The sequence below is a fragment of the Bufo bufo genome, chromosome 2, assembly GCF_905171765.1.
Source record: "Bufo bufo chromosome 2, aBufBuf1.1, whole genome shotgun sequence".
In the NCBI taxonomy this organism is placed as follows: Eukaryota; Metazoa; Chordata; class Amphibia; order Anura; family Bufonidae; genus Bufo; species Bufo bufo.
The window spans coordinates 55,784,498-55,856,586 of NC_053390.1; positions in this window are offsets into that span (position 1 = coordinate 55,784,498).

Here is a 72,089-nt window from a genome sequence, read left to right on the forward strand (position 1 = left end):
CTGAGTTATATTCTGTATTATACTCCAGAGCTGCTCTCACTATTCTGCTGGTGCAGTCACTGTGTACATACATTACTTTACTTATCCTGCAATGATCCTGAGTTACATCTTGTATTATACTCCAGGGTGGCACTCACTATTCTGCTGGTGGAGTCACTGTGTACATACATTACTTATCCTGTACTGAGCCTGAGTTACACCTATTTTATAATCATAGTCACAATTCTGCAGGTTTTAAGGAAATCTTGCACCCTCTGCTTGTTCAGTGTCTGCCAAGAGCCTGCTCTAGTGATTAACATTCTGGTATGCTGTGCTCAACTATTTCTGTCAGTCCCCTAGTTTTTGACCGGAGAGACATGCCTGACTGCCGCTCCATCCGAACTCCTCGCTGCAGCTGGGCAGTGAGTAGCAATGGGGGGACTCAGAAGTCTTGCTTCAATTATCATCAGGATCCGAGAGATCATTTGAATAGAGATGTTCTTTAATTAAGGCAGATTACATGAAGATAAGGAAAAGCGTTAGTCCAAATCTTCTTTAATATATTATTATATGCAAAAATGTAAGAGAACCATCTTGCCAGCGCCACCTATTAGAAGTGGCCTCCCATGAGTCAAGATCCGACTTTCCAACAAGCCTTGGGATTTGAGGGGATTATAGCCAAACCAGATATCCATCCCATAGACAGCTGTTTCTGGGTGCTTTCCCCTCATCAGTACAGAGTAGGATTCTGGCTGGCTCAATGCAACGTCTTGGAAGAGTCTTATGCAGGGCGTGGAATCTCCTTAAAGATGTGGCCTAGCTATATTACCTTGTCAAATCCCAAGCCTTTTTTTAAAGTTGGATATGAAACCACTTCCAATAGGTGGCACTGGCGAGATAGTTATTTTTCTTGGGAGAAACCTCTTTGCCTATTTGTTTCCCATGCAGCACTGCCAATAAGTCTCCATACAGGACTGGTTTCTTTAAGCACCCTGCCTAAGCCACTTTAAGTCACCATATCTAGAGATGAGCGAAGTATTGGAAAATTCGATTTGGCTGCTTCGCCGAATTTTAAAAAGAAATCTGTCACAAAGCGAATTTCTTTGTAAGTAGTGGGTGCAATGACAGAGAGCAGCGCCGCCGCCCCATCATTGTACCCCTCAGATGCCGCGTTCATCGCTGATCGTGGCATCTGAATTTAATATTAAAGTGTAAAATGAAACAAAAATAAATAAAATCATACTTACCTCATCCATTTGATCGTGAATGGCCGGCCGCCACCATCTTGATTGATCCAATGCGAAATCTTGAGTGGCCCCTGATGACGTCAAACATCACCACGCAGGGATTTTGTGCCGGATCTTCAATAAAGATGGCGGTGGCCGGCTCTTCGCGATCAAATAGAGGTAAGTGTGTTTTTTTTTTTTTTTTACCGCCATTTCAGGGAAAATCGATTCGCTACCACAAAGCATGAGGAAATTTGGCTTTGCGGTGAATCAAATTTTTTCCCTGAACTTTGTGGACTTCGAATTCGCTCAACACAAATTTTATTATTAAAGTTCATAAGAAATTTGACCTTCTTACCAAAAGTTATTGCACATCTATATACAAGCGGCTCTGTGTATTTTTGGCCTGTGTATATAATCCTGGGTACCCGGATTTACATTAGAGGATCCTATAGGCAATTATCGTCTGGTACCTAGGATTCCATTATGTAGTCACATGTAACCTTAAAAACTTTGCCCGCAACCAGAACATTTGTGTGTTTTCCATATCTAGAGTCTCCGTAGCATTTACCACAGCATTGTGAGTGTCTAATTAGGATATAGAGGCAGATCATTTATGTAGTTCTGTAACATATATAAATATTCCAAGACGCCCTTACACCAAGGCCGCCATAGGCACAGGCCTATTGTGCATATAGATGAATTTAGTTCTATCAAACACTGAACAAGAAGCTGAATATTTCCGCATGGCCCAGATGTTTATCTGACCCTATAACTTTAATATCCAAGAACCTTTAGTAACATTTTTGAGATGGTGCATGAGACATTTTTAATAGTTCTGTGCATCATTTTCAATGACTGGGTTTTGATTGAGATGTGTACAAAGACTGACAACAGGCACAGCAGATAGTAGGCTCAGCCATGGGATTAGAGGGAGAGGCGGTTAGGATAGGGTTAAATCTAGACCAAGGGGTGGAACTTTGAGGGTGTTAAAGGCCTACTGGGTACTACTGATTGGTTTTGGAAGTAGTAGGAGGGGTTAGAATAATTTTGGAGCTGGAGATAGGATGAGTGTGGCATTCTTGTCTGGATCCCAGATCTGGATACAGCCTGCTCGCCCCAGAAATAAAATATTAGTCAGTGGTGTAAGGGTTTTTCTATACTGATCAGATGTCTGCAGCCTCTGGTGTGGAGGCCACTTTTTGAGGTGGTTGAGATCCACTGGAGGCATAGTCACCCCTCTTTAATTAAAGGGGTTATGCCATGATTAATGTAAAAAATGAAAATCAGACATCATATAGCAGCTTTCTACTGCAGCTTTTTTTCCTTTTAGCTTCAGCTCTCTTTCTATCACAGCTCAGGGCGTATGTACTTTCTACTGCAGCTGTCTCCCTATCACAGTTTAGAGAATGTGTCCTTTATGCTGCAGCTCTCTCCCTATAACAGCTCAGGTGGCATGGCATGTCCTCTCATTATCAAAGCTCATGTGAAAGAGAGCCAAGCCCCGTTCCGGACAGCAGAGACACGGAGCAGTAACATGATTGATAATGCTCCGTGCCTCTCTGTGATCTTTTTACTACAAAATCACAGTGAGATAAAGTTGTCACTGTGATTTTGTAGCAAAAAGGTCACAAAGAGGCACGGAGCATTATCAATCATGTTAATGCTCCGTGTCTCTGCTGTCCGGAACGGGGCTTAGCACTCTTTCACGTGTAATGACCCAGAGTGCCATTACCACTCTCCAATATGCTAACTTATGTCACCAGAATGTATTTTGTGTCACCCCTGAATAATGTGCATATTTATTCCTATGAAACTGTTGTGTTAACATGTAATGTGCCTGGTTCTCCAGCAGGTGGCAGCTACATTGGCAATGTTAGCTTCCCTGGAGAGGAACCTTCTAGTTCCATTCCAGCCCTCTCTAGAGAGGGAGATGTTTAGTGTTAGTGAGTCAGTCTAGCTTACCCTTCCAAAGGGAAAGTTGTGTGTCGGCCTGCAGAGCACTGCCTGCAAGTTCTATATGATTGCTTGTCCCCTCCTGAGCTTGCATTGCCTTAGGCTACTTTCCCACTGGTGTTTTGGCTTTCCGTTTGTGAGATCCGTTCAGGGTAGTCCAAAACGGATCCGTTTTGCCCTAATGCATTCTGAATGGAAAAGGATCCGCTCAGAATGCATCAGTTTGCCTCCGTTCCATCCCCATTCCACTTTGAAGGCGGACACCAGCGTTTTGGTGTCCATCTGACAAAACTGAGCCAAACTGATCTGTTCTGACACACAACGAAAAGTCAATAGGGACGGATCCGTTTTCTATGACACAATCTGGCACACAGGAAAGTTCCTATTTAACCCAGCTAACATAGCAGAGCTGAGGAAGCTACACCATAACAGAGCTGAGATTGTTGCAGAAGTGTTTGCCTGCCAAAGTTAAGCCAATACCTGCTGATGGCCAAGATAAAGTCTGGAAACTGTTTGGATTACCGTTTATGCAAGTAAAGTGTTCAACGTTCATATAAAGTCTGGACTCTATTTATTCTACTTATTCATCATCCAAGTTCAACAAACCCCTTTTGGCGCTGCTTCGGACCACCATGTCTGGTATCCAAGGATAAGGAGCAAGGGATACCCTGGATGCCCCCGGTGGGCCCGTTGCACACGCATCGGATTACCCACACGGGATCCGCTCGTGTGAAAGAGCCCTTACAGCTTCAAACGTAGATACAGCACTGGACACTTGAATGTAGCTGAGCATGTGTGAACATGTTCATAGCGCTCAGTAGGTGGACATGCACCTTACTATATAGATTAAACACTAGGGGCGCCATTATAACAAAGAGAAAATTTCACAACACATCATGGTCCTACATCTCAAGATCATCCCTCAGTCTACATGTGTCTATTGATACTGATCGCATTCGTGTAGGGATCATTTCTGGATGGACATGTCACATGCCCTTTAAGTCAGTAAGTTGAGTCGATATAAGCGTGACAGCTGATTGGTTAATTTCCATTGTCCAGTTGATCTGGCTTGTTTACATTAATCAAAGCAACATTATTTTTTTTCAGCGACAAGAACGAGTTTGCTAGAAACATTATTCGTCTAAATCTTTGCAAAGTCTCACGGAAGGCAAGAGAGTTGAGAGGATTTGCGGCCTTAATACATCCAGTCAATAGAATGTCAGAGAGGAGCAAAAACAAAGAGGGTCCCAAAGGTAATTTGCAAATCTGCTGAAATCCCGAACAAGCTTTGATTTAACCAAAGCTTGAAATGGCTTTTATTTACTGTCTATTGCAGAATAAATGACATCTCATAAACAGGTTTTATCCATTACCACAAAACAGGGATCACTATGTAAGGGACATTTTATCCTCTTGATAAAAAGCAAGATATGCAGCACCGGGTTATTATAAATACACAAAATCAATGCACAGACACAAGCACATCTGAAATTTCATTTTCAACAATGTATTCTCTAATAAAAATGTCTATATCACCGGAGGGATTTGCAGACAACAAGGAACTATGATAAACAGCGGATAAAGTGGTTGGATGGCGGCATCCTACTCTGTACATTAGTCACACATACACGGCTATTGTAAACCGGCAATGGGCCGAGAGTCCCAGCAGGCCAGATTTTAGAAATGGGTTATATACAGTACCTCTACTTCCCACACTGCGCAAATATATACGAATATTATATTAGACTGGCGGTTGTATAATTCATAATTTCTATAACTCCTCCAATAAATTGCTGTACCGCTCACTCCCTCCCTGAATAAGCCAAACTTTATGGGGAGGACATGCAATGTTGATGTTGCTCTGCTCGGATCCGAACCCAGGACCTAAGTTGACTTACTTTAGCACCCTATTAGGAAAACATGGGCTGCTCTCTTACAAAAGCAGCACCACACTGGTGCCCAGGTCGTGTCGATCTTGATCTGGACGGATTCAAACCCAGGGCATTAGTGCAAGTGCTAGACCTAAGTCGACTTGGCTCCCTATTAGAAAACCATGGCTGCTCTCTTCCTAAAACAGCACCACACTGGTGCCCAGGTTGTGTGCAGGTTGTGTCGATCTTGCTCTAGTCATATTCGAACCCAGGGCCTTAATGCTGGACCTAAGTCAATTTGGATCACTATTAGAAAGTCATGGCTTTTCTCTTCCAAAAACAGCACTACAGTATTGCGCAGGTTGTGTGCAGGGGTGCAACACCAATGAGGCCAGGTGATCGCCTCAAGCAGCACCAGGTAAGGTTAGGTTAAGAAATTGGCATTGGGGAGGGGGGCGCCGTTTCAGTTTTTGACTCAGGCAGCAGAAAAGCTAGGTGTACCCCTGGTTGTGTGCAGATTGTGTTGATCTTGCTCTGGCCGGATTCAAACCCAGGACCTTAGTGCCAGACCTAAGTCAACTTGGCTCCCTATTAGAAAACCATGGCTGCTCTCTTCCAAAAACAGTACCACACTGGTGCACAGGTTGTGTGTAGGTTTTGTCGCTCTTGCTTAGGTTGGATTCAAACCCAGGGCCTTAGTGCAGTACTGCAGCTCAGTCCAATTCATTTTAATGGAGCTGAGCTGCAGTACCAGACAACACCTGGGTGTGGCACTGTTTCTGGTAAAAATCATCCTTTTTTTGAACTTCAGAAAACTTTGAAAATAATGATTCACATAGCACATGATTGTCTAATAAAAGGCAATAAGTGTCAATTGGATTTTTATTTTGGTCCTTGTTTTAAAACTCATCTTTGGTATATTATATATTTTTGGTAACAATAACGATCTCCTACTTCATAAGCTATAATTACTTGTAACAAAGAATAGGGCTTACATCAGAGAACAGATCAAACCAAAAATTGCATGGTGGAAGCAAATGAATAAAACCATTATTAACCCCTTCAGGACACCATCTTTTTCACCATCCTAACCCTACCAAAGTTAGCAAATCTGACATGTGTAGTATTGTACTTCATGTTAGTGGTAAATTTGAGTTGATATGTTTTTTTAGGATGTTCGAATGCTTAGAATTTTAGAAGCAATTTTTCATATTTTCAAAAACCCACCCATAAATGACCTTTTTAGAAATGACACCCCTCAAATTGTTTAAAACTGAATTTACAAAGTTAGCTAATCCTTTAGGTGTTTCAGAAGAACAAAGAAAATGGAGGTGAATTTTTTTTTCAAATGTTTCATTTTAATTCATTTAATTCACAGCAATGGTTAACAGCAAAACAAACCTCAAAATGTATTACCCCGATTGTGCAGTTTACAGAAATACCCCATATGTGGTCATGAACTGCTGTATGAGCACACTGCAGGGCTCAGAAGGAAGGAGCACCATATGGTTCTTGAAGGGCAGATTTTACTGGAATGGTTTTTGGGCACCATGTTGCAATTCAAGAGACCCTGTGGTGCCCCTACAGTGGAAACCCTCAATAAGTGACCCTATTTTGGAAACTACACCACTCAAGAAATCTATGGAGGGGTGTAGTGCTTTGTCCCCACGGGCGTTTCAAAGAATTTAGAAAACACTTGGTTGTGAAAATAGCCCCAGATTCAATATTTTCACAAGGGATAACAGAAGAAAAAGGTCCCCACAAATTGTTATGCATTTTCTCCTGAATATGGCAACACCCCATATATGATGACAAACTGCTCTATGGGCACACTGTAGGGCTCAGTAGGGAAGGCGTGCCATATGGCTTTTGGAGGTCATATTTTGTTGGAATGGTTTTCGGGCACCATGTTGCAATTGAAAAGACTCTGAGGAACCTGAACAGTGCCCCCCAAAAAAGTGACAGTATTTTGACAAGTTCACCCTTCAAGGATTTTATTGAAGGGTGTAGTGAGTGCTTTGTTCATAGAATTTGTAAACACTTGGCTGTAAAAATGAAAAAAATAATTTTTTTTCCAATAAAATGTTGTTTTAGCCCTAGATTTTACATTTTCACAAGGGGTAACAGGAGAAAAAGGACCCCACAATTTGTTACCCATTTCCTCCTGAATACTTCAACATCCCATATGCAGTCATAAACTGCTGTTTGGACACACTGGAGGGTTCCGAAGAGAGAGAGAGCACATGCGTATTTGATCATAGTTTGGTGATTATACAGCACTGCAGAGGCTCTTGTCTCTGCAGAGTTTGACAAACAGACATCTTAGTTTCCTACTTTTCCATGATCCTCCCACCTTCTGAACACTCAATCCTGCCACCACCAATACTATGCCCGCTGTGCTCCCCAATACTATACTGCAGAAACAGTCCCCCTAAAAATACTAGTACCACACAGATAGTGCCCCTTCAATAATTATTGGTACACAATGCCCTAAAATAACTGCACCCAACAAATAGCATCCCTGACACTAATAGTGTTGTAAACATAGTGTACCCCAAAAATAATTGTGCGAAGCTGATACTATGCCAGGGTGCCCACCACAGTAATAGTGCTCCCCAAATTCCTACCAATAGTAGTAATTCTCTCCCAGAGTGCACTTACTGTAGTACTAATAGTGCCCCCAATAGTAATAATGCCCCATTATGCCCCAGAAGTAATAATGCACCCAAGTGCCCACACTAGTAATCATGTTCCCCATCGTCCCCCAGTAGTAATAATTCTCCTTATAATGTGTGACAGGAGAAAAATGCCCCCTTAAAATTTGCACCACTACAAAAAGTGCCCGCTTAGAATGTGTGGTAGTGCAAAAAAATGCCGTCTTATAATTTGCGCTAGTACCAGTGGCGTAGTGAGGGGGGGGGGGGGCGTTGCCACGGGCGCAAAATAGCAGGGGGTGCTAGCAGGGCCGCACCGCCAATTAGGCCAGGTGAGGTGATCGCCTCAGGCGGCACGGCCCTGGTGACAAGTGGGGGGCGGTGGCAGGGCACAGGATGATAAGTGCTCCCATTGTGGAAGCGCTCATCTCTATAGTCATCTATACAGATGGATGCTGCGGGGCAGGGGAGATGCATCTCCCTTCCCTGTTCCTCTAATAGCCTGCAGCACGGGACACAGGCCGAAAGAGGCCTGCATCGCATCGCTGCCAGCCTGATGGAGGTAAGTATGTGAGTTTATTTTTTTATATGGTACAATACAGGAGAGGTGCGCTGTTGGGGCACCTGCCTCCAGCAGTCCACGGCAGGCTTTAGGGGGCCTGTTTCCTCGGCCCATGGGTCTCATCCCTCCAACCTGGCACAAAGCCTCAGATCCCAACACAGAGATCCTGCTGCTGAGCCCAGCTGCCTATTTAAGGACAGCCAGGTGCTGCCAAAAACCCGGATAGGCAATTGAAATCCACAATGGAAAAAAATCTTTCACAATGGAAGCGCACCAAGCCTTGCAGTTTATATTTTTAAGATTTATCACTACAACTTTTTGCAAAAAGAAGAAAGTATACTCCATCCCCTGGTGGCGTGCAAACTGACAGAACTCTTCTAATAAACATGAACATGATTAGACAGAAAAATCCACTGGTATATCGTGAGACAAATTTAACAAATGGTGTGAAACATTTTGTAAATTTGTTGCAAAAATATTTGTTGCAAAAAAAGAGTGCAACTGATGACAGACACTAAAAAAATGAGAGCAAGAAGTTGCATGTGTGACGTAGTGCGCATAGGCGTGCCCCTCTGGTCACAGTACACAGCGGGACCTGGAAGAAGCAATGGAGCAGTGAGTCCAGGATATGCAGCGCCATCCGGAGAAAGCGAGGTAAGTATTTTGAAATGTCTTATCTGAGGTCTGATGGGGGGGGTCCAATCTGAGGCTGATTAGGGCTGGGAGGGTCCGATCTGAGGCTGATTGGGTGTGTGATCTTAGTCTGATGGAGCTGGGGGTCTGATGGGGGGCTGATCTGAAGCTAATAGAGGCTGGGGTCTGATCTGAGGCTGATGGAGGCTTGAGGGGTTCGATAGGGATCTGATCTGAGGCTAATGGAGGCTGGAGGGTCTTATAGGAGGCTGGGGTAGTCTGATCTGAGGGTGATGGAGCTTGAGGATATGATTTTGGGGTCTGATCTAAGTTATGATGAAGAATAGGGGTCTGAATTGGTAGTCTAATAAGGATTGGGGGTCTTATGGGGGTCTTATCTGAAGTCTGATGAAGAATGGGGGTCTTAGGCCTCTTGCACACAAACTTGCAGTGTTTTGCGGTCCGTGTACCTTCCACAATTTGTGGACCGGAACAGACGGCCCATTACAGAAATGCCTATTCTTGTCCGCAAAACGGACAAGAATAGGACATGATCTATCATTTTTGTGGGGCCACGGAATGGAGCAATGGATGCGGACAGCACACGGAGTGCTGTCCGCATCTTTTGTGGCCCCCATTCAAGTGAATAGGTCCGAGCCGCAAAAAATGCAGCTCGGATGCGGAACCAAACCACGGTCGTGTGCAAGAGGCCCTAATTGGGGTCTACTCTGAGGTCTGATGGAAATTTTTTTTTTCTTATTTTCCACCTCCAAATCCTAGGTGCGTCTTATAGTCTGGTGCGTCTTATAGTCCAAAAAATACAGTAAATAGTATTAATAAAAAATTCAGATCACTCTGCAAAAAAGGGCCCTTACATAGCTCTGTAGAGCTGTAGTTATGGGGGTCAGAACATGGGGATGCAAAGAAAAAAAATGTTCATAGATTTTATTGTTTAAAAGTATTAAAACATAACGACAAGTATATAAATTTGGCACCACTGTAATTGTACTTACCTGCAGAATGAAGTTAAGGTATTTTTTGCAGCATAGTGAAAGCTTTACTGAGAACAGGGGCGTAGCTATAGGGGCTGCAGAGGTAGCAGTCGCTACTGGGCCCAGGGGCCTGAGGGGGCCCAAAGACCCTTGTGCCACATAAGAAGACACTGGTATTATGGAAAGTGCATGCTGGTCAAGTTGCAACTCTGGCTGCAGGGAAGGGGTTAGGTCAAGAATTTGGCATGAGGGGGGTTGGTGGGTGCCGTTTCAATTTTTACATTTTTGCCTCCCTGGTCATAAAGCACTGAGGGAAAGGGGGCCCAAGCTGAAATCTTGCACCAGGGCCCATGAGCCTTTAGCTACGCTCTTGATTGAGAGCAATGGGACTTTTGGAATTTACCAAATTAGGCACATTATATATGCGGGTACCAACCATATAATTTCTTGGATAGCACATATAGAGGCTGCCGCTCATTGGCTGAATGTACTATGAACAAGTAATGCTGCCAAACCAAGCAACAAAAGGCAACAAACAAACCTCATCACTATTAGATTTGTCAGTAGTTGTCTGCCCCGCTCAAGCAGAAGGCCCATACATAGCTTCTGCAATGGGAATGTGATATATCAGCTACACCTCTAACACCTTCTTATGTTCCCTCAGTAGTCTCTTATAATATATTGTGGCTTGTTCCCCCTATTGCCTCCTCCATGGTGAAATAAGATACTGGGTTTATCCCACATAACCACGGTCTATGGAGGAATGTGGATTAAGCTCGTGGTTGTAACATTTACTTACATTGATCTGTGGAAATAATAGGCTGTTCCAGAGAGACTATACTGTTCACACACCAAGGATATTCTCCTCCTAGGCCTCTCCATTACAGCAAAGCTGCACAAGTTCTGTCTATTAAGACGCAGGAAGGCCATGAGGAAATCTTCATTGTAGAGTATAAGTTACACAGACTACATGACTGCTGAGGAGGTGCGATGGTGGCACCTGGACAGAAGCTGCTTCCTGGTAATCTGTTGATGAACATCCTACATTTTTTACTCCACTCAGCAACAATCCTTCCTTCTTCCTCTTTTCTTTCTTTCCTCCCTTTCCTCCTTCTCTCCTTCCATCCATCTATCCGTTCCTTTTCCACTTCCCCCTTACTTCTTTGCCTCCATCACTCCCTCTCACTCCTTCCTCCCATCTGTAAAGATGACCCCTGCTTGGAGCTGACAAGCTGTGTTTTACACAGCAGACACCTGCCAGAAGAGTCCATGATCAGAGGCAAGTTAGATCACAGCATGCTCCTCAGATGCCGTGGTCATTTGTGATCGCAGCATCTGAGCTGTCTTTTATCAGGAGCTGGATGCTCCTGATGACTGAAACCCCCCCAAAATGAAATTTTAAGTTCCTATTAAGCCCTGCCTGTGGTAGCACTTAATAGGAATACAGTGATAATACCATAGATTGCAGTGATAAACCATTGCAGTTTGTGGTACAAGTGATCTAACAATTGTATGTTCAAAATCCCTAGGGGAGTAAAATAAAACAAAGTGTTTTTACACAGAAAAAATAAATAGAAAAGTGTTCATCCTAAACTGTGAACACTGTAACGGATCACCATTTTTTTTGTTGCTCCACCTCTCAAAAAATGTAATAAAAAGTGACTGTGAACACTGTAACGGATCACCATTTTTTTTGTTGCTCCACCTCTCAAAAAATGTAATAAAAAGTGATCAAAAAGTATATGGAAGTGGTCATTAGCATGTGGGAGGCATGGGAAGGTGAGAGCAGGGCTAGCTGTACTCACTTTCCCTGGTCTTCTTCCGGGGACCTGGAAGAAGCAATGGGGAGGTGAGTCTTTGAAATGTCTCATCTGAGGTCTGATGGAGGCTGAAGGGTCCGATCTGAGGTTGATTGGGGGTCTGATTTGAGTCTGATGGGGACTGGGGGGTCTGAGGCTTATGATGGCTGGGGGGATCTGATCTGAGACTGGTGGAGGCTGGGGGGGCTGATGCTAGGCTGGTCTGAGGCTGATGGAGGCTGGGGAGGTCTGATCTGCGGCTGATAAAGTTTGATTGGTCTGATCTGAGGCTGATGGAGCTTAAGGGTCTGATTTTTGGGTTCTGATCTGAGGTTTGATAAAGAATAGGGGTCTGATTTGGTAGTCTGATGAGGACTGGGGGTCTGACGGGGGTCTGATCTGAGGTTTGATGAAAAATGCTTGTCTGATTTGGGGGTCTACTCCGAGGTCTCATGAAAAATATATTTTCCTCCTCCAAATCCTAGGTGCGTTTTATAGTCCATGTGTCTTATAGTTCGAAAAATACAGTAAATAGTATTAATAAAAACTACAGCTTGTCCTGCAAAAAAGGGCCCTTACATAGCTCTGTAGAGCTGTAGTTATGGGGGTCAGAACACGGTGATGCAAAGAAAAAAAAAAAACATAGTTTTTTATTGTTTAAAAAGTATTAAAGCATAACAAAAAGTATATAAATTTGGCACCACTGTAATTGTACTGACCTACGGAATAAAGTTAATGTATTATTTGCTGCATAGTAAACACTGTAAAAACTCATAAAACTATGGCGGGGTTGCTTTTTCTTCAAATTCTGTTTACAATGTATTTCCAGCTTCCATCCACATTGTATGCAATAATAAAAGGCGGCATCATAAAGTACAACTTATCCCACAAAGCACAAGATCTTGTATGGCTATGTGGAAAAATAAATAAAAGTTATGGCTCCTGGAAGCCAAGGAGTAAAAACGAAAAAGAAAAAAAAATATGAAAATCACATTGTCATAAAGAGGTTAAAAACTGTTTTTATTCACTATTTGAGTACACCTTTCATTAAGTCTTCAGTCCCAGTGATCCCAATTTCCAGTCAAGTACAGGTCAAGTGGTGCATGAGTGGGAAGGTTCTCTTTTAGCAGCACATAGGAAACACCTGGATTCTTCAAGACCTTAGCCCTGGGAAATACTGTACATCTTACATTGATTTACATTGACCATGAATTGGTTAGTGGGTTCTTTATTTGAACTGGGCCCGACTTTTTATCAAGTCTCGTATGTACACATGCCTGGACCTTTTACAGATATCTATAGAGATTGTAGCATATTAGTGCTAAAGACAACATCTTGAAGAATTCAACTGCAGCCTTATTACCTGAGGAAGCTAAAACCATCAAAGGCACCAGGTATCCGGTCAAGACATGTCCCCTGTGTTATGGCAGTGGGTGTGGAACCAATGTGTGAACCAAAAATTGGACTTTGGGCTACTCCTAAAGGTGCTATTCGGCATTCCCCTGGTATTTACATTTTAACCCCTGTACAGGAATCTAGACTTTGCTGAACCACTAGGCCGCTACCTCCTGGAATATTAGCTATATGATTTCACTATAGGGTCGACAGACACCGATGCATAGCACAGAGGGATCAGGCAAAAACAGTAGTCAAAGACAGGCTGAGGTCAGAAAAAAAGCAGTGTATGTGAAATACTGTAAACAGTCTGATTTCAGGGCAGGCAGCAAAGGGTCAATATAGAGAACAGAAACAGGTCAGGTAATGAAGGATCACACTCCAGGAAAACAGACAGAAGTCAGTACACAGGCAGACAACATATATAGCACATAGAATACTAACAGGCAGTGGCGTGCCTAAGGTGATTGACATCTGGGGCAGGTCTTTTCTCTGGCACCCCCCCCCTCCCATACTTTAAAACATTGTGCCCCCTCACAGTAGTTATGCCCACACAGTGCCCTTTCACAGTAGTTATGTCCTCAATGCACCCCTTCACAGTAGTTATCCCCACATTGTGCCCCCCTCATAGTAGTTATGCCCACACTGCCCCCTCACAGTAGTTATACCCACATTGTGCCCCCTGACAGTGGTTATGCCCACACTGTGCCCCTGACAGTAGTTATGCCTTCATTGCACCCTTTCACAGTAGTTATGCTCATTGTGCCCCTTCACAGTAGTTATGCCCACATTGTGCCCCCCTCACCGTAGTTATGCCCTCTCTGTGCTACTTAAAAGTAGTTATGTCCTCATTGTGCCCCCTCACAGTAGTTATGCCCTCTCTGTGCCCCATAACAGTTGATATGCCCCTTCACAGTAGTAATGCCCTCTATGTGTCCCCTTCGCAATAGAAAATGCCCTCTCTGTGCTCTTTTTACAGTAATTGTGCCCTCTCTGTGCTCCCATAAAAGTTGTTATGCCCATTCACAGTAATAATGCCCTCTCTGTGCCCCCTTCACAGTAGTAATGCCCTCTTTGTGCCCCTTCACATTAATAATAACCTCTCTGTGTTATTTTCACAGTAGTAATGCCCTCTCTGTGTCCCCTCAGTGTTAATAAAATTAAAAACAAAACTGTAACTACACACCTTGTCCCATTCTTGATGATCAGATCCCCTCCAGCACTCCCCATCAGGCACAGATTGCGCTGCAGCACTGTGTGGGAGGAGTGCACAGGCAGATTCCCAGGCTCCTCCTACACAGGCCGGCAGTGTCATCTATGCCTGCAGGGCTGAATGGTGAAGCAGCTGGCCTGGCGGAGGGAAGGAGCGTGGGGACCTGAGTGGTAAGTAAGTTTGAAACGACCTCCATCTACCCGGTGCCCTATAATAACAATAAGTGTTTCTATTTGTATTGATGGAAGTGCTGATTGCATCAGGCACCACCCTGACAGCTGGCACTCTGGGAGAACTGAATCCCACGCCCGCCCTTGGCACACCACTGCTACCAGGCTAGGAACCTAATGCACCGGCACCTTCGCACACTGGAAGGTGGCTTAACTACCCCAAAGTGGCTGGCCATTTGCATGTACACATGGAACTTCTGCAGATCTATTTAGATATCATAGCATATTGGCTGGTGCAGATTAGGATGCACGCTCTGGCCCTTAGGAGCTGGAAGGAGAACGAGCACACCCAATGGACACAGGTGGAGAAGAAGCTTTGCAGGCAAGAAGCAGGATGCAGCTGGCGGGGAGTAACAGAGAAACCACGCCGGTTGTACCTGCTAGGAAGAAGGGGAGAATGAGAGGCAGTACTGAGCCTGGGGCAGGAGAGCAGAGCAAGGGCAGCCTATGGCCACCGCTGTAACACCATGAAAGTCAATGATAGACACCAGTTTGAAATTTTCAATCAAGCATTGCATAATATTAGGTATAGCTTCTGCACCATTGCCATTGCTCAGGAACTTCAAGCTTTTCCTTTAGGATGTGCAATCTTATGTGTTCCTTGTATTCAGTCGGCATTCCCTGGCACTGAGAGGGAAAAATGTGTGTAAATTCCGTTATCCCCTGCAAAGCCTCCTGATATATATGCACCTAATGCTCCTTAGCATTCTTGAGCTTAGACCTTCAATTTCTATGTAAAACTAGATGCAGAAAGGTCAGACACATTTAAAGTACTGTAGTCTACACATGCATAACGCGGACTTTGTCACAGGATGGAAAACATTCAATTTACCATTGGACTCAAATGTCCAGAATTTCATTTAAAAGTCTATAGACGGTGATTATTTATATGTCTCACTCTTTACCGTGCCTGAAACCTACAGCAACAAAGACAAGGAATTTTCCCTGCAGGATTCGTATGTGAATTCTTTCCCTGATATCATTCCAGATAGCAACCCTTACCTGCAGGCTCTCTATAAATGTTCAGAAACTTACTCAGTCGCCAAAAATCCCTAGTATGAAACAATAGCTAATAGTCAGTGATATAGATGGAGGAGGGGGATGCAGCTTCAGTTTCTCCCCTTCAGTGTTTATATGCACAATGTGGGAGGGGGCATCATAAGGGTCACAATCCAGGAAAAGGGGCAGAAGTCCATAGACAGGCTGACAACAAATACAGTACATACAATACTAGCAGGCTAGGAACCTAATGCTCAGGCACATAGAAAAGTGGCTTAAGTACCCCAAAGTGGCCAGAAACATACAATGATGCATTGTATGAGATGTTTATTTGGGGTATACTGTATATGTGGCAGCCCCCCAGCAATTCATATATAAGAGCCAATTCTATTGTGGTTTACTATGGAAAAAGGGGAGCTTAACTAAGCTTTAAGGAGCCCAAAAGTATACAAGCCACACTTGCTGGAGAACACAGGCAAGTCGCATCCACAGGAAAAGAACACTTGGTATAGTGATTTGTGTATTTTTGTATCTATAGCTTATACCAAATAATAATGGACTGGAATCGTTTTGGTTGTAATAAGCACTGCATGCTTTTTTATTGATGCAGATGCCAAAATGTATCCTCATTCTGTAACTATAGTCCCTTCAACCATATCGGGATAGAGGTGGAATCTCTCCCAATGTGGTCCCAAATTCATATCTGGGTCCAGAGGTGTTGCTAGAAAATATTGGGCCTCATTGCAACACTTACCATGTGTCATTTATAACACTGACACCATCTTATGTAGCACAAGAGCCTTTGGATCCCCTTTGGACACAAGGGAAAGGGTGCTACTGTTACCTCTGCACCCCCTACATATACACCCCTGCATGGCAGCAGCTATTTAAAGGTCCTTGGCTTTTACTGTCTTATCAGATCATTAAAGGGGTTCTCCAAGAGTATAAAATGTCCTCTCATGTGCCGGGCACCCCACATGGAATATACTTACCCCGTTCCCGCTCCTAGCACCGCCACCACTGCTTCTTCCTGCACACAGATGAAAACATCCGGCATCAGGGGGGAGCAGCCAATGGCAAGCGGGGATGGGGATGAGACTCCCTAGCATCGCGGGTGATGCTAGGGAGGCTCATGCCCATCCCCGCCTGCCATTGGCTGCTCCCCCCCCCGACACCGGATGTTTTCATCGTGTGCACGGAAAAGCAGACCGGGTTGAGTATATTATTCCATGTGGGGTGCCCGGCACATGAGGGGACATTATATACTCTTGGAGAACCCTTTTTTTTTTAATAGCGTTTATTTATCTTTTTTTGCAAAGAAATAAAATACAACAATCCCCAAGGGGGAACAATGACATGGACGGCGCACAAGCCGCTCACCCAGAAGTCAATCAAAACCCCTTTAATATAATTTTGAAGCAATGATACACTTTACACTTTTTTTTACATTTTTTATACTCTTAAAAGCATTTTGATTTGTTAATAAATTAATGCATTTGTTTTTATATTAATTAAATCTGACAGAAAACAAGTTTTCTTGCCATTGAGCAATTAGAGAAATTACAATGCAAATGAAAATTCACAAATCATAAACAGCAAAATTAGTGCATATCATATATACTATACTACTATATATGGTTATCAAAGCCTGATAGGAACGTTAAAATACAAAATAATAAATGTTTATTGATTACGTTTAAACATTTTTTTTATTAAACCGTTTAAAGTATAACATCCTTGTACATTATATGATTCCAATATTCAAATGCAGACATATAAGTGAAATGTTTATTGATTATAATTATTTACAAATAGGGTGTGCAACCCCAACTCATTTGCACAACAGGCTTAAAGAGGTGTTTACACTATATGGTTAGTAGTATCATATCAAGCACCATATAGCGAAAACAATGGATCAGTGGTGTGCTGGTGTAGAAATATTTTCACTATATGGTGCTTGATATGATACTACTAACCATATAGTGTAAACACCTCTTTAAGCCTGTTGTGCAAATGAGTTGGGGTTGCACACCCTATTTGTAAATAATTATAATCAATAAACATTTCACTTATATGTCTGCATTTGAATATTGGAATCATATAATGTACAAGGATGTTATACTTTAAATGGTTTAATAAAAAAAATGTTTAAACATAATCAATAAACATTTATTATTTTGTATTTTAACGTTCCTATCAGGCTTTGATAACCGTATTAGTTAAATAAGGGACGTACACCGTCATACCCAGTCTTTGTTAGTTTGTCATTTCTATACTAATATATACCATAAAATACAGGGATTTTTAAAGTGTGAAAATAAATAACTGTCTATATTTCATATTTTATTTAAATACTTTTTTTCTATTACACAAAATTATTGCTACATTTTTTCATTTTTATTATTTGAATCCAATTTTTTTTTACTTATTATTTTTTATGTTTTATTATTCTTTTTTTTTTTTTGCTATTTTCAAAACGAATACTTTGATGCCATTTCTGGACAATTTGTTGTAATAGTATTAGGCCATTGTTTGTATTTTATGTTGACATTAGCTGCATGAATTTTATATTTATTTAGACATTTAACACTATTCCTCTCCTGCCTACTAATAACCTGCAGGTATCGCTGTTGTCATGGCTGTATGATTAGTATTAGAGCAGTTCTGATTAAGGCATCACTGAACGATATCGGAGCTAATAACTGGAGCGCTCTCCTCGTGTCCATTTAATTGCTTGTCATTCTATCACCTACATATGTTGATCATCGAGGTGGAAAATTATTTCTAAATAAGCTGTTACCACATTCGCTGGCCTGCAACTAGTGAGTTTAGCCAAAGGTCAAAGGGTGGCCAACGCCAACAGCGCCCAGGAGAAACGTGCATTGTCATTTTCAAAGGTCACGAAAGTTTCCTCATCAGTTGATATTAATTATGACTATTGCCAAGCTTCTCAGCCTCTCACATGGTTGGCTGCACTTGTCTCAAATGAAAGGTTAACCCATATGTTTTAATATAGTGACCTCTCTATCGACAGGTGCCTATATTGACTAGAGCCACATTCATACTAGAAGAAAAGGCTGCTTAATGCATTGAAATAAAAAGAAAAAAAGCATAAAATGATAAAAAAAATAAGAGAAAATAAAGAATATTTTTTCACAAATTCTAATTGTTTATCTAGTTGATGATTTTTACATTATTTTTGGAAACATTCACATAGAATTCACAATGAACTTTGTGAAGAATAGGCAGAGGGTGTGGAATGAAATAAAAGTTATAATAAAGATTTTTCTTATTATTATTGACCTTATAGCTGAAGAAAATTAAAATGCAACTGTTTGCATGATCAACCCTATTGAACCTGGTAGCGTTGATCATGCTGAGTAAAATGATACCTTTCTTTTTTCTGAAGGGTGAACTGCAGCAGATATATTTTTGTTTTTATATTTATGAAAATTAGCAATTTCGAGCAACAAGGCCCTGGCCGGAGTCCTTGGAGCACCGCTAACACAACGCCCTTGTGCTCTGTGCACTCCCCTTTAATTGACAAGGCTAGACATCTCATCTAGCCCTGAGTTCTCGTGCCTGCGTTGAGTCGACTGCTACTTTATGAGCTCATCAGATCCACTGCGCAAACGCCAAGTCAATGAGGCGACTCGACACTTGCGCAATGAATCTACTGCTTCTCAAGCTCAGAAAGCAGCATCAGATCTACTGCGCAACCACCAAACCACTGAGATGTCTAGAACTGTCAATCAAAGGGGAAACAAAGGTTCACAGAGCACTAGGGCGTTAGCGATGCAAAATTGCAAATTTGCATAAATATAAAAACAAAGATATATCTGCTGCAACAGTTCAGAAAAAAGAAAATTATCATTTTACTCAACATGATCAAATGTGCTACAATAACAAAAGAAGTGACACTTTTTCTCCTCCGTCACTTCTGCCGCTTTGTTTTCCTGGTTGCAGCATTGATGACCATCTATCTATCTATCTATCTATCTATCTATCTATCTATCTATCTCATATCTATCTATCTATCTATCTAATATCATTATATCTATCTATCTATCTATCTATCTATCTATCTATCTATCTCATATCTCTCTATCTATCTATCTATCTATCTATCTATCGATCTATCTATCTATCTATCTAATATTATTATATCTCATATCTATCTATCTATCTATCTAATATTATTATATCTCATATCTATCTATCTATCTATCTATCTATCTATCCATCTACCTATCTATCTCTCTGAGACTGTTATGTGAGATTGCTATGTGAGCCACAGAAACCACATGTGGCTTACTACCTTTTATTCTCCTACACATCCATTGTTATCATGGGGATCATGGGTTGATTGTAGAAATAAAAGTATACAAGACCTCATCATAGTGCACCCCCTTTAATTTTCTTACGATCTGCCAGTAACTGTGATCTATGACATTTTTAGCTCGGTCCCTTGCATGTATACTAATAGGCTGTAGGAAACTTATTTTAAGGCGGGAATTGCCTTGTCCCCCTAGATCCTTGTGCGACTGCACAGGTTACGCTAATTGTATACCCTCTACTGCTTTTTACACATATAACTAGCCTCTATTATACTTTCATTCCTTAAAGGGATTTTCTGGGATTAGAATATTGATGACCTTTCCTCAGGATATACTATCATGTTCTGATTGGTGGGGGTCCAGCACCCACCACCGCCACCGATCAGCTGTTTGAAGAGGCCATGGGTTCCTCACAGCATACCTAGCACAGTGCCATCCATTGGACAGTGGCTGTGTTTGGTACTTCAACCCAAGTCCATTCACTTTAATGAGACTGAGCTATGCCTAGGCCATGTGATTTCACTGGCCTAGAAAGAGGCCGCAGCGCTCCCCGGAGCACCACAACCTCTTCAAACATCTGATCGTCGAGGGTGCTGGGATTTGGACCCTTAGGATAGGTCATCAGTACTTTACTCCTGGAAAAATCTTTAGTAGGAGAATGTAAAACTACGGGTTGGGGTTGGAAAATGGTCTTGGCCCCTAAGGAGTAACAACTATAGACCTTTTACCCACCACCGCAACTATAACCCATTTGATCCAGGTTAACACTATCCCTTTATATTTATATCATATATCCTTACGCACCTAAACATTAATACATCGGGCTCTTGTGTACATGTGCCCCATTGCACTCCTCTAATGCCCAAATAGACAATCCACCCACCAGAATAGGATAATTTTACTTGCTGAAGTCCAACCCAAGAAGACCAACCAAACCATCTAAATTTACTTTCTATATCATCTGTTTATCGAGCCACGCGTTTCAGTCCCATTGAACAGTGTTCCTCAACTCTAGTCCTCAGGGCCAACCTGCCGGTCATGATTTGAGAATATCCCACAGAATGAACACCTGTGGTAAATCTTGATGCACTGCCACTAATTATATCACCTGCTCAATACTGAGGAAATCCTGAAAACATGACCGGCAGCTGGGCCCTGAGGATTGGAGTTGAAGAACACTGCCATAGACTACAACAGTCAGAACAATCCCTGTAGAAACATCCCTGAGCTGATACTGCCAAGCTGACAACCTCACGTCCGCCTCATCCGATGTTGTTACTTAGAACGCGCCGTTTCGAAATAAACTGGAACAGAAGAGATTATTTTTTGCTTCCGCCAAATGCATATCTTTGAAGGCCAAGTTAGGAGAACCTGTTGTACATATGTAATACGCAGCATCATTTTCAGAAAATTGGATGTATTCACAAAGAAGGAGAGACAGCGATATATACAAGGGCTGGCGGAGTAAATTTGAATTCAGCAGCCTGGTCCGCGTGTCAAACATTTAGAGTGTCAGGCTTGATTGTCCCCAGTTAGGTAGAGTTACGCTGTATCCTATAGGCCTTTTGTCATGTTAACGGCGGACGATCAATGGATTGAGGTCAGGACTTCTGATGTAGGTGCAAAGCTTGGAGTGAGGGGGAAAAAAACTCTCAAAGATTCATTTTTTCTCGTTTGCCAACACTCCGGTCACTTATTTTTTCTCAGTTAGCCTCTGCTGCTCTAAAGTGGATATTGATCAGTGCTTTAATGCAAACCTGTCAAATTAATTTTGCAGAGCCGGGATATGACTGGTCCAGAATTGCCTCTGCATCTGCTCTCTGTAGCAAGCCTATGAATTTTAATCATGCCTAGAATAGGCTGTTGCCTTTTTTCGTTGAAAACATGAATAGGAAAGGTTTAAACTGTAAATGCCATGGAATGATACCGCTTTGTTCTTCCCAGAAACTCATGTGGCCGGGGTCAAAGAAATTATTATGTCGGCTTGTCAAATGCATAGATTTTTTTTTTAACATTTGATAACTACAAACCTGAACAAGACTATATACCGTACCCAATGTAGCATCCTGCTTCCATCGGAAATCATGGGGCCAAATGTGCAAATACATTTCTAAAATTGTTATACTAGAATATTTTTTATTTATTATAAGGAATTATTTATCTGATGCAGACACAAGTGAAGCATAACTCAATGTACGTATAAAAGAAAAGAAATCTGACAACTCAGGGTAACAAAGAAATGTATTATATTTTGTGTCATTATATTTTTATTATTAGTAGTATTATTATTTGTAATTATTGATTTAATGGACTTTCTACTTTTGAAATCTTCAGACATGTTAGAAGATTCACCAATGAAAAGGAGCCCATAAACGTTGCCTCAAGTTAATAATTATTATGTATTTATAATTTTTTTGCTCTTTTTGATTTCTATTATTTAACTTTTTTATAATTTTTTGAAATGATACATTTTTAGATTTCTGCATGAGACATTTATGTTTTTACATTACTATTTTAAATTGAATAATACTTTCCAATATTACACCTGACCTTCCCTCCCGAATTTTTTCCTTTTATTCCTGACCACACTTTTTTTTTAAATGTTTAAATATATTTTGGACAGGCAGTGTGCCTGTCTACAATATATATAAACCTTTTTGTATACTTTTGGTAGAAGGTGAACCAAATGCCAGAGCACCTTGTTTTATAGTAACATAGGGGTGAGCCGCTAATTCAAATATATATTCTATACCTTTTTTTTAAGTATTCACTGAACCTCATGTTAAACGTTAACCTCTACCAACCGGCCCACGTAAAAATACGTTGGCGGTTTTGGCATTTAAAAATGGCGCCATAGCCGCAGGGTACCTGCTGTTTCATACAGCAGGCACCCATGGCTAATGTCCGCGACCAGCGGTAATGCCGGTTGTGGACATTTAACGCTTCAAACCTGACCGCGGCATTTGAGCACCTGAAAACCTGTAAGTGTGAGTTTACGGGTATGCTCCGTCCTGTGGCAGTGCTCCATAGAAACACAGTAAAATCTTCATAGAGTCCAATGCTAATGCATTGGAGTCTATTAGAATAGCAATCCAATAATTGCTTGTTGTAGTTTCCTATGAGAACTATAAAAAAAGTGTAAAAAAAAAAAAGAATTATTATAAATTAAAAAAAATTAAAACATTATAAAAATTCAAATCCCCCACTTTCTCCAAAATGAAAAAAAAAACATAAAAAAATGTAAGAAAAATACACATCATGGGTCTCGACATGGTCTCAAAAATATAGAAATATTTATCCCATACTGAAAATGGCAAAACGGGAAAAAAAGTCTAAATGGCTGATTTGCAGTTTTTTGGTCGCTTCTCCTCCCACAAAAAATTTGATAAATTATCAAATAGTCGAACGCACTCCAAAATTGTATCACTGAAAAGTACAGATCGTCCCACAAAACACGAGCCCTCACACAGCTCCGTACACATAACTACGAAAAGGTTATAAGGGTCAGAATATGGTGACTAAAAAGAAAAATTTGGTTTTTCAAGGATTTTTTTTTTTTACAGTATAAAAACACAAGAAAAAATACACATGTGTGGTGTCGTCACATTCGTACTGACCTGGAGAATGAAAGTAACTGGTTGGTTTTACCGTATACGGAACGCCGTAAAAACAAACCCCAAAAAACTGTGGCAGGATTGAGTTTTTTCCCCCAATTTCATCCTCGATATAACCACATTGTATACAACTGTAAGTAGTGCCATTAGAAAGTGCCTCTTGTACTGCAAAAAAAAAAAAAAGCCCTCATTTGGCTATTTGAATAAAAAAATAAAAAAAAATGTTATGGCTTTGGGAGGGCTGGGAGTAAAAAACAAAAGCGAAAAAAAATAAAATGAAAATCACCCAGTCATGAAAGGGTTAACTTATTTATCTCCTTTTGCTTCCCACATAGAGATAATTCTTGCATTTCAAAATATATTTATGTAGATCCTACTGTGGTGGGCAGCTGTTTGACTCTTCAAACACCATAATTGTGGCATGAAGAAATGCATGTGGGACTGTGTATGGACCCCAGTAATTAAATCATCACTGTTTACATATTCAGTCATGGGGTCTGGGTCGTTTAGAATGACCACAGGCCAAAGTGTAATAGAGAGTGTTAGATTAAACTCTGTTATAGACATAGATGTGATATAATTCAGGAAAAATCTAAAAATAAAATAATCCAAAATAGGTTTGAAAATGAAAAAAAAGATATCATAAATCAAAATAAATGTCAAAATCCTAAAAACTACAATAATATCCATAATTACAAGTATACCGAAACGTTATATAACTGTAAATTATATATACATAGTTAATATCCTCATTACGATCCATGTGAAGTAAATTTATGGTGACCGTTACTGAAATAAAAAAAAATGGTGTAGTTTTACTACATTTACACCATAATATAAAATAATGCCATTCAGAGACTAAATATACTTTCCTTAGAATTACAAGTAAAACAAAAATGATAATATAATGCAAAGAGCCAGACCTCGAACATGTATATTAAGGTCCAGATACAAATTACTTGAATTACTTATCTTCTCTGCTCTTAAATAATTATTCAGTTGTAATATAGACCAGAACTTTCAGATTTTTATTGGTTGCCGCAGGAAGATCCACACAACTTACAGTATATTGGAGTAATAGAACAATGTCTCTTTTACACTAAATTGTTGTCACTGGCCAAAAACTTGATAAACGTCCAGCACCACTTCTTGCAAAAAATGGAGTCTCTTTATTGAAATCCTCTAAAACTGGCAGGCATTTAAGGCAGTTAAAATCCTGACGCGTTTCAAGCTAATTCGAATAACTAGAATCAAAGAACAGTAATAGGATCTTGCCCAAATTTAATGTTCATCTTCTCAAAACAAGTTGTATCTAGATCCAACATTTTACCCTCATTTATTAAACTTTCATTAAAGGAGCTATTTTTTTTTTTATACAAAGCCCCTATTACCTGCAAATAAATAAAATTTAAATGATGATGGCTGAATAATAAAAAGCTTAGAATTGTATTACTGCATACCTCATAAAGTCCAAGTTAGCTCCTAAGCTCCACCTTTTTTTAAAATGTACCCTAACCTAATTGCAGAGGCACTGCGGGCACTATGGGGGTGGGGGAGGACTGGAGCAGAAAGAGGAGGAGTACTGAATGGCATAGTAATAAGAGTAAAGAGGGGGACATCATACTAACAAAGAGGGGGCCATTATATTAATAACAAAGAGGGGGTTAATAAATTATTATTAATATAATGTCCCCCTCTTTATTATTAATATAATGGCCCCCTCTTTATTATTAATATAATGGCCCCCTCTTTATTATTAATGTGATGGCCCCCTCTCTATTATTAATATAATGGCCTCCTCTTTATTATTAATATAATGGCCTCCTCTTTATTATTAATGTGATGGCCCCCTCTTTATTATTAATGTAATGGCCCCCTCTTTATTATTAATATAATGGCCCCCTCTTTATTATTAATATAATGGCCCCCTCTTTATTATTAATGTGATGGTCCCTTCTTTATTATTAATATAATGGCCCCCTCTTTATTATTAATATAATGTCCCCCTCTTTATTATTAATATAATGGCCCCCTCTTTATTATTAATATAATGGCCCCCTCTTTATTATTAATGTGATGGCCCCCTCTCTATTATTAATATAATGGCCTCCTCTTTATTATTAATATAATGGCCCCCTCATTATTATTAATGTGATGGCCCCCTCTTTATTATTAATGTAATGGCCCCCTCTTTATTATTAATATAATGGCCCCCTCTCTATTATTAATATAATGGCCCCCTCTCTATTATTAATATAATGCCCCCTCTTTATTATTAATATAATGGCCCCCTCTTTATTATTAATATAATGGCCCCCTCTTTATTATTAATATAATGGCCCCCTCTTTATTATTAATATAATGGCCCACTCTTTATTATTAATATAATGGCCCCCTCTTTATTATTAATATAATGGCCCCCTCTTTATTATTAATGTAATGACCCCCTCTTTATTATTAATATAATGGCCCCCTCTCTATTATTAATATAATGGCCCCCTCATTATTATTAATGTGATGGCCCCCTCTTTATTATTAATATAATGGCCCCCTATTTATTATTAATATAATGGCCCCCTCTTTATTATTAATATAATGGCCCCCTCTTTATTATTAATATAATGGCCCCCTCTCTATTATTAATATAATGGCCCCCTCATTATTATTAATATAATGGCCCCCTCATTATTATTAATATAATGGCCCCCTCTTTATTATTAATATAATGGCCCCCTATTTATTATTAATATAATGGCCCCCTCTTTATTATTAATATAATGGCCCCCTGTTTATTATTAATGTGATGGCCCCCTCTTTATTATTAATATAATGGCCCCCTCTTTATTATTAATATAATGGCCCCCTCTTTATTATTAATATAATGGCCCCCTCTTTATTATTAATGTGATGGCCCCCCTCTTTATTATTAATATAATGGCCCCCTCTTTGTTATTAAAGAGGGGCCATCACATTAATAACATCGGGTGGACATTTGGACCTCAACCAAATCACTGGACCAATTTGGACTAATCGAATCCATATCGAGTTTCAAGAAATTCTCTCATCACTAGTATGGGATTATTAAAGGACAGAGTGACTCCAGAACGAAATTCCACAAAGTCTGTTACCATCAAGACACATAGGTCTGCACAGGATCTGTATCTCCAGTGTCGATACCTTAAACATTCCACAAGTTTCCTGAACTACTTAAAGGGGTTATCCGAGTTAAATACATTTATGCTAATAACTCTTATAGTATTATATTAAACTATTTTGTAAATCACTTACATTAGCTATTTTGCTCTGTTTTGCCAGTCATGTGACCCCCGACGTAATCAACCCTGCTCAGGCACTGACGTCTCGTTTACAAGCTTTTCCCTGCTTGAGGGAGTGGCCCGGCTCTGTAAATGAGACGTCAGAGCCTTTGGTGCCTGCCCCTCTCTCCCTCTCTTCACACAGCCTCAGCGATGGTAAGCGATCGCTCATGCGCGATACTTACCAGAGCCGAGGTGATAGATTTTCTCCAGCAGCACCAGCAGCAGGGTATGTGTCTGGCTCCTTCCCTCACATGGGCCAGTTTACACGTTCCCCTCCCGCATCTGGGGATCGTTATTACAGCCCTGGCCCCCTCAACAAGTCCCCATTACACTGTTAATAGCCCCCCCCCCCCCCCCCCCCCCCCCCGGGAAAAAAAAAAGGAAATAATTGTCCATCATATAGATATAGCTACAGAGATACAGCGATAGCTTAGATACAGTTGTAGCTTAGATACAGTGGTAGCTTAGATACAGCGATATATGTATATATATATATTAGATACAGCGATAGCTTAGATACAGTTGTAGCTTAGATACAGTAGTAGCTTAGATACAGCAATATATGTCCATCTTATAGATAGGTAGCTGTATCAGAGCCGTAGCTGTATCAGAGCCGTAGCTGTATCAGAGCCGTAGCTGTATCTGAGCTGTAGCTGTATCAGAGCCGTAGCTGTATCTGCAATGTGACAGGAAGATCTGCCTGAAGATCTGCCTGTGTGAGCTAGAAGATGATCATGTGACTGTTTTTATATGCAAAGTTAGCATGTGCAGAGCAGGGCGAGGGGAAGGTCAGATTGTTCACGCACACAAATATTCATGAGGCAGAGCTCAGGCATTGTTGTTATACGCCCCCTCAGAATGTACTTTAGCATGTAAACACAGCAATAACAGAACCATGAAAAGGTGTAAGTATGGGTTTCTCTCTTAAGAAATCAAGCTTAACCAATGTATATGTATGTCCTGATGAATTTTGTGAGGTTTTAATTTTTTTTCCCCATATCTCGGATAACCCTTTTAAGTCATTAGCCTATTTAGATCCATGAGAATAAAACTTTCATTATTTATACCTATATACTCATTGATTTTAGTAACATATTCTCACAAATTTTGGTTCATTACAAGATTTTCTGTTCCCAAAATTACAGCGTAAAATATCATAAAGTGTAACAAGTTACTTAGGTAAATTAAAGGGATTTTTCAGGATCCAGCGAATCCCACAAACTCAACTTTTTCCACTTAACACACTTGCAGGAGAAAGTTTGTAATGTATTTACCGTTCCCAAAGATGTGTGGATTGGTCTCTTAAGACCCCTGTCATATGATGCTCCTCCTGAAAATCCCACTTGCATCAATGTCACTACCTTTACTAGGTTTCTGGTCTGGGCTATGGCCAGAACTTTTCCTGGCCCAGCACAAACTCTTGACCACCTGATCTGCTCATGCGCCAGGTAGAGGGAAAGTTCTGGCTCCGTCCATAGCAGAAGTGATGTCCAGTCTGTAGACCAGGCCCCCGGAAAGAACATGACAGTAGTGGAAGCTGAATTTTTTAGAAGATTCCCAAGCAGCCAATCGTCCCAACTTCAGAAATATATGGTATTAAGGTGGGTTTGAGGGAACCCACCATGTCCCGGAAAATCCCATTGATCCTTTGATAACCTTTTTTTTTTTTAAATCAATCAAGCATGGAAGGGAAACAGTTAATTTAATGGGAAGTTTGGGACCAGAGGACTATGAGGTGGGTGGAGAAGGTCATGTTGGAGGGTCAGTATTAATCAATGTTGGCTGATAATGGCAGCTGGGTGCTGAAGCACAGAAAAATGCAAACCAGCCGTCAGTAACAATTAGTAAGGTGGATAGATATGGCTTTATGTGACTATACATGGTGCTCAACATTAGACCTCACACACATTTCATATTATGGAGACTCCATACATACCGTATCATGGAAGTATTCTCCCCTATAATCAGTGCTCAGGCCCATCTCATTCATCAATTTCTACGCCTGTTTTAGACGTAGAAAAGGGTCTAAAAGTAAACCATCTTCCTAGACTTCCTAGACATTTAGACTGGCGCTGGATGTGCCGAAGTGATGTAGGGGCCGGCGCCTCTACATAACTTCAGCGGATCTGCCGCCAGATATAGGGGCTATTAAGACCAGCGTCTAAAATGCTGGTCCTAATAAATTATCCCCTATATATCTTAAAAGGCTATGTATAGATAGGAAATAGTTAACTGACAGTTATTAGTTACATGTTCTGGGTAGTGCGATGGTCCTATGATCCCTTGGTTATTTGGTGAGAATATGCTACTGAACAGGCAAGAGACAAGACCTGTTTTGTGTGTAGCTGAAAAGTAGGCCAAGACAGAAGTTATCCAGGAAAATGCCATTCCTGAGAATGGAAAACTCACAGAAAAACACCTTTGCTAAGGACTATCCCCTGTGGGAAGGAAAGAATGAGTATCTACAGAAGATTGAGGAACAGTAAAAAAAATGCTGTGCTGGAATCAGTAAGGTAAAGACACGTCTATGGCAAAAGACTTTACTGCCAGTGGAAAGAGGTTAATTGTTTCTAGTACCTACCACACTTCTAAGACAGCCTGGCCATGTGATCTAGGACTGCACCCTGCAGCTGGGCATTGCCTGCCTTTGGTCAATTTGGAAAGATTGCTAGAAACTAAATAAAGTGACTCAGGGAGGACCATCATTACAACCACCTCCTACACACAGCTTTTGGGAAAGCCTACTCTGTGCAATATCTGAGAACTGTGCCTGCTTCCTGCATTTATACTGTAACTCCCATCATCTATTCAGTAAAGAAAGACTTTATTTATTTCCAACCAAAACCGGCCTGGTGGTTGCCTCCACCATCCACCGGTCCTGTACCTGTTCTCCTGACTTGGACCCTGCTACCCATCTAACACACCAAGGGAACCCCAGCCACCACTAAGCAGGAGACCCCAAATCCAGAATGTGCCTAGAGGGGAAGAAGGGTTGTGCCTTTTTTCCACTTGGGAGAATGCTGGACCCAGGGTTAGCCACCTTAAGGACTACAACCACCCTCATTTTCTCAGCCAACACTCCCATCCAGCTCCACTTCCTGTGCCTCAATTCTGTGGGCCGGCATGTGGCACATGTAAACTTCTTGGCTACATTGAGAGCCAGGATCCCAGTGCTGCAAGGCGGCAGTACTAACCACTAAGCCACCATGTTTCTCCATATCGATGGTATAGATTTGCTTGTAATTCACATATTAAAAGGGTTGTGAAAGAAGTACAGTATAATAGGAGAATGTTAGGGACCTCTTTAGTGTGCATTGACTAGGTTGCAGATAGAGGTTGTTGGTTCCATGAGGATTTGGCATGGGTAAGACTTCAGAAATTCCATTGCAGTGATACGTTAACGTAGTACAAAGGCTATTGTACTAGTCCTTGGTCCTCCTAAAATCTAAATTATTGAACATGTAAAAAGTCTCATTATAATAAATATTTTGCAAGAAATATCAGAAATATATCAGAAATGAATTGGTTCCATATTGGTGAATCTGAACAGGTTAAATAATTTATAAAACCATTTAAAATTTTGCATGTTGCATGCAAAGGTCCCCTTTTTATCCATGTGGCAAAGTGATGCAAGGATCCATTCATGATACTGAGAAGGCCATGAGGAGGTAACCCCCAGCATAGTATTGAGGGGACAGGATTGGCTCAAACAAGTTAGATAAATTATCCTAACTTTTTAAGCCAAAATGAAGCCTGGTAAAGATTCTTTTTTGCTAAGCCGTTTCCAAAGGGATAGGATAGGAATAGGATACAAGAACATCATGGGTATGGAAGTAAAAGGTTAGATTAATAATTAGGCATCCTTCCACCTTGTTAAAGAATGTAAAAACTCAGTATCAGGAAGCATCAGATGGTGGTTCACCTGTGCAGGCTGGATCCGCTAGGTATCTGCTTAACAAGGTCTTCAAGTTGGATAATGTAAAGTATGGCTGTGAGATCCTCTAGGCATAGATTGTTTGCATAAATAAATACAAAGTGAACCATCAATAAAAGCAATAAAGACCATAAATGCAATCCCAGACCAAAACCATATGCTGCGGGCCCAGCAGCTATCACAATAATGGATCCACAGAGAATCAAAATAGCAAGAGTCCTTTTAAATGTCTATGTATCACTTGTTTAAACAATGTTGCCAATGTTGTCATAAAAATAAACTGCAAAAGGTTATAGATGGTAAATTGGTATCAATAATATGCGTGGTTCACTGCACAATCCTTGTGCTCCTCTTGGATTACGGGGGTCATTTACTAACCAGAAATACGCCTATATTAGGCGCATTTCTCGCACAGATTGTGGCGAAAAGGTCCTTTGCTTTGCAATCTGTGACTTTTCCTAGCTCAAGCCAGGTCTAAAAAAGTGGGCATGGTGCCTGGTTTAGGTGTAGAAAACGGTCTAAAAGTAAGACAGCAAGGAAGCTGTGTTACAGGTACATATAGAAGCGGCGGTGGATCTGCTGAAGTTATGTAGAGGCCGGTGCCACCGCCAGCTATAGGGAATATTAAGACCAGCATCTAAAATGCCAGCCGTAATAAATGAACCCCTATATGCTTAAATTGTTACACAATGATTTATAATGCAATATTCTTAGACTTGCTGCTTCAAACGTGGCATTGGTAAGGAGCTGCAGTGATGTGGGAACGCTCGTCCATTGATGAAACAGAGCGCATGCGCTCTGGAAACAGCTGGCCTGCTGGGACCTGTAGTGCCACAGCTCCCGTGTCAGGGTTGGCAACCGTCCCGAAATTTCTAGACAGTCCGTTAAAAATAGACAACTTTTTTCCTGTGTCCATGAAAAAAAATTCATGTGTCTGTGATTTTTTGGAGGCTGGTGGTACTTGACTAGATTATTTTAGTGGCAATTATCATCATTTCACAGCTCCCAGCAAATGCTTTTAATGAGTTCTTATCAGCATAGTGAGCTATAGACATGTATCACTTATCATCTTTATCATTCATTATGGTTTTCCAATTTGTCCATAAAATTTGTTGGCTGTCCATGGATAAGTTGTCCAGACAAAAAAGGAAAATTCTGGTTGGCAACCCTGTCCGGTGTCTGCTATGCGGAGGGAATGCAGGTGGAACATCTTTGATTCCTCTATATCTCATTAACCTTTGCAGTGCTGCATCCACACCCATTCATCAAGAGTTAGCACAAGACACTACACACATTGCCGCTGTTTTGACATTCATCAAAAGCCAGTACACGACACTGCACACATAGTCGCATATTTCAACTATTTCACTGAGGGGGCTCTGATTGGATCTGTGTTGATCGCAGCACCTGAGGGGTTAATGATGGTGTTCAGCACGATCACCATTCCCTGTCATTGTGGCCAGGCGTCTGCTGTATTATACAGCCAGCACCAGCTGTGTATGCTAAGCAGCCTGCTCTATACATCGCCTCGACCACTATGACGTACCAGTACATCAGGTGGTTGAAGGGGTTAAGCATATATTCCAAAAGGAGCCGAAGGATTACGGAGGGGGCAGTAAACCACGCATATTATTGATACCAGTTTACCATCTATAACCTTTTGCAGTTTATGTTTATTACAACATTGTTTAAGCAAGTGATACATAGACATTTAAACAAACTCTTGCTATTTTGTTTTTCTACGGATCCATTATTGTGATAGGGTTTTAGACTAGGATTACATTTATTACTTATTGTCTTTATTGATTTTATTGATGCTATACTTTTTAGACATTGAAATTAAATTTGGTATTTTGCAAACAATGTATGCCTAGAGAGGACCTCACAACAATTTTTTGCATTATCCCTATTACTTTATCTGTTGGCACCAGATAGGTGAAGAGACTCGGAAAATTTTAGCTTTTTGTCATTTTTCTTTATTATATCTGAGCCATCCATGCTTTTTAAAAAAAATCATTTCTATAAAGGTTTTCAAGTTGGCACTGAGGGGAGTTGATCCTGGGTTGGGGCTTGGTATCGGGGTACACAACCTCCTGCTGGCATTGCCAAGGGTTCAAAGGGGCTGTCTCATCACAACAACCTATTAGAGCATGGGTCAGTGACCTCCTGTTGTGAAACTGCAACTCCCAGCATGCACATATGCTTGGTTCTTCTATAAAAGTGAATTAAGCATGCTGGGAGGTGGATTGCTGGAGGCTGCTGAGCCCTTTACTAGAATATATAGACATTATAGATCAGCTCGGGATCCCCATCAGTTAGTAAAAATGAAATGTTACTGCAAAGAATGGATCCCATTGTGGAGAATTTGGTGGGACCACAATATTACATGAGTTATTGTTGGGCACAATACAATACTTGGCCACTTGCAGAATGTATGGCTAACTTGGGGCATTTGGAGAGAGCAAGCCAATTCCAGGTTGGTCATAACCCCATAATAGATGGGGTTTTCCTGTCTGGACATTTATGGCATATCCATAGGGTATGTCATAAATGTCCAATAGGTGCAGGTCCAACCCCAGAAAATAGCTGAGTAAGCATGCTTGGCTATTTTTGGAAGTTCCATTGCAGTAAATAGAGAGAGCTGTGCATTCGGCCACCTCTCCATTCACTGCAGTGCATGATGGGGCATTGTTCTCGAAACAGGATTAAGTCCCAGAGGTGGGAACCACACCTATAGTACATTTATAATATATTCTGTGGATATGCCATAAATGTCAAGGTGGGGCAACCCCTTTAATTAGTGCTGAGAACCTGCACATGGATATGATGTGGGGCACCAAGACTTCCTGTGGTGGATAGGAATGTGGTGGTGTTAAAAAGCACCTAAAATTGGTCAAAAATAAAGTTTGCTATGGGCCCCCCTGTCTTTTACATATGAAGCTGCTCCAGGGCCTTTAGCTGCTGGTTCCATATTGCACAGCTTGTTTACAAAACATACTATCTATGGACAGATTAAGAGGATTTTTTAGGGAGATTATTAAATTAAGAATATGTGTCAGAAGAGGTTTAAAATAAAATAAAGAATAATTACTCACCTCTACTGATTCCCATTTTCCTGCTCCTCCGGTCCCAACTGCTCTTCATTTTTTGGTCACGGCTCAACTCACTGGAACTGCCAGGAAATGGCTCATCCAATTACTAGCTGAAGTAATGACCCACCTGAGTATGTGATTGGTTGAGGGGGTCTTTCCTGGCAGGAAGTGAAGAGTAGTGGGGACCATAGCAGAGCAGGAACAGCAGAGGCAGGGGATCGGTGGAGGTGAGTAAGGCCCCTTTCACACGGGCGAGTTTTCCGCGCGGGTGCAATGCGTGAGGTGAACGCATTGCACCCGCACTGAATCCAGACCCATTAATTTCTATGGGGCGGTGCACATGAGCGGTGATTTTCACGCATCACTTTTGCGTTGCGTGAAAATTGCAGCATGCTCTATATTGTGCGTTTTTCACGCAACGCAGGCCCCGCACGCAAGTGCGGATGCGGTGAGATTTTCATGCATGGTTGCTAGGTGACGATCGCGATGGGGACCCGAACTTTATTTTCCCTTATAACATGGTTATAAGGGAAAATATTAGCATTCTTAACACAGAATGCTAAGTAAATTAAGGATGGAGGGGTTAAAAAATAAATAAATTAAACTCACCTCATCCACTTGTTCGCGCAGCCAGGCTTGTCTTTTTTTTTCTGCTTTGAGGACCTGGGAGAAAAGGACCTTTGGTGACATCACTGCGCTCATCACATGGTCCATCACCATGGTGATGGACCATGTGATTGACCATGTGATGAGTGCAGAGCCATCACATGGCCCATCACCATGTTGATGGACCATGTGATGAGCGCAGTGACGTCACCATAGGTCCTTTTCCTCCCAGGTCCTCAAAGGAGAAGAAAGAAGACAAGCCTGGCTGCGCGAACAAGTGGATGAGGTGAGTTTAATTTATTTATTTTTTAACCCCTCCATCCCTAATTTACTTAGCATTCTGTATTAAGAATGCTATTATTTTCCTGTATAACCATGTTATAAGGGAAAATAATAAAATCTACACAACACCGCTCCCAAACCCGAACTTCTGTGAAGAAGTCCAGGTTCGGGTCTGGGTACCAAACATGCCGATTTTTCTCATGAGCGTGCAAAACACATTAAAACGGTTTGCACTTGCGTGGAAAAATCGCACATTTTCCCGCAACGCACCCGCATCCTATCCGTCCCTCACACGCGACACCCGTGTGAAAGAGGCCTAAGGATTTTTTTTTTTTTTTTTAAACCACTTCTAACCTGTATTCTTAAAAGAAAATAATCTCCCTGGAAAACCCCTTTAATCCAAGGTGGGCAATCAACAATTACCTCTTCAATATCATTCAATTTACTCCAAGGTCTGATTGTCTACTATTGATCACTGCTCTTGGTTCCTTAGTAAATAATATCTAGTATTTCCATTGCTGTATGATCTACTACAGAGGTGCAGGACGCTTATTATAAAATAGTGGTTTGGTACTTGAAAGAAATTTCAACAATACAGGTCCAGCTTCAAAATGAAGCCGAGAAGCGTTTACTAAATCAAATCTTTCAATCCATGTGAGGTGATGTCTTGTACAGGGAAGGAGGAAGAAAGAAAGAAGATATGAGAAAATCGATGGCCGGTCCCCCATAAAAGAAAGAGAGATTTATTCACAGGCGGCTGTTTCTGTAGATTTAAAGCAATAGTACAAGAAGGGGACAATGAAAATGAAAAATTTTTTGCTGTGAAATTCTGTTTCACGCCTTTCTGTCGGTCTGAGGTAATCCATTCTAGAACAAAGACTTCGAAAATCAGTGCAAAGAAACTTTACTTTCCACGGTCCCAATAAATACTTCATATTTGTTTTGTCAAATTTTCACATTTGTCTTGATGCTCATTCTCTGGGGGAATTTCTGTCCAAAAAAGAAGTTCACTGATGAACAAAAATGCCTGATAAATTGAGGTCCAAAAGGACGAAGGCTCCCGTATACAGCTCTATTAAACTCTGTCTAAGAAAACTATGTTATGTTGTTCTCTTTATTGAGATTTTTAAAGGGAAATGCTTTCAAATGTTTAGTATTTATTTTAAAAAATTGACAGAATTTCACTGCATGTTGATGGATTAAAGGGTATTTAAACTTTTGCAACCATTTCTATTGTACGCATGCACCTAAACAAAAAAATAGATAACTTTTGCTAACAGTTTTTTTTAAAAACGCAATTCTATGACGGAAGGCATAACGGAATGCCTTTAGAGGCATTCCATTATTCATTCCGTCATAATAGAAGTCTATGAGTTGCAAAACGGATCTGTCACGTTTCCGTTATGCAGGGGAGTCCTCTCTTGCATAACAGAAACGGGACGGATCCGTTTTGCAACTCATAGACTTCTATTATGACGGAATGAATAACGGAATGCCTCTAAAGGCATTCCATCATAGAATTGTGTTATGGTCCGTGGTAACAAAATCCATAATTCAATTTTGCTTTTGCTACCAAACGAAGCGTGAACGAATTTCATAACATGAAATTCACTCATCTCTAATAGCCATAGACTAAAATAAAATGCATGTCATTATACTTTGTGGGCTACAGCTTACAATTGACATTCAGCACCTGTTGGTCATATGCTTGTTCATCCAACAATTATTCCTCCCAACTACACATTCTTGCTTGGGTTGGTAGAGCACACATATGTAATGATGCCATCTGGACAGTAGACATCAGAACTGGACTTCACCTTAAGCAGTTACATTTCTTGAGAACTAAAAATGCCTCTCAGCATTTATATACCATCAGGACTTAGAGTAGGGCGAACAGCTGGACAGTCACATGGACAATGACATGAAACCCATATCATATGGGCAGGTAATAAGGAAGCAAAAAAATTTGAACTCACCAATAGATGTAAGGAACCATATGGTAATGGACCAAACAGGTAGTGGGGATGAAAGTGAGGTAATGGACCAGATGCTTGATGATAACCAGAAATGAACAGACATAGACATACTCTAACTAACTCTCCCTGAATCCAATCCTTTACTATTACTATGCCTGAACACTAGCCCCACTGGCAATCACTCTCCCTAAAAATATCCCTATTGAAAGTGGATAAAATGCACAGAGCTTATGCTATAACTGGCAACCCACTGCTGAAGCCAGAAATATTTAAAGAGAAGCTAACGAATCAGGAACCCCTCTTCCAAACGAGTCTGGGATGCCGCAGAGAGATCAGCTGACCAACGCTAATAGAAGATTTGTGAGACAGTTAGAAGTTGCCCCAAACAAACTAATAGACATGCAAAGATAAAACAGCAGGCAAGTTGATACCAGCATATGTTCTAAATGGGGATGCAAAGTAGTGGACAGACATAGTGGTGCTTAACACAACAAAAGTGTTTCTGTCTAATAAGTGCACAGTCCAAACTGGTTACTTCTTTCTTACAGAATTATTCCGTAGGAGCGCACACATACTTTGCAAAACTGGCCTGGACTACAGCCAAAGAGGTGCAGTAGTTATATACACAAATGTTTGTAGTGACAAAATGGCTTTTCCTTATTTACTGGAGTGTCTACGACAGCTCAGTTATGCAGAAGGAAACTTTGGTATAAGTGGTATCTTAAAGGGATTCTGTCATCAGATTTAACCCCTCTAACCTAAACATATGCTTGTGTCCAGACTAATAAGAAGAATCCTAAGCTGACCTTATTAAACTTCACTGTGGCTCTATTTGCCCAAAAAACAGGTTTTTATAACCTGTCAATCACTTACTTAATGTGCCCAAGGGGAGGTCCGTTAATACAGGGTGCCCGGCCGCACCCCTGGCCGTCCGGTGCCCAGCGCCGCCTTCCCTGTCTTCAGCGCCACCTTCCCTGTCTTCAGCGCTGCGTTCTACAGCTCAGTGCCGCCTCCGCAATCCTCCCCGTCCCTCTGACAGATCCCGCGCCTGCGCACTAGGATTGCGGAGGCGGTGCTGAGCTGTAGAAGGCGGCGCTGAAGACAGGGAAGGCGGCGCTGGGCACCGGACGGCGAGGGGTGCGGCAGGGCACCCTGTATTAACGGACCTCCCCTTGGGCACCTTAAGTAAGTGATTGACATTTGGGCAAATAGAGCCACAGTGAGGTTTAATAAGGCCAGCTTAGGATTCTTCTTTTTAGTCTGGACATGAGCATATGTTTAGGTTAGAGGGGTTAAATCTGATGACAGAATCCCTTTAAGACTTAGGTCTTAGCTGACACATGTACTCCCTTCAGGGACATACAGTAGCTTGTGCACTGAAACCTGAGGTTGGAACAGCACAGTCGTGATCCAGTCGGGTTGAGGCCATGCCACGGTCAAGCACCAAGTGGCCAAGAACCGCGTGGCCAATTAGCTCGCTGCTGCCTACCACTGTTTAGTCTGTCTTCTGTGCAGCGGTATTGAAGTTTCTGCACAGCTATTAATAATGAACATCGACTATATAGTGCGGTCTTCATTAGTTAAATGAAGGCAGCTGGGGGCTAATTGGCAGTGCAGCTCTTGACCGCATCATGGCTGCAACCCATCTGGATCACAACTTTGCCTGTAATCATTCCCTTACTATCCCATGCCACAAATGCTTGCAACTTTTGGGACCAACAAAAACACCTTCCATAGGCATGGAAGATGGGGCTGTTTTTTTCTCATTTTGCAACTCCAGTGGAAATCAGCAGGTTTGGTGACCTTAGTCTGAATGGAGGTACAAAAATAATACACCTACATATTTCAAAAAGAGAAAGCCACTACCATGAACAATGACAAATCACACCAGAAAAGAATGGCATAACGTGTATAACAATATAGACACCAAAGGAAGGACCACTCCCCCACTCTAATGGGACAGGGGAGAAAGACACTTTCAGACACTTCTGGTGGTAGCTTATTTCACTTGAGAACAAAGGAAGTCAACATCTTATTTTCCTAATAAAAAAAAAATCCAACAAACATTAAGTGCTTGGCTGGTCCAGTGGAAATTGGCAGGTTTGGTGACCTTAGTCTAATGTGCATAGCCAGCTTTAGGATATTAAGAATATTCTGTCCAATAGCCAAAAACTAACAAAATAGTTAGTACAGCTATGCTACATTCAGTAACCTTCTACCTGTACTTCACATGGCAGCTTTGAAGAGCGTATCTCTATGTTTCACGGAACGTTGCCGGATACAGGATCCCTTGACAATGTAAAAGAGCTCATGGGAGCCCCTAGTTTCTCAAGAGAGTGTTACAAAATACTCAACAGCAAGGAAAATAAACATAAATCACAAGAGTATACATAAAACTAAAGCAGCTCTGAAGAGAACGAGAGGGAGCAGCTCATGCACTTTTAATCTACTCTGCCTGAATAACAAAGCCGGTTTTATGACCCCTTCGATGCATTCCCAATGAGTATACAGCCTGTGGCATTGCTTTTAATGTATTAAAATCCCGGAGAAGAGTTAGAACAGCCTTTTAAAGATCGGCCCAACACATTGAGAATCACTGAACTGGATATCTTAAGAAAATCCATTATTCTTGATGTAAAATTAATTGTGAACATTGGCTTGCATGAATTATACAGATTGCAATTAGGGCCCCTGACAGTTTTGGTAATTTGTCTACAATGTCACTTTTGCTCAGCGGAAGTAATTTCCCAGTATATGATAGAGTCATTTAAATATAATGTCCATCACAGGGCATAATTGTGTATTATCATACAACCACCCAACTGTTCTGATGATTCATCATGCTTCACATGTATGGGTTGGTTGGACATTTATAATCTATCTATCTATCTATCTATCTATCTACACTTGCAAAAAAAAGTAAGTAAACCCATTAGAATTACCTGGATTTTCATATTGATTACTAATAAAATGTGGTCTGATCCCAATCACAATTATAGACAAACACAATCTAACTAAACACAGAAGCAGTTGTAATGTCCATGTTTTTTGTTTTTGTTTTTGATTGAGAACAATGAGTAAAAACCCAATGTTGAGGAGCAATTTTGCACCATTCATCGCTGCAAATATGTTTGAGTGCATGGATATTTCTCGGATACCCTGTGTGCACAGCCCCCTTTAGGTCATGCCGCATCATATCAATAGGGTAAAGATCAGGACTCAACATCTCTTCAGCTTGAGGTCATGGATGGCTTCTCTTACGTTCTTTTGTAAAAAAAAAATTCAAAACCTTTCTATTCATTGTTCCCTCAATGATGGTAATGTGCCCAGGCCCTGAGAAAGGAGAGCTCCCTCAATGATGGTAATGCACCTAGGCCCTGAGGCAGAAATGCAGCCCCAAGCCATAATGCCCCCTCCACCATACGTCACATTTGGGATGAGGTTTTGGCGCTGGTGTGCAGGCAGCGATGGACTGGCCATCGGGAGTACCGGGAGAATCCCGGTGGGCCGATCGAATTATGGGCCGGCCAGGGCCGCCATCAGGGGGGTAAAGCCGATACCCCAGTAAGGGGCCCGGACCCCGGGGGGGCCCGGCCGGTCCCGAGCCATTTTAATTTTTTTGCTGTCAGTGTGTTAACTTTAAAATCAGCGCTCATCTCTTTACTATCTTACACTGACTCAGCTCCAGTAACAGCAGGCAGTGTGGGGGCGGCGCTCACTCACTGACGTCACACGCCTGCTCCTCCCACTAGGCGGCGCAGGCGCGTGACGTCAGTGAGTGAGCGCTGCCGCCCGCACTTGTTACTGGAGGCTGGAGGGAGCTGAATGTAAGGTAGTAAAGAGATGAGCGCTGTGTTAAAATTAAAGATACTGTCTGCAGCCTGCAGGATACCGATTTATTAATGTATACTACTGTGAGTGGCGGGGAGGGGGATCTATGGATGACGGCACTGTTATAGGGAGGGGGATCCGTGGATGGCACTGTTATGGGGGGGGGTCTGTGGATGACACTTATGGGGGGGGGGTCTGTGGATGACACTTATGGGGGGGATCTGTGGATGGCACCATTATGGAGGGGGATTTTTTTTTCTAAATTAAGAGTAAAAATAAAAAACCTGTTTATACTTACAGTGGAATGTTTTTACTTATGTTTTTTTTTGAGTGTGTTTGGGAAAAATAAAGTGGGCCGGTCTGGCTGAAGTCCAGGGCCACTTTATTGTCCCAGTCCATCCCTGTGTGCAGGATTCTTTTCCTACCAAACATAGCATTATACATTTGTGCAAAAATGTTCTACTTTTGTCTCACCTGTCCATAGATCATTTTCTCAGAAGCACTGTGAAACATCCAGATGATTTAAGACAGTGGTGCCCAAGCATTTTTCGCCTGAGGGCCGCACTAGACATAGTATAAATGTTGCGGGCCAGAACCAGGTAACTATTCCAGAAAGAAATGCAAACACTGTGAGGGGGCACGTGTGAGCATTACTACTGTGAGGGGGCAAATATCTGGGCATTTTTTCTGTGAAGGGGCACATCTGGGCATTTTTACTGTAAAGGGGGCACATTTGAGCATTTTTACAGTGAAGGGGGCACATGTGAGCATTACTACTGTGAAGGGGGCACATGTGAGCATTACTACTGTGAAGGGGGCACATCTGGCCATTACCTGTGTGAAGCCGGCACATCTGGGCATTACCCCTGTGAAGGGAGCACATCTGGGCATTACCACTGTGAAGAGGCACATCTGGAAATTACCACTGTAAATGGTGCACATTTGGGCATTACTATTGTGAAGGGGACACATCTGGGCATTACTACTGTGAAGGGAGCATGTGAGCATTATTGTGAAGGTGGCACATCTCTGGGCATTATTACTGTGAAGGTGACACATCTCTGAGCATAGCAAGACTAAGGAGTGGAATGCAGGAAACTCTCTTTAGAAATGCCTTGTGGTACAATATTATGAGTACCCTCACACGGGCACCAGACATAGTAATCACATATTACGAAATAGGCTCAGGTCCAATCACTTCCACCACTATCACCCTCGCCAGTCACATCCTCCATAGACCTCCTTCTCCCATCTGACTCGTCCTCATGAGGGGCACACTGTTATGGGGGTATATACAAGTGGACACTGTTATGGGGGTATATACAAGTGGCACACTATTATGGGGATATATATGGGTGGCACACTGTTATGTGGTATATATGGGTGGCACACTGTTATGGGGTATATATGGGTGATAGTGTTGGGCGAGCATGCTTGAGTCTCCTCCCCGCACGTTTGTTGGCTGCTACGCAGCCAATAAACGTGCGAGGAAGTACTGGCACTCACTGTAATGCTGTAGCCTTGTTGGTTACTGGCATTACAGTGATTGGCTGGCCGGAACGCGTCATCAGGTGCTATATAGGATGCTATTAAGGACTATTGTTTTATCTGGCTGCAATATATATTATTAGCGCAACCTTCTCTAAATTGCGTGCAATTGTTTGGCCGCTGCTGACAGTGACACAACCTCTGCTACATCTCCTGTATAATGTTTGCGCATCCTAAATATCTGTGACATTCAGTGTAATTTTTTCGCGGCTTCTGACAGCGACATTACCTGCGCTACGTCTCCTGAATAACGTTTGCACATCCTAAATATCTGTGACATTCAGTGTAATTTTTTCTTAGCCGCTGCTGACAGCGACATTACCTGCACTACATCTCCTGTATAATGTTTGTGCATCCTAAATATCTGCGACATTCAGTGTAATTTATTTGCGCATACACTTACAAAACCTGCGCTACGGTACGTGTGACATACTTGCAAGCATATATACCATTTATTATGCTCAAGGCGAACAGTAGGGGACGGGGAAGTGGCCGTGCTGCGGATGGTGCCCGCAGAGGCTGTGGCCCTGGGCGCTGTGAAACTGTGCCTGCTGCCAGAGCACAGGAAACACACTCATCCACAATACCTAGCTTCATGTCCCAGTTTGCAGGGCGGCGCAGGACACCACTCTCAAAGTCACACCAGTGCGATCAGGTGGTCGGTTGGATTGCAGCAGATAATGCTTCCAGTCGGTTAAGCACCACCCTGTCTTCCACAAAGTCCAGTCTCAGTAGCCAAGAGTCTGGTCAACAGAATCCTCACCCTGATCCTCCTTCCTCCCACCATGGAGAGTCTTGGCAAACAAGTGAACCCACACTCAGATATTCCGAGGAGCTCTATTCAGCGCAATTCCTTGATTTGGGCCTCTCGCCAAGCCCGCTTAAAGAGGGACATGAGGAAATCTTGAGCATCAACAGTCAGAAGAAGATAACGGTGGGGAACGTCAATTAGTGTTTCACAAGGTGGATGATGATGATGAGACACAGTTGCCAATAAGTCAACGGCAATTAGTGTCTCAAGAGGTTGAGGATGAGACACAGTTGTCAATAAGTGAGGTTCTTGTTAGGTCAACAAGTCAGGAGGATGACCAGAGTGAGGAAGTGGAAGAGGAGGTGGTGGACGATGAAATCACTAACCCAACCTGGGAAGGTGACAAGCCGAGCGAGGACAGCAGTACAGAGGGGGAGGGATCCGCAGCACCGCAACAGGCTGGAGGAGGCAGTGGGGTGGCAAAAGGGATAAGGCGGGCCACACCAAACAGGCCCACAACTGTTCCCCAGAGCACCCCCTTGAGGCAACCTCCCTTGCCAAGGGGTAGGTGTTCCGCAGTCTGGTGCTTTTTTAAGAAAATAATTGTCATTTGCAACCTGTGCCATACCAAAATTAGCAGGGGCGCTGAACACTAGCAACCTCACTACCACCAGCATGATTCGCCACATGGCATCAAAGAACCCTAATAGGTGGGCTGAACGCCTGGGTCCACAATCAGTGTCTGCGGGTCACACCACTGCCTCCTCTTCCCCTGTGTTACGTGCTGGCCAATCCTCTGTCCAAGACACAGGCCTGGATGCCTCCCGCCCTGCACCTGGACCTTCGCAAGCACCATCAGCTAGCACATCCCCTTCTGTGTCTCAGCGCAGCTTACAGATGTCCATAACCCAGGCATTTGAACGAAAGCGCAAATACCCAGCCACCCACCCACAGGCCATAGCACTAAATGCGCAGTTTTCCAAATTGCTGGCCCTGAAAATGTTGCCATTTAGGCTTGTGGACACTGAGGCTTTCCGGAGCCTGATATCGGCGGCCGTCCCTCGTTACTCAGTCCCCAGCCGCCACTATTTTTCCCGGTATGCCGTCCCCGCCTTACACCAGCATGTGTCCCGTAACATCACACGTGCCCTGACCAACGCAGTTATTGGGAAGGTCCACGTAACGACTGACACATGGATAAGTACTTTTGGCCAGGGATGCTACATTTCCCTGACGGCACACTGGGTGAACGTTGTGGAGGCAGGGAGCGAGTTGTACCATGGGATGGCACAGGTGCTACCGACGCCAAGGATTGCGGGCCCTACTACCATCAGGATTTCCGCCACCACCTACATTAGTGGCTGCAACCCCTCCTTCTCCTCCTCCACCTCTTCCTCCACTTCTACCTCTGAATTCTCATCTTGCAGCACCAGTCAGCCATCAGTCAGTAGCTGGAAGCAGTGTAGCACTGCAGTGGGGAAGCGGCAACAGGCTGTGCTGAAACTAATTTGCTTAGGTGACAAACAGCACACCGCTGCAGAGCTGTGGCAGGGGATAAGGGACCAGACTGATCTGTGGCTCTCAACACTCAACCTACAACCAGGCATGGTTGTGTCTGATAATGGCCATAAGTTGGTGGCGGCTTTGGAGCTCAGCAAGCTCACACACATACCATGCCTAGCCCATGTGTTCAACTTAGTAATTCAGCAGTTTCTCAAAGCCTACCCCAATTTGCCTAAGCTACTGGTGAAGGTGCGCCGTGTGTGTGCCTATTTCCGAAAGTCATCTACAGCTACCGCCAGTCTGGCAACGCTGCAGCAGTACTTGCAATTGCCAGCTCACTGACTGTTGTGCGACGTGAGCACGCTGGAACTCCACGTTCGACATGTTGGCCAGGCTTTGTGAGCAGCAGAGGGCAGTAGTGGAATACCAGCTGCAACATGGTCGTCACCTTTCCAGTCAGCGTCCGCTCTTCACAAGCGACGAGTGGGCATGGATGTCTAACCTCTGTGAGGTTTTACGCAACTTTGAGGAATCAACACAGATAGTGAGTGGCGATGCCGCTATTATCAGAGTAACCATCCCACTTCTCTGTCTACTGAAATGCTCCCTGATCACAATGAAGGCAGACGCTTTGCTTGTGGAAGAGGTGGAAATGGGGGAATACAGTACATAGGGTGATAGCCAGACCACCCTCAGTTCGTCTTCTCGGCATGAATTGGTTGATGATGAAGAGGAGGAGCAGGAGACGGTTGCCTCCACTACAGAGGGTAGTACCCATAGCAGGTTTTTTCCATCAGTTCAGCCAGGGCCGTCGTTAATATTGATTGGACCCTGGGCAAAAATTTACTTGGACCCCCTGGATCCCGCCTTCCCACACCTTAGGCAATCACGCCCTCCACCACAACACACACACAAAAAATCCACACATCTGGTAGAGTACAGTGAATGACTGTAAATAGTTCCAGTTCTGAAGACTCCAGCGGCTCAGGATCAGTGCTCGGGGCAGCTGGGCTCACGCTGGAGGTGGGCACCGCTCTGCAGGAAGGAGACCAGGGCTCAGCTCACCCTAGTGTTACAGTGCAGTATAGCACCCTATAGTATACAGCAACCCTCAGTATGCAGTATAGCACCCTATAGTATACAGCACCACACAGTATGCAGTTTAGCACCCCACACTATACAGTACCCCACAGTATATAGTAGAGCAGTATAGCACCCCACACTATACAGTACCCCACAGTATATAGTAGAGCAGTATAGCACCCCACACTATACAGTACCCCACAGTATATAGTAGAGCAGTATAGCAGCCCACAGTATACAGCACCTCACAGTATACAACACCTCACAGTATACAGCCCCCCACACTATACAGTACAGCAGTATAGCACTCCACACTATACCGCACCCACAGTATACAGTATACAGACCCCCACAGTATACAGTACAGCAGTATAGCCCCCCACACTATACAGGCCCCCCCACAGTATACAGGCCCCCACAGTATACAGCCCCCACACTATACAGGCCCCCCACACTATACAGGCCCCCCACAGTATACAGCCCCCCACACAGTATACAGCCCCCCCCACAGTATACAGACCCCCACACAGTATACAGCCCCCCCCAGTATACAGGCCCCCACACAGTATACAGTCCCACACAGTATACAGCCCACCACACAGTATACAGCCCCCCCACAGTATACAGGGCCCCCCACAGTATACAGTCCCACACAGTATACAGCCCCCCACAGTATACAGCCCCCCCCACAGTATAAAGGCCCCCACACAGTATACAGCCACCACACAGTATACAGCCCCCCCCACAGTATACAGGCCCCCACACAGTATACAGCCCACCACACAGTATACAGCCCACCACACAGTATACAGCCCCCACACAGTATACAGTCCCCCACAGTATACAGGCCCCCACACAGTATACAGCCCACCACTATACAGTAGTTTACAGTATATTAACATAACAGCCCCTGTCGCCTTTTTCTGATGTTATCTTCACACAAAAAAGCTCCACAGTTAACTTTTGCAACACTCCTGGTAGGACCTGTGATGACCTCATAGTCATGTGACCAGTAATTGCTAGGTTACTGGTCACATGGTGATGATGTCATTAAGGTCCTGATCACAACTTTAACACAGTACGATCATGATGCCTGGACTCAGTGCCGGCAGGCATGGCAGCACCCCCTGTGTAGCTGACAGCTTGACACCCGGGGCAGTAGCTAGCAGGGCTCAAGAGGCAGCTGCCTTGGGCCCCCCAGGAGCAACTGGGCCCGGGGCAGCTGCCCCTTTTGCCCCTTGGTAAAGACGGCCCTGAGTTCAGCGTGGATGGGCCGAAGAGGAGGATGAGGATGAGAAGATTGAGTCATCCTCCTGATGAGGACAGTGAAGTCTTGTCTGTTGGGACTCTGGGACACATGGCTGACTTTATGTTATGCTGCCTTTCCCGTGACCCTCGCATTATAGGCATTTTGGCCAACACCAATTACTGGTTGTTCACCCTTCTTGAGCCCCGCTACAAAGAGAACTTCTCATCTCTCATTCCTGTGGTGGAGAGGACTAGCAAAATGGTGCAATACCAGAAGGTCCTTGTGGAAAAATTGCTCCAAAAATTTCCAGCTGACTACACTGGCAACAGAGTACGTAGTTCCTTGGGCAACCGAGTAGGGAAGACGAGTGGAACACACAGCAGTTCCAACAGAGGCAGGGCAACACTCTACAAGGCCTGGGACAGTTTCATGACACCCCGCCAGCACCCTCATCCTGATGCGTGGCCTAGTGTTACAAGGAGAGAAAAGTTTTGGAAGATGGTGAACGAATATGTAGCAGACCATGTCAGCGTCCTCAGTGATTCCTCTGTGCCTTACAACTATTGGGTGTCCAAGCTGGACACGTGGCACGAACTGGCGCTCTATGCCTTGGAGGTGCTGGCCTGCCCTGCCGCCAGCGTTTTGTCAGAGCGTCCATTTAGTGCTGCTGGTGGCATTATAACAGATAAGCGCATTCGCCTGTCAACTGAAAATGCTGACAGGTTGACTCTTATCAAAATGAACAAAGCCTGTATTGCCCCAGACTTCTCTACTCCACCAGAGGAAAGCGGCTGAACATAAAGGCACTTTAATTGTGTCTTTTATGGTGTATTGAATACACTGTATTCCCATGCACCCCTTCCACCACAAAAAATGGGTATATGGTTTAATCTTCCTTTTCTCGTCCTCCTCCTCCATCATATCAGCCCCTAATATTTTAGATGGTCAGATCAGCAGCAGGCCGTCGCCCCTAATGTTTTAGAGGGTCAGCTCAGCAGCAGACCCTTACCCATAATGTTTTAGATGGTTAGATCAGCAGCAGGCCCTCACCCATAATGTTTTAGATGGTCAGATCAGCAGCAGGCCCTCGCCCCTAATGTTTTAGAGGGTCACCAGCAGGCCCTTGCTCCTAATGTTTTTGAGGGTCACCAGTAGTGATGAGCGTCAGGGGCAATATTCTAAATTTGCGATATTTCGCGAATATTCGTCATGAATTCGCCATTATTTACTTGATTGATTGAGAAAATCGGCAATGTAATATGCGCGTATTGAGCGTGCAATACAGGCGTGGGTCACTTTTTCAAGCTGACAGAAGTTTCCTGAGACTGGAGAAAATGGTTGGCACGGCAGAACATTACAATAGCTTTATATGCAGATGGAGTGCTCCAATATATTCGCGATTGCGAAAATCGGCAATTAATGATGCGCATATTTTGGCGCAATACGTGCAACTTCACATTTTAAATGATATAGCCAATAAGAGGGGACACAGTGATATCTAGACACGTGCTCGAATACCATCGAGGTGACCGAAGTTGTATCAGTGCGGTCGGAATCGAATTAGTAAAGCCACCAATCCGAGGGGGAGACTGGGACCGGATTTTACTGCAAAGAGAGACCAGATGGATCTTTCTCCTGCGTACAGTCACACCGACCGGCCTAAATGTACAGATAAATTTTGGTTGTTTTATTTAAACATTGACGTGATCAGTAAAACAATCTCCTTAACAACTAGTATAAGCTGGCCCCCTAATATTATTTGAGGGATGATAGTGTAATGGGTACTCTACCCTGGGAATAACCCAGGGTTGGGTTCCTAAACTACCATACTCCTTGTCACATACCCTCCCTTGAAAATTTTGGTAAGGTGTATGTGGTTGTAATAGCCCTGTGAGGGCATGTCCTGAATCTTGGGGACGAAACATAGTCTTCATACCACTTCTAAAAGTTTCCCCTTCGGAAGGAAATGGGGTATATTGTATGCCATATGCATTTCTAGCATTGGGAATTATGTTACAACATCTTTGGTAACGCATGTACTCCTATATCCCCCTTACCATGAAGTGTTATAATCGATCTGCAAGTAATGCCTCTTTTACATAGTGGCACGGGTTGCTGGGGACGCTCCCTCGTCTCCCGGCAACCATTGCATCCAATGGATGCGCCGCGATCTGGCGCGTGTACACGCGATGACGTCATCCAGGTTATCGCGTGAGTAGGCCTCCGGTCACATGACTTGCTTGCGCACGCATGCGCAGTTTGACCGGAGGCTGCCAGAGAATTTGCAAATGGTTGCGGACGCCGCCACCCTGTGCTTAGAGATGGCGGGCTATTTAAACCCGCAACATTAGGACAGCAGGGCTGACATCTATAGCCCGGTACTGCCGTCATGCCCTAAAGTACTTGTGGGTGGAGGAATATCGGTCGTCCCACCCATTCTTTTATATGACCTTCCCTAACTGAACAGAACCTGTTGGCTGATTTTAAATGCTGTACCTAGTAATCAGTTTGGTGAAGGTATTTTTCTTGTTTTTTCCTACAGATCCTGATTCTCTGTCCCCTGATGATTATTGATGTAAATATGAAACATGCAATAGAGTAGGGAAATATAGGGCTTTGAGCTATGGAAAGGTTCCAGAAGGGGTCGCCCTTTTAAGGACGAGTGCCCTGGGGTGAGGCTGCTCTGAATATCTAGGCTAGGGCCACCACAGGGGCTCATTTAGGGGCGAATAGGTGCTGTCTAATTACCCCGACAACGTATGGTGATTATAGCCCATGAAAGAAATGATCCATCTTTAATTGGACCCGGGCTTCCATATCAAGGGACCTGTCGTCAGAGTGGTAGGACCGCGGTTTATTTATATCAGTGCCGCCGTGCACTATGTGTTCCTAATTCACTGTGATTCTATTGGAACTTACTTATATCTTGGTCTATCTAAGGGTAATTTATTTTAGATAATAGATTAAAAGTTACATTTCTCTTCCTTCTCCTCCATCGGCTGTGCTCTGAACTGGAGCGCACGGCGTGAGGTCACAGAGCGCCCTCACGCTGTGCGCAGCCTTCACAGCCGACAGCCATAATGGAAGCGCGCATTAGTATTCGCCCCATAAGACGCAGGGGCATTTTCCCCCTACTTTGGGGGGGGGGAGGAGTGCGTCTTATGGGGCGAAAAAAACTGTATATCTCACATGTGTACTACAGATGTGAATGTCAATAGCTATGTGTACTGTAGGTATGTGCATAGTATGAATATTATGTAAAAATTACTCCAAAATGATATAATACATAAAAATTACACATTTACATAGTTAATAGGCTTGAGTGAATCTAAGTATCCGAAGTTCCATAATAACTTCAGGGAAAATTCGATTCACTGCGAAGCCGAATTTCCTAGTGCTTAGTGATAACGAATCAATTTTCCCTGAAATGGCAGTAAAAAAAAAACAAAAAAAAACATACTCAACACGCAAAGAGGCCGCCACGACCATCCTGATTGAAGATCACCACGAACGGCCAGTGAGATGATGTAGGTTAGTATTATTTATATTATTTTTAACAAATTAACCACTGAGAGCACTCACTATTATTCTCAGATGCCACGATCAGCGATGAAAGCGCCATCTGAGGGGCTTAATGACGGTGGGCAGCGCAATCGCCATTCCCCATCATTACGTCCTCTACTTACAAAGAAACGCGCTTCGTGATAAAGTAATTCATCACTAAGCAAATTTATTAGTGAAATTCGTCAAGGCACCTGTATCAAAGTTGTTGTTTTTTTATTTGCTTAAGGCCTCTTTCACACGACCGTATGGCTTTTTCAGTGTTTTGCGGTCAGTTTTTCACGGATCCGTTGTTCCGTCTTTTGTTTCCCTTGTGTTTCCGTTTCTGTTCCATTTTTCCGTATGGCATATACAGTATACAGTAATTACATAGAAAAAATTGGGCTGGGCATAAAATTTTCAATAGATGGGTTCGCAAAAACGGAACGGATATGGAAGAAATACGGATGCATTTCCTTCCGTATGTGTTCCGTTTTTTTGCGGACCCATTGATTTGAATGGAGCCACGGAACGTGATTTGCGGGCATTAATAAGGCATGTTCTATCTTTCAACGCAACGGAAAAACAGAAATGGAATAGATACGGAGTACATTCCATTTTTTTTTTTTCCGGAACCATTGAAATGAATGGTTCCGTATACGGACCGCAAAAAACGGCCAGTAAACAGAAAAAAGAACGGTCGTGTGAAAGAGGCCTAACACTAATAGTTAATACTGTTAAAAAAGACTTAAGAGCATCAAGTTCAACCAAGAGATAGGAGGGGACGCAAATTTTAGAAAAGGGAAGTGAGACCCAGATTTCTACACATTATCATAAGCAGTAATGTCATGTAATTTTAAGGATTCACTTAATTCAGTGTTCCTGCTGTGACCAGGTCCAGAGGTGACTATTCCATAGTTACAATAAAGAATCCTTGACGTCTCTGGAGACTTTTTCTTCTTCAGTCGGAGGCAGTTCCCCCTTGTCTTTTGAGGGGTTTTTTTATGGGACAGCTTTTCAGCATATTTTTTGTACAGATTTCTGAGGCTGAACTGAAGAATTTATTCTTTCTTCCATACGTGTGTGTGTGTATGTGTATATATATATATATATATATATATATCCAACAGGTTGTGTACATGTATACCTGTATACAGTATATATGTTGCATGTATAGATTGTGCAGTATGTGTGTACATCCACAGTGAATTTGATTGGCTGCCCGGCCTCATCCTGTCTCTTTAAATAACAGCTGTTGATTATTTATGGTTACAGAATGTTATGAACATTGGCTCCACCCATAAAGATTATGACATCACACACCTTATATAAGGAGTGGCAAAGCTCAGAATCACTTGAAGGTTCTAATTGTCAGTGGAGGGTAAGTCTGCACTGGAGGATTCTGTTATGTCCTTCATTTTTTTTTCTTCTTATCTTCTTCCTATAAGTCTCCTCCATGTGACGTCCTGTTGTCTATTCTTTTGCGTATTTGTCTCCCTCCATTATTTTACTAAGATCAAAAGCTTCATTTTATCACATGAGACAAGCATAACAGTGTCCATCCATCCATCCCTCCATCCATTCCTGTACCCATTTATCCATCCAATATTTAAGCTAACAGTTGACATTTTTTCCTTTCTTTTTCCAATGCTTCTCCTCCATGCAGAGTCTGACTTTGTGCTCTTTTCTCCTCTCTTTCTAATCTATAAGTGTCAGTAGATACTTCTTAAACAAATGATCTGTTCTCATAAAAATCTTCTTTTCCCTCTCATTTCATTATTGGTAGCAATTGCAAGTAATTTGGATATTTCCAGGATGAAACAGGCTGAGGAAGAGGAGTCATTCACCGATCTTTTATGGAGGTGGATGGTGATGGAGGCTGAGCCGGCGTTCAGGCCATCAAAGTTTGGCAAAGTCTCTTTTTGGCCAACTCTAGAGACAATTCTAGAGGAGGATGAAGAGCAAGAGGAGGATGAAGAGCAAGAGGAGGATGAAGAGCAAGAGGAGGAGGAAAGAGAGAAGGTAGAGAAGAATATTTTTGATAGAGAGGAAATGAACATCAGCAGGGCTTTGGGACATCATGTGAAGGAGGCCTGGTCAAGTGTGGATTCACTCATATCTTCAGAACTTCGTGTGAAGGAGTCCTGTCCGAGTGTGGATTCACTCATACATTCACAGTGTCATATGATGGAAACCTGGCCAAGTTTGGATTCACTTATAGCTTCAGAAATTAATGTGAAGGAGGTCTGGCCAAGTGTGGATTCACTCACACCTTCAGTACTTCATGTGAAGGAGGCCTGGCCAAGTGTGGATTCACTAATAACAAGATGGTGGATTCCAAAATGTCTAAGGAAAAAGAGCAGTAGCAAAAAAACAGAGAGGCATCGTCCATCACGGTTCCTTAGAGCCATATTTTGTTGCTGCTCCATCAAGACATTGGAATAACCGACGTTAACATCAAAGACCTTATAATAAAATCACAGGAGAAACTTTAACAACATTTATATTTTAAGATCTGTATAAACAGTTTCATTAGTCTACAAGAAATATTACCATCAGATTACATAGACACCCTAATGTAACATCTGAAAGGTTGGAAATTAAACCATCATTGTTTCCAGGATTAAGGAACTTAATTATAATTATTTATTCAGCTGTAAAATAAAAAAAAATACTTTACACAAAGTTTTATTATTATTTTTTCTATAAGAAGCATAAAATAATACTGGTTGGAACAGGTGTAAGGATGCACCAGTTATTTAAAGGGATAATTCAGTTTCAGCAAAAAACCAGACAACTTTGGAGAATGGCCTACAATAAAAAACTGGGCAGTACTTACATCAAAATTGTAGCACCTTTGCTTCTGGTTCTCCTGGCTGGGCCGTGTTTACCCGACTGCAACGGTGACATCACATCAGCCATGCACAGGGGCGGTCTGGGAACTTAAAGTGGCCCTGGAAAAAAAAAAAATAAAAGTGGCTCTGTTTTGTAGCTGGGTCTAAATTGATGGAAGGCAGGGCCAACAATACCAAATTGTACATTATACCACCCCAACAGAGCCAAATACCACAGTAGTGTTGAGCACGAATATTCGAATCGCGAATATCGCCACTTTGAGAATTTGCGAATATTTTTAATATAGTGCTATGTATTCGTATTAGCGAATAGTGTCGATTGCGAATATTCTAATCGCAAATTTATTGTGAATATCAGCTCTTAGCAACATCCCTAGCAACAATAGGAAAGTTGCCTACCCCTTAGTGTTGATCGTGAATATTCTAATCGCAAATTTTTATTGCGAATATATTGAGAATATCATACATCAAGTAAATAATGACTGGAGATCACGAATTCTCGAATTTGTGAATTTATGGCGAATATTCAGCCAAAAATTCACGAAATATGGCAAATTTGAATATTGCCTATGACGCTCATCACTATACCACAGTCCATCACAAAATATATCCCCAAAAACTTCCACTGGCCAGCCCCTGGGCATCAGCTCACCAGGATAGACCTTACAGGGAAATATGGCCAATCCGCCCCTGGCCATGCATGATAGCTGCAACCTTTCACTGATTGCAGCACCTGTGAATGAAGGCAGAGGGATGTGGCTCCCTCTGCCTTCCAATCTGAGCCCCCACGGTGAAATTGAGGGGCCCCGATCGGTTGCCATGGCAGCCTGGACACTGCCGAAGCGCTCCAGACCTGCCGTTGCTTTCTCAATACTGAGCTATGCACGAGGCACAGCTCAGACCCTAGATTCACCCTAATAGAGATCTAGGCCGGGTCTAATATAAAAAAAAAAGTGATAAAAAGTTAAGAAAAAATTAAAAACACCAATATATTAAAAGTTTAAATCACCCCCTTTTCCACTTTTACATATACAATATATAAACAATCAAAAAATAACTGACCACTATAAAAGTTTACCTAATAATTAGTGATAAGCGGCAGGGGAATATTTGAATTCGTTATATTTCGTGAATATTTGCCATATATTCGAGAATTCGTTATCTCTAGTCATTATTTTCTTGATTGCGGAAATCGTCAAATGAAAAATTTGCGTAAAATATTCGCAATCAACACTACTCCTAAAGTCAAAGACATTGCAGCCTTCTTATTGGCCCACAAGCTAGAAGCAGGGAGGGATCATGTGTACTGATTTAAAAAAAATCTTGAATATTCGAAATTACGAATATATATCACTATATTCTAAATATTCGCGAATTCTCGAAGTGCCGATATTTGCGATAAAAATTCTCAATTCGAATATTCGTGATCAACACTAGTCACCAGCAGGCCATCAATCATAATTTTTCAAGGCTGTGTATGATGCCCTCCTTTATGTGTAATAAAGGGTATATTCCTTGTAATTTTTGGCAGCCCTTTCACTTTAGGCTTTATGAGTGTATGAGTCCCACTACCTGAACAATTGTACCACAATGTGAATGAGGACCTCAGGTTGTATCGGAGTGCCTCTGCCTTGTAATTTTTGGCAGCACTTGCACCTTAGGCTACTTTCACACTTGCGTTCGGGGCTCCGCTTGTGAGTTCCGTTTGAAGGCTCTCACAAGCGGCCCCGAACGGATCCGTCCAGCCCTAATGCATTCTGAGTGGATGCGGATCCGCTCAGAATGCATCAGTTTGGCTCCGTTTGTCCTCCGCTCCGCTCAGCAGGCGGACACCTGAACGCAGCTTGCAGCGTTCGGGTGTCCGCCTGGCCGTGCGGAGCCAAACGGATCCGTCCAGACTTACAATGTAAGTCAATGGGGACGGATCCGTTTGAAGTTGACACAGTATGGCTCAATTTTCAAACGGATCCGTCCCCCATTGACTTTCAATGTAAAGTCAAAACGGATCCGTTTGCATTATCATGAACAAAAAAAAAAAAAATAATTTTTTATAGGTGCGGATCCGTCTGTGCAGATACCAGACGGATCCGCACCTAACGCAGGTGTGAAAGTAGCCTTATATACAAGTAAATATACAGGAAAGAATGTTTCCTAACAATTTTTCCTCTAAAATCGATTATATCTTCGGTTTTGTGCGGATTATTGTCAGTCTGTAAAAGTGGCGTACTACTCGGACAACATCGTTCCCAGCAGGAGTCAAAGATGCATCCAGACATCCTCTTCATGCTGTTCCCGAACCATTTCAGTGGTGTTTCCATCAATTTCTGACCTTTTCCTGTGAACCAGACACCCTCCCCTCTTCTAAGCAGGGGGTGCCTGGTTTAATGCTCTGGTTCTCCCATTGTGCTCGGGTGCTCTGTAGAGAACCCGAGCATCCCAAAGTGTTCTACTCGAGCAACAGAGCACCCGAGCACTTTCATGCTCGATCAACACTAATGGGTGACACACTGTTATGGAGTATATATGGGTTGCACACTGTTATGGGATATAAATGGGTGACACACTGTTATGGGATATAAATGGGTAGAACACTGTTATGGGGTATATATGAGTGGCACACTGTTATGGGGTATATATGGGTGGCACACTGTTATGGGGTATATATGGGTGTCACACTGTTATGGGGTATATATGGGTGGCACACTGGTATGGGGTATATATGAGTGGCACACTGTTATGGGGTATATATGAGTGGCACACTGTTATGGGGTATATATGAGTGGCACACTGTTATGGGGTATATATGAGTGGCACACTGTTATGGGGGTATATGTGACTTATTTTTGGGAACACTGGGACTAGTAAAGAGGAGTCATGTAAAACATGTGCCCCTAGTACACAGCGAATCTCTCCTCCTCGTGTGTTGTACTCTGTGGGGGGCATGTATATTATTAGCTACAGTGGTGATCTGAGGGCCACCTCGTCCCCCTCACCCCATCTATCTGATGTTCCTCCCCTTTAGAGTTGTGGCTGTGCAGATGACTGAGCAGCTGCCTGTGAACGCGGCACAAGAACAGATTGAGGGGCAGAAGACTAATGATGCTGTGAGCACAATATTGCAGTGTGACTGCGCTATACAAATACCTGTCAGAGATGCACCGCCATTAAACCGACGTACAGTGCTGGCAGTGGCACCTGAGCTCCGTCCTGCCTGCTGTAGATAAGAGTTCTCTCCGACAACACAGGCGTTGTGACATCATGTCATACAGCACACTGTGCAGACGACGTGCTGCCTGCCCCTGCCATGGGTAAACTTAAACGGACCCTGACCCTGTACCACACTAAAGGAGGACTCCTGGCTGTCCGTCCTGGCCTTGTGCCGGACAGAGGACCAGGAGTCTTAAAACCGGACTGTCCGGCCTAACTGCACGGGCTGCATGACACGGATCCGTCTCACAAATGTTATCATCCGGAAAAACGGATCCGGTATTTATCTTTTTCACATTTATAAAGGTCTGCGCATGCGCAAACTGAAAAGCCGGATCCGTTTTGGGGAAAATAATGCCGGATCGGGCATTCCAGCAAGTGTTCCGGAATTTTTCTCCCTTCCAAAAACCGTACAGTGACTGAACTGAAGACATCCTAATACATACTGAACAGATTGCTCTCCATTCAGAATGCATTAGGATAAAACTGATCCGTTTTTTTCCGGTATTAAGCCTCTAGGATGGAACTCAATACCGGAAAAAGTACCCTAATTTGACATTAAAGCAGCGTGTAAAGTGTGCGCATCCAAAAAATATCTGTGACATACAGTGTACTTTTTCAATAGACGGTGTCCGCTGCGGACAGTGACATTAGCTGCGCCACATTTCCAGTGTGAAGTGTGTGCATCCAAAAAATATCTGTGACATCCAGTGTACTTATTCCGTAGACGGTGTCCGCTACAGACAGTGACATTAGCTGCGCCACGTCTCCTGTGTAAAGTGTGTGAATCCAAAAAATATATGACATCCAGTGTACTTTTTCCGTAGACGGTGTCCGCTGTGGACAGTGACATTAGCTGCGCCACATCTCCTGTGTAAAGTGTGCGCATCCCAAAAATATCTGTGACATACAGTGCACTTTTTCAATAGACGGTGCCCGCTGCGGACAGTGACATTAGCTGTGTCACATCTGCAGTGTAACGTGTGCGCTTAAAAAATGTATCTGTGACATACAGTGTACTTTTTCCGTAGACAGTGTCTGCTGCGGAAAGTGACATTCCCAGCGCCACATCTGCAGTGTAATGTGTGCGCTTCAAAAACTTTTGACATACAGTGTACTTTTTCCGTAGACGGTGTCCGCTGCGGACAGTGATATTCCCAGCGCCACATCTGCAGTGTAATGTGTGCCCTTCAAAAAAATTTGACATACAGTGTGCTTTTTCAATAGACGGTGTCCGCTTCTGACAGTGACATTTTCAGGGGCACATCTCCAGTGTAACGTGTGCGGTTAAAAAATTGTAGTGTCCCACTAGGTAAAGGTGGGCACTCCACAAGGGTTAACAAGTCTTTTTGCATTAATGTGATGTTTAATGTTCATTTCCCTGTGTTTTCTGGGTGTCAGGCCTGTTAGGGTGTAGTTTAGCCTCCTAGACATTAGAGGGAGCTAGAGAGCCCTAAGTATATATAGGTAGGCCCAGACAGGGGAGAGGTAGTTCAGTCCAGGTGGCTAGAAGTGTAGCCTAGTCAGCCTGAAGTTCCTGAGACTAAGTTTAGCTTAGAAGAAACACCCCAGTAGAAGAACTTGCCTCCTGGGAGAAACCTGCAGCCACTTACGTACCAAGCAAGGACAGTACAATCAGATCAGATAAGTAACCTGATGGGCAGAAGTACTATAAAATATAAGCAAGGGTCAATACGGGAGGAAGATTATTTTACCAAGGATTAAAGCCAGCATTGAGTAACCCTCGATTGCCCATAACCGTGACCTCACTTCGCAATACCCTGTAGGTCTGGCGTGCTGCATAAATTGGTGTCACGAACAGGATGTGATCATATCTGCGCCATTGTGGATTACAAAAACTGTGTGCCATTATCAGGGCCGCACACGGGGTGCAGTGGGTGCCCCTCACCCCAGCGCTGTCACCCGAAAGGCGCCGAGCGCAGGGCCGGACTGGCCTGCCGGGATAGAGGGAAATTTCCCGGTGGGCCGGCAAGCCTGAGTGCCGCAAGGCCGCGGCCCTGGTGACAAGTGGGGGCGGCCGCGGCCGGCGGCAGGGCAGAGCAGGAGATGAGCACCTCCATTGCGGAAGCGCTCATCTCCATAGTCATCTGTATTGCCGTCCTCAGGACGGCAATACAGATGCCTGTGCTGCGGCAGAGGAGGGAGAGGTGTGTCCCCTCCTGTTCCTCTGATAGGCTGCCGGCTTAGTGCTGGCAGCCTATCAGAGGCCGGTGCAGGCGGCGCGATGACGTCATCGCGTCGCCTGAGCCGTATAGCGAGGGACACAGACGGAAGAGGTGGCCTGCATCGCATCGCATTGCTGGAGGTAAGTATAAGTGTATTATTTTTTTTTATTTTTTTATATAGGTACAATACTGGGCTGGCACATGATAAGGGGGGCTACTGGGCTGGCACATAAGGGGGGCTACTGGGCTGGCACATAAGGGGGGACTACTGGGCTGGGCTGGCACATGATAAGGGGGGCTACTGGGCTGGCACATGATAAGGGGGGACTACTGGGCTGGCACATGATAAGGGGGGACTACTGGGCTGGCACATGATAAGGGGGGACTACTGGGCTGGCACATGATAAGGGGGGCTACTGGCACATGATATGGGGGGCTACTGGCACATGACATGGGGGCACTCTGGCTACTGGCACATGATATGGGGGCACTCTGGCTACTGGCACATGATAATGGGGGGGATCTGGCTACTGGCACATGATATGGGGGGGGGCTCTGGCTACTGGCACATGATAAGGGGGGGGGCTCTGGCTACTGGCACATGATATGGGGGGCTACTGGCACATGATAAGGGGGGCTACTGGCACATGATAAGGGGGCTACTGGCACATGATAAGGGGGTCTACTGGCACATGATAAGGGGGGCTACTGGCACATAGGGGGGCTACTGGCACATAAGGGGGGCTACTGGCACATGATATGGGGGGCTCTGGCTACTGGCACATGATATGGGGGGGCTCTGGCTACTGGCACATCATGGTGGGGGGGCTCTTATTTCTGGCACATGATTGGGGGCACTCTGGCTACTGGCACATGATATGGGGGGCTCTGGCTACTGACACATGATATGGGGGGGCTCTGGCTACTGACACATGATATGGGGGGGCTCTGGCTACTGGCACATGATGGTGGGGGGGAGCTCTGGCTACTGGCACATGATATGGGGGGGGGGCTCTGGCTACTGGCACATGATATGGGGGGCTACTGGCACATGATAAGGGGGGCTACTGGCACATGATAAGGGGGCTACTGGCACATGATAAGGGGGGCTACTGGCACATGATAAGGAGGGCTACTGGCACATAGGGGGGCTACTGGCACATAAGGGGGGCTACTGGCACATGATATGGGGGGGCTCTGGCTACTGGCATATGATATGGGGGGCTCTGGCTACTGGCACATGATGGTGGGGGGGCTCTTATTTCTGGCACATGATTGGGGGCACTCTGGCTACTGGCACATGATATGGGGTGCTCTGGCTACTGACACATGATATGGGGGGGCTCTGGCTACTGACATGATATGGGGGGGCTCTGGCTACTGGCACATGATGGTGGGGGGGCTCTTATTACTGGCACATGATTGGGGGCATCTATGGGGGCACATCTTACTGCAGATTATTGGGGGGCACTATAGGGGCATCTACTGAGGCTAAAAAAGAAGATATTTTATATGGGGGCTCTGTATAGGGGCATTTTATACTGGGACACATTATGGTGGGTACTATGGGGAAGGGGGGGCACTATGGGGGTCATCTACGGGGGCACTGAGAAGGGGTATTTTATATTGGCACATTATGGGAACATTAGCTCAACTGGGGGCATTACAAATGTTTTGCATATTATAAGGAGAATTATTACTACTGGGGGGGCATTATGGTGGGCTTTATTACTCCCCCATGGTATGACCCCCTAGTAGCAGCACAAGCCTCTCCCTGCTCTGCTATCCCTCTGCCCTTTCTCCAAATCCTTATTATGAAATCTTTCTCATTAGGTTAAAGCACAACATCAGCTCAGCCGAGCCCCCGGCCAAAGTGTTGAAGTGGCGTCCGAGATCCCCAAGGGCCAAGTCAAGTAACTGTAAGTTTTTATGGGGGTTCTACAAAAGAGCTATCGTGGGGCAAAGTTCATATTCGTGTTTACACACGTGTTTTAAAATGAATGCTTTCTCCTATTATAAACAAGTAAATAATGACGCAATGCTGTGGGGCTGGTGTGCAACTTTTTCCAGGGCTGGTTTTTATCCCCAGTCCGGCCCTGGCCGAGCGAGCCGCCGGGACTTTTTTTTTTTTGACTTTTTTTTTTTTTTAAGCCGAGCAGCCGAGCCGCCGATTCGTGGGGCTGAAGTTGGGGGCTGAAGTTGTTGCCATAGAAACATTGTAAAGGGGAGGAGTTAGTAAGATAACCACGCCCATGTGGGGGCGCCAGAAATATTTCTGCACCCAGGCGCCTGTGACCCTAGGATCGGCCCTGGCCATTATCCACCTAAAAAGTGACTAAGCCCTACTGTTTATTGAAAATTGCTGGACCAAAGAACTGTACCAATTTGCGGTGTGAAACTGTGCTTTTTGTGGACTGTTTTGCTGTTGTGGAGCCACCGATTGCGGTCAGTGAATAGACAGCGTTTTGCTCAAAGATGGCCGCTTAACCTGACCGGATTAAAAGTGCGCCTCGTTGTACCCGTTTGGCGCGAAAAAGGACAAGGTGAAGTTACCACCCAGCCTGCAAGGAGGAAGAAACCCCGCCATGTCGGGAAGAAGTACCGCCTACCTGAATCCCGGAGCTGCAAGAGGCCGCGCCTACCTTCTGACGCTGAACGTGGGACTCCCGTCTGACGTAGCCACGCATCTCGCGAGACTTGGAGCGAGCACCGCCGGAGTAAGTACTAACTTTACCCTTCACCGGCCCCCTTCTGATTACTATACCAGAGCAGCCCCGACCCCTGCTAGAGTACCGGAGAGGGTCCTCCCTTAGCGGCAAGAGACTTTACTTGAAAAAAATAAAATAAAACTCTGACATTTTAGCTCCGGTCCACTCCGCTGTCATTTAAAGGGCCATACCCATCTAGTAACACTATGTCCGCACCTGAAGGAGCGGGGCAGGCAGCCCCAGAAGTGCCTTCTGAAGTGCCTGCAACTGACAATAGGGCACCTGCCGCCGCTGCAGCATCGAGCCTTATGCCATTAACCATGCCGTATTATTTTGGGGCCCCCTGGTTTCCGCGATATTCAGGGGAAGCCCACAAATTAAAGGACTTTAGGGACCAGATACTGGCCTTATTCCGGCTCTATCCTATATCTGCTGAACAACAAATGGAGATCCTCCTAGCTCAGTTAGAAGGGGCCGCCCGCAGGGAAGTCATGTCCTGGCCCCGTTCTGAAAAGAGGAGTCTGGAGAAGATTTTTGATCGCCTCTGCACCACATTTGAGGCCAGAACGGTGTCCGAAGTTAAAATGCGATTCTTCAGCAGGAAGCAGCAACCTGGGGAGTCGCTTCTCGATTTTGCTCTGTCCTTGCAAGAGACCCTAAGGGCTGTGGTCCAAGTGGACCCCAAGGAAGCTGAGGATCAGGACAGGACTCTTAGAGAACAGTTCATTGCAGGTATAAGTACAGAGCATTTAAAGGGCCAACTGAGGATGCTGTCAGCCCAACATCCCAATTGTGCATTCTTGGACTTTAAAGAGCTGGCCATCAGCATTCTAGGCCAAAATCCGGCCGCAGGGCCAGCAGCTTTGCCTGAACCTCAGGTTTGTCAATCAAGGACTGTCAATGTGGGGCAGGCTGGAGTCAGTCAGGCCACCCAGGGTCCAGTAACAGATGTAGTGGCAGCACTAATGGAGCAAGTGAACCATCTCACTCTGAGCTTAGATAAAGTATGCAAGAAAATAGAGGAGTGGGAAAGACCAATACTGTTGGAAGATGAAGGCCTTTTTCCTCCAAGGCTCCCACCTGCATATAGGGATGTATACCCAAAAGAACCTGATGGACGGCCGAATTATCAGTCTAGAAATCGAAAGCAGCCTGTTTGCCGCTATTGCAAAAAATATGGACATACTGAATCAATGTGCTGGCAGTTAAACGGTCAACCCCTGAGGCAGAGGACCGCCCCTCGGGAGGTAGAACAGTAGGTCCACAGGATCCAAGCTGGATGCCTAAATACGTGGGATCCCGTCCAAAAATTTTAATATGTATCAATGGGATACCCTTTGACGCCCTGCTGGATACAGGGTCACAGGTCACCACTATCCAACGGCCTGCCTTTGACAAGTTCTGGGATCCAAGTCTCCTCACCCAGCCACCAGAGTCCTGGCAAGATATTATTGCCAGCAATGGTAAGCCAGTGAAAGTCCATGGGTACTGGGAACCTACTCTTTAGGTGGGAGAGGCCACCTTACCCCAGCAAGGTGTAATTGTGGTACAAGCAAGAGATAAAGGAGGACACCCTGTGATCCTAGGGACTAATGTCCTTAAAAACTGTTACTCTGAAGTGCTCGAAGCGTCTAACCAAACTATATCATCAGCCTCGCCTGCTTCCAGAAGGGTCATCCACAAAACCATCAGCGTGCTGTGCGCTCAACAAAGATTCGCCAACAAGAAAGGGGAAATTTGTACTGTCCAGATCCGGGACAACCGGCCGGTAATTCTGCCTCCGAATTCCCAGATCATCCTGTGGTGCCGTGCGGTGTTAGGGATCCAGGGTCAGGACTATCAAGCCCTAGTGGAACCTATCCAGATTGAGAATCACCCCTTCGTACGGACAGCCAAGAGTCTGGTGACCGTGTCCCAAGGTAAAGTGCCTGTCCGTTTAATTAATTTTGGTGATCACCCCGTTACTCTTTTTAAGCACTGGCCCGCTGCTCATCTTTTCCAGGTGTCTTTCCAGGATGTGATCCGTCTGCCTGCCACGGAGGCGTTCCAGACCACACAGAGCAGCAGCACCACCGCCAACACCTCGACAACATCCTGGTGGGAAGAGCTTCATGTGGGGAACGAATCCACCCCGAAGGAGCAAATAGAGGGAGTTCTGAAGCTAGTGAGAGAACATCACAAGGCCTTTAGCAAGCACTCCACGGACTATGGAGAGGTCAGTGTAATCCAACATACCATACCCACTGGCTCTCATCCTCCTATCAAGGAGAGGCACAGACCCATACCACCTACTACCTATCAGTCTGTGAAAGAGATGATACAAGAGATGAAAGACTCTAATATAATCCGGGACACTCACAGTCCCTGGGCTGCGCCCTTAGTCCTTGTCCAAAAGAAAGATCGCAGTATAAGGTTCTGCGTGGATTACAGAAAGATCAATCAAATTACCCACAAAGATGCTTATCCATTACCACGCATTGAGGAGTCCTTGACTGCCCTGGGGTCATCAGCCTATTTCTCCACCTTGGACTTAACTAGTGGGTACTGGCAAGTACCTATGGCCCCAGAAGATCGAGAAAAGACTGCTTTCACTACACCTATGGGCCTGTTCGAATTTAACTACATGCCGTTTGGACTGTGTAACGCTCCAGGGACGTTCCAACGGCTGATGGAACGTTGTTTAGGCCACAGGAACTTTGAAACCGTATTGTTATATCTAGATGACGTCATTATATACTCCAAGACGTATGAGGACCACCTAGAACACCTAGCGGAAGGTTAGGGAGCTCCTGAAGGGAGCTGAGAAGAACGACCAGAACTACAGTTCCTTCAAGCTGGAGTTTCTTGCCTTAGTGTGGGCTGTGACCGAAAAGTTCAAAGACTATCTCGCTGCCACAGGATTTGTGGCCTTCACGGACAATAATCCCCTGGCGCATCTGAATACAGCCAAGTTAGGGGCTCTGGAGCAAATATGGGCCTCCCGCCTTGCCAACTATGACTTCACTGTGAAATACCGGGCAGGCCGCTCCAATGACAATGCTGATGCCCTGTCTCGGCTCCCCACTACAGAAGCCCCAGATGAACCAAAGGATGCCTGGGAAGAAGTGAAAATGCCAGCGTTTTACAGTAAATTTGCCCAGCAGGATAATATCCACACTGAAGATCACTCCGCTGCTGATCTTTCCTCATCAGATATTCATGAGTCCAGGGGCGACCAAGAAAGGTGGATTAAGCTCCAGTCTGAAAGTAGAGTCCTCAGTGAACTGCTCGACTTCCTTACCAGTGGGAGAACTCCTGAGAGAGTCCGCAGGAAGAGTGCAGACCCAGAACTAATGAGACTGTGGAGACATCGCCACCAACTTTTCCTTCAAAATGGCCTGTTGCTTAGAAGGAGCCTGGATCCAGTGTCCTGTGATAGAATATATCAGATTCTCCTACCACGTCGAGATGCCAGTCTTGTGTTAGAAATGTATCACAACCAGTCCGGACACTTCGATGTGCTGAAGACTGAGGCCACCATTCGCAGAAAATTCTATTGGATTGGGATGAGAGAAGACATTGAGAAATGGTGCCGAGAATGCACTGCCTGTGCTGTGGGGCGAAGTGAACGCCATGACCAGAGGGTGCCTCTCCATCCTATCGTAAGTAAAACTCCTTTAGAACTTGTTGCTATTGATCATGGGAAGTTGGAGCCGAGTCGCTCAGGATATACTTATGCCATGACTATTATTGATCACTTCACTAAGTTTGTTGTAGCAGTGCCTGTGAAAGACCTGACAGCTAAGACTACAGCAGAGGCGTTCTGGAAGTATTTCCTTCTGCCCTACGGCTACCCAGAGAGAATCCTCACCGACCAAGGGTCTGCGTTTGAGTCACAGCTGTTCCAAGAGATGTGCCTGCTGCATAATTGCCAGAAAGTCCGGACCACCGCCTATCATCCGCAAGGTAACGGACTCTGTGAAAAGATGAATCAAACTCTCATTGAGATGCTGAGAGCAGTACCCCCAGAGACAAGGGGTAATTGGCCTACTCTGCTGCCACAACTCATGTATACCTATAACAACACAATTCACTGCTCCACCGGTTACACACCTTTCTATCTGATGTTCGGCCGTCAAGGGAGGTTGCCTGCTGATCACTCCCTAGATATACAAGTGCCTGATGTCATTAACCCACTACCAAAGACTGATTGGGTAGTGGAGCACCAAAGACGTCTCCTCAATGCCAAAGAGATCGTTCAGGAACGCATGGAAAATGCCCGGGAATGACAACAAAGAGACTATGACCTGGCTGTTCATGCGGAACCCTTAGCTCTGGGAGACCTGGTGTGGTTGAAGAACAACCATAGAACCAGTAAATTGGACAGCAAGTGGGAAAGGATTTCCTATGTCGTTTCTGCCATTCCTAACGCTGAGGCTCACATTTACCAAATCTCTAGAGAAGGGAACAGGGCCGGTGCAAGGATTTTTGCCCCCCCCCCCCCCACCTTATCAGATGATCTGCCCATATCATGACATCACATATGTTCCACCCCTTTCTCAGCTTTTAAATTAAAAGAACTGCTATGTTTCCCTTACGGTTAATCTAGCTTCTTGTAGCTGTCCCTTTTGTCACTCTCTTCTCCCCCCTCCCTCCCTTGTCACTCTCTTCTCCCCCCCTCCCTCCCTTGTCACTCTCTTCTCCCCCCCTCCCTCCCTTGTCACTCTCTTCTCCCTCCCTCCCTCGTCACTCTCTTCTCCCCCCCTCCCTCCCTTGTCACTCTCTTCTCCCCCCCTCCCTTGTCACTCTCTTCTCCCCCCCTCCCTCCCTTGTCACTCTCTTCTCCCCCCCTCCCTCCCTTGTCACTCTCTTCTCCCCCCCTCCCTCCCTTGTCACTCTCTTCTCCCCCCTCCCTCCTTTGTCACTCTCTTCTCCCCCCCTCCCTTTTCACTCTCTTCTCCCCCCTCCATCCTTTGTCACTCTCTTCTCCCCCCTCCCTCCCTTGTCACTCTCTTCTCCCCCCCTCCCTCCCTTGTCACTCTCTTCTCCCCCCCTCCCTCCCTTGTCACTCTCTTCTCCCCCCCTCCCTCCCTTGTCACTCTCTTCTCCCCCCCTCCCTCCCTTGTCACTCTCTTCTCCCTCCCTCGTCACTCTCTTCTCCCCCCTCCTCCCTTGTCACTCTGCCCCCCCTCCCTTGTCACTCTCCCCCCCTCCCTCCCTTGTCACTCTCCCCCCTCCCTCCCTTGTCACTCTCTTCTCCCCCCTTGTCACTCTCTTCTCCCCCCTCCCTCCCTTGTCACTCTCTTCTCACCCCCTCCCTCCCTTGTCACTCTCCCCCCCCCTCCTTGTCACTCTCTTCCCCCCCTCCCTCCCTTGTCACTCTCATTCTACCCCCCCCTGTCACTCTCATTCTACCCCCCTCCCTTGTCACTCTCATTCTACCCCCCTCCCTTGTCACTCTCATTCTACCCCCCTCCCTTGTCACTCTCATTCTACCCGCCCTCCCTTGTCACTCTCTTTCTACCCCCCCTTGTCACTCTCATTTTACACCCCCCTCCTCCCTTGTCACTCTCATTTTACACCCCCCCTTGTCACTCTCATTTTACACCCCCCCTCCTCCCTTGTCATTCTCATTTTACACCCCCCTTGTCACTCTCATTTTACACCCCCCCTCCTCCCTTGTCATTCTCATTCTCATTTTACACCCCCCTTGTCACTCTCATTTTACCCCCCCTTGTCACTCTCATTTTGCACCCCCCCTTGTCACTCTCATTTTACACCCCCCCCTTGTCACTCTCATTTTACCCCCCCCTTGTCACTCTCATTTTGCACCCCCCCCTTGTCACTCTCATTTTACACCCCCCCCCCTTGTCACTCTCATTTTACACCCCCCCTCCCTTGTCACCTCTAGTGTAGAGTGGCCGAGCTCTGTTCGGTCCGCGGTACAGGAGCATTTGTTTCTTGTACCCGGCCGGACTGACAGGAAGTGCACACTAAGTGAGCACTTCCTGTCAGTCCGGCCGGGTACAGGAAACAAAAGCTCCTGTACCGCGGACCGAACAGAGCTCGGCCACGCTACATTAACAACAGCAGTAGCACAGAGCAGACACAGCAGGCTGCGCAGCACTGAGCCGGAGATTCTTTAGAGCGGCAAGCGCTCAGGAGGCGCAGCATGAGGGGCGCCGCCGGCCGGCCGAAGTTATATAACAACTTTTTTATTTTTTTATTTTTATTTTTTTTTTACACCGCAAAAGGGCGCCCCCTGCTAGATGGCGCCCTAGGCGACTGCCTGTCGCCTTACTGGTGGCGCCGGCCCTGGAAGGTAAAGGCTCTCAAGTTGTACATAGAAATCGGTTAAAACCCTGTATAGGAGAACCTGCAGCAGAGGACATTGAACCAGAATCTCCTGAGCCTGAGTTGCCAGCTCAACCTGCTGATCCTATGCAGGCTGTTGAGAACCTGATACATGATAAAGATCCACTTCATTGGTTTCTCACTCCCTGGTTAAACCTGGTAGTAGCTGCTCCTGTTCCAGTTGTTTCTCCATCCAAGGATGAACCCACTTCAGCTCCTGTTATTTCTTCGCCTCAGAGTGTACCTGAAGGAGCTCCAGAGCCTGTGGACTCCTCCAACCCTCCTGAACCAAGTCAGGAGGAATCTCCGCCAGTAAGAAGGTCCACGCGGTCTACCAAGGGGCACCCACCTGTTAGATTTGGGGACTACATTATGGGCCCAGGTAGCCCCTCACGGCAAACCCCTGTTTAACCCTCTACAAGCCTTGGGTACGGACTCATTGTGTTCCTTGAGCCTTTAAGAATTGTTATTTGTTCTGCATTTTCTATGGACTATTATTATGGACTATCCTGGTATTATTGATACGCTGCACCAGGTCAGCTCCCCTGTTCCCTTACAATTATCCTGAGAGAAGAGAACGGCGGTCCTTGTCACCGCACTTTCAGTGAAACTGTTTATTATATTTCAATTGCTAAAGTGGTGATTACTGTGTATGCTGTTCTCCATTTTGTCTTTCAGGCTGCAGTATCCAGCTGTGCAGGGCCCCTCCATGTTGCGCCGAGGACGGGCAACGTTGTAGCATGGGTGTATGTGGTGTCCCACTAGGTAAAGGTGGGCACTCCACAAGGGTTAACAAGTCTTTTTGCATTAATGTGATGTTTAATGTTCATTTCCCTGTGTTTTCTGAGTGTCAGGCCTGTTAGGGTGTAGTTTAACCTCCTAGACATTACAGGGAGCTAGAGAGCCCTAAGTATATATAGGTAGGCCCAGACAGGGGAGAGGTAGTTCAGTCCAGGTGGCTAGAAGTGTAGCCTAGTCAGCCTGAAGTTCCTGAGACTAAGTTTAGCTCAGAAGAAACACCCCAGTAGAAGAACTTGCCTCCTGGGAGAAACCTGCAGCCACCTACAGGCAAGGTGCTTATCTGAGCTGATTGTAAGCAAGGACAGTACAATCAGCTCAGATAAGTAACCTGATGGGCAGAGGTACTATAAAATAGAAGCAAGGGTCAATACGGGAGGAAGATTATTTTACCAAGGATTAAAGGGCTTCTGTCACCCCATTAAACCGTTTTTTTTTTTTTCTTTACTAATAATCCCTACACTGCGATCTCAGCATACATAAGCTAATTAATGATTTTCGTTCAGTAGAATTTGCTAAAAATCGATTTTTATAATATGTAAATTACCTTGCTACCAGCAGACTCGGCCGCTCGCTCCTCAATACGCCTGCGCCGATGACGTCACATCTACACCCGGCGCAGGCGCATTGAGGATGGAGCGGCCGAGTGAGTGGCCGCCTCTCAGTGCGCCTGCGCAGATTGAAGATAGGTACGGCAGATATTGAATGAAAACAGGCAGGTCCAGCAGAGAAAGATCCCGTCCGCTGGCCCTGCCAATCAACAAGCGGAGGGGGCGTCATTACGATCGGAGGATGCGGCTGCTACCAGCAAGTAGCCGCCCTACTTGCGGGTAGCAAGGTAATTTACATATTATAAAAATTGATTTTTAGCTAATTCTACTGAACGAAAATCATTAATTAGCTTATGTATGCTGAGATCGCAGTGTAGGGATTATTAGTAAAGAAAGAAAAAAAAACGGTTTAATGGGCTGACAGAAGCCCTTTAAAGCCAGCATTTAGGCATCCGGGCCTTGGAATACAGCCAGCCAGAATAGCTGTGGAGATAGTGCAGCCTGGTCTGTGAAGCATTAATTGTTTACCCTCCAAGTATCTTGCAAGATTATACCTGCCATTATTGAAAGTAAGCCTGCTTGTGGAACATATGCTAAAAGGGACTGCATCATTACCAACTGTATGTACAAAATTTGGACTGTTTTAAGTAAAGCAACGTTTGGTTCATCATACCATCTGTGTACCTCAATTACTGCTCCTATAAATCGGTGTGCCACCGCTACAGGCACTGGCGTCACGATCCTTAAAGGGACCTTGCCCCAGACACTCAAAATACCTGTAACATCCAGGGCACCTCATCCACCATCAGGCCTGGTCCCTACATACAGAGTGTGCCGCAGAGGAACTTGTGTCTACCTCTCCTTCACTGCCGCATACCTGCCCAAGGTTCTCCAATACAGTGAGTAACCCTCAATTGCCCATAACCGTGACCTGACTTTGCAATACCCTGCAGGTCTGGCGTGCTGCAAAATGTATGTGACATACAGTGTACTTTGTCAATAGACGGTGTCCGCTTCTGGCCATTACCAGGGCCACATCTGCAGTGTAAAGTGTGCGCTTCAAAAAATTATCTGTGACATACGGTGTACTTTTTTGCGTAGACGCTGCGTACAGAGACATTACCGGTGGTACATCTCCTGTATAACGTTTCTTCATCCCAAATACCTGTGACATTCCCTGTAATTTTTTATTAGCAGCTGGTGACAGCATTGACATTATCTGCGGGATATCTCCTGTGTGACGTTTCCACATCCCAAATACCTTTTTAAATTTGTTTGCACATACACTTCCAAATCCTACTCTACTGTACATGTGACAGACTTTCAATCACATATAACATTTAATAGGAAGAAGGCGAGCAGTAAGGGACGGGGCAGTGGCTGTGATGCTGATGGTGCACGCAGAGGCCGTGGCTGTGATGCTGATGGTGCACGCAGAGGCCGTGGCCCTGGGCACGGTGAAACTGTGCCTGCTGCCAGAGCACAAGAAAAACAATCATCCACAATACCTAGCTTTATGTCCCAGTTTGCAGGGTGGCACAGGACACCACTCATGAAGTCAGACCAGTGCGACCAGGTGGTCGGTTGGATTGCAGCAGATAATGCTTCTAGTCGGTTAAGCACCACCCTGTCTTCCACCAAATCCAGTCTCAGTAGCCAAGAGTCCGCTCAACCCAATCCTCAACCTCATCCTCCTTCCTCCCACCATGGAGAGTCTGCGCAAACAAGTGATCCCACACTCGGATATTCCGAGGAGCTCTTTTCAGCGCCATTCCTTGATTTGGCCCTCTTGCCAAGCACACTTGAAGAGGGACAGATCTTGTGCCCTGATTCCCAAACTCTTGAGCATCCACAATCACAAGAAGATGATGGTGGGGAACAGCAATTACTGTTTAATGAGGTGGATGATGATGAGACACAGTTGCCAATAACTCAACAGCAACTGTCTCAAGAAGTTGAGGAAGAGGATGAGACACAGTTGTCAATCACTGAGGTAGTGGTTAGGTCAACAAGTCAGGAGGATGAGCCGAGTGAGGAAGTGGAAGAGGAGGTGGTGGACGATTAAGTCACTGACCCAACCTGGGAAGGTGGAAAGCAGAGCAAGGACAGCAGTAGAGAGAGGGAGGGATCTGCAGCACCGCAACAGGCTGGAAGAGGCAGTGGGGTGGCAAAAGGGAGAAGGCGGGCCACACCAAACAGGCCTGCAACTGTTCCTCGGAGCACCCCCTTGCGGAAATCTCCCTTGCCAAGGGGTAGGTGTTCTGCAGAATTGTAATTTGCAACCTGTACAATACAAAAATGAGCAGGGGCGTGAACACTAGCAACCTCACCAGCATGATCCAACACATGGCATCAAAGCACCGTAATAGGTGGGCTGAGCGCCTGGGTCCACAATCTGTGTCTGCGGGTCACACCACTGCCTCTTCTTCCCCTGTGTTACGTACTGGCCAATTCCCTCCCGCCCTGCACCTGGACCTTTGCAAGCACCATCAGCGACCACATCCACTTCCCTGTCCCAGCGCAGCGTACAAATGTCCTTACCCCAGGCATTTGAACGCAAGCGCAATTTCCCAGCCACCCACCCACAGGCCATAGCACTAAATGCACAGCTTTCCAGATTACTGTCCCTAGAAATGTTGCCATTTAGGCTTGTGGACACTGAGGCCTTACGCAGCCTCATGTCGGCGGCCATCCCGCGTTACCCAGTCCCCAGTCGCCACTATTTTTCAAGTTGTGCCGTGCCCACCTTACACCAACATGTGTCCCGTAACATCACACGTGCCCTGACCAACGCAGTTACTAGGAAGGTCCACTTAACCACGGACACATGGCCAAGTGCATTCGGCCAGGGACGCTACATTTCCATGACGGCACACTGGGTGAATGTTGTGAAGGCCGGGAGCGAGTCGTACTCTGGGATGGCACAGGTGCTACCGACGCCAAAAATTGCGGGCCCTACCTCGATCAGGGTTTCCGCCAGCACCTATTTTAGTGGCTCCAACCCCCACTTCTCCTCCTCCGCTTCCTTCTCCACTACCACCGCCGAATTATCTGCGTACAGCACCAGTCAGTCATCAGTCGGTAGCTGGAAGCAGTGTAGCACTGAAGTGGGGAAGCGGCAACAGGCCGTACTGAAGCTGATATGCTTAGGGGACAAACAGCACACCGCTGCAGAGCTGTGGCAGGGGTTAAGAGACCAGACTGAGCTGTGGCTCTCGCCACTCAACCTAGAACCAGGCATGGTTGTGTCTGATAATGGCCGTAACTTGGTGGCGGCTT